The sequence below is a fragment of the Protomyctophum parallelum genome (genome assembly GCF_964188405.1).
Source record: "Protomyctophum parallelum genome assembly, chromosome: 8".
NCBI lineage: Eukaryota > Metazoa > Chordata > Actinopteri > Myctophiformes > Myctophidae > Protomyctophum > Protomyctophum parallelum.
Window position 1 is genome coordinate 35,446,998 of NC_139703.1, and position 66,365 is coordinate 35,513,362.

The following is a 66,365-nucleotide window of genomic DNA, read 5'->3' on the forward strand; positions in this document are numbered from 1 at the left end:
TAAGCAAAAATCAGGGAACGTTAAGCAGACCCCCCCACACACACCCCATAGGGATGCAGTAGCGGGGCCAAGGCAATACATTGACATATTAGCTTGAATCAGCAAACATAAGATCACAAAGTATTTGAACCTATGCCAGACTCTGGAGTCAGAGGAGGAGGAGGCAGCTGAGCTCCAGCGGATGTGCAGCAGGCAGAAAGACAAGCAGAGATATCTATATGCAAAGCCGTATATCTCTCCTCTCTCTGGGGGCACGGTGGCACCACACTGTCCATCGCTTCATAGCTAGAACTTCCTGCATTGGGTTCGATTCCCACTGGGGACGCTGTGGGTGCTGGGGGAGGGGTTCTCTCCTCCGCGTCATCAGTGCTCTATACCATGGGTTGGGTTAATGTTTGTGTTATAGGACAAAATTTGGGTTACACACACCAAAAGCTGGACATAAAATGTGAAAAAATTGCAATATTTGTTAAACATTTCAAATCTTGTATATGGGGTCCCCTGGCAAAAAAAAATAATCAGATGGAGGCCAGCGGGGCAAAAGTATACATGTATATTAACTTGGATGGTCCTTAATTGATATGAAAAGATAACACTGCCTTAAACAAAGCAGGAGGAGACGTCTAAAGATAACACTGCCTTAAAAAAAGCAGGAGGAGACGTCTAAAGGAAATGGAATGGAAAGCGAGCGGGCTGCAGGGTCATTAAAGGCCCATTACTGACGAGGGTCAGAGTAGATAACGTATAGCGCAGCTAGCGTGTCATGTGTGTGTGATGTTGCTAATGAAGCGACTCACAGGAACAGGACCTATGCTAATCGTGTTTAGATCCGTGACGTACACTTATACTGTGTGACTTATAGCTCCGTCACATACACTTATTGCGAACGCCAGTCAGCCATATAATATGGGCAGAACTCTGTCTGTCTCGCGCAGCTGTACTTACTTGAGTATTTCCAATTTCCAGTACTTTTACTTCTACTCCACTACATCTCAGAGCCAAATGTTTTACTTTTACTTCACTACAATTATTTGTAGTGAAGTATGCGACAAATTGTGAGCTTGTAGATCTGCTATTTTCAATAGATTTTGTACACATTGTGAAATGGCCAATTCTGCACAATGAGTACTTTTACTTTTAGTACTTTAAGTACATTTTGATGCTGATACTTTTGTACTTTTACTCAAGTACATTTTCAATTCCCTACTTGTACTGGTAACGAAGTAGTTCTAAATTGGTGGTACTGGTATTCGGGCCGATACCACCCTCAAGTACTCGGAACCGGCACCGATACTTTGACCCGAGTACTATAAAGCCCAATACACACCGTCTGTGAAGCGGGTGCGCAGCGACGACGTGGCACAGTATTGCCGCGCGGCTGGCCAGCCACGCCCACGGATTCCCGGATGGAGGCCGCGTGGCAACGCCTGGAAAATAGAACAGCGGCGTATCAGAGCGTCAGGCGAGGCGTGAAGGCGCACCAGCGCGCGTCTGACGCCGCCGGTGTGGGATAGGTTAATTGAAAATAACGGCGGCGGCTGTTTTGACACACAGCGTTCACAGACGATGGGTGTTGGGCTTAACATTCAACACTGAACCTGAGCAACAAGCGGAAGTAACTCTGACCTAAAACTGCAGCAAATCGCAAAAACAGCCGATCTACAAACAGCCGATCTACAAACAGCCGGTCTACAAACAGCCGGTCTACAAACAGCCGGTCTACAAACAGCCGGTCTACAAACAGCCGGTCTACAAACAGCCGGTCTACAAACAGCCGGTCTACAAACAGCCGGTCTACAAACAGCCGGTCTACAAACAGCCGGTCTACAAGAATAAATGACAATTTACAAGTGTAGATCGGAGATCGATTTGCATCTATGAGAAAAAGGGGGTAAAATAAGTGTTACTCAACAAAAATAAAAAGTACTCGTATCGGTACTCGGTATCGGTGAGTACTAAAAATGAAATACTTGTATTCGTATACTTCGCCTGAAAAAAAAGTACTAGTGGGAGCGAGAACAATGATCTACCACCCAATTTCAAAAGTAATATGGGTAAACTTCCCTTCTACAGCACTGCCACCCAAGCGTGGAATGCACTTGCATCTTTTAAAACAGGCCTGAAAAGCGACCTTTCAGCAGAAATGTCCACCCCCTTCCTTTTCCCCCCTCCCTGTACATACAATGTTTTATTTTTCCTGTGATGATATAAATTTCTTTTAATTATTCTGTTTCTGTTGACTGTACTGTTGCTGTTTTTACATTTAATATTCTATTCAATCAATGTCTCCCTGAGCAACAGTCATGATTACAACCAATGCATTTGAAAACATCTTAATGTTTGCAGTCGCGCTGGGTTGGGGGAACAAAGTTTGAACTATAGCCTATACTGTATATATATATATACTGTATGTCCCCATAATTAATTCCACTCAATTTGACTCATCAAAATAATGACTCTAGCTATATATATATATATATATATATATATACATACACACACGTACAGTATATAGCTTCAAGTATCAGGTATTTATTGTGTGATCAATATGCATGCTCGTATCTCCTAATCCTGTCTGTGTGTTTGTGTGCGTGCATGCGTGCATGCGTGCGTGTGTGCGTGTGTGCCTGCGTGTGTGATTCTTATTCTGATTCTACTCCAAAGCTCAGCCGTTGAAGAAAGCTGCATCTATACGAGTCGAGGAGGTATATATGCATGTGTGTGTGTGTGTGTGTGTGTGCGCGCGCGCGCGTGTGTGCGTGCGTGCGTGTGTGCGTGTGTGTGTGTGTGTGTGTGTGAGAGTGAGTGTGAGTTGAGGAGGTATATGCACACCACTTACAGTGTGTGTCAGATAAAGAGCTTATAGGAACAAACACAGAGGTATAGGAGCACATGCCAATAGTGGGGAGGTGATGATGACCACAGGAGAATATCTTGAACGTAAAGGAGGGGAGGGGAGGCCACTCAACTCGTAGTCAGTCACGATGCAAATGCTTATTATACCAACGTTTCGGCAGATTCATATTTCATACCCTGAAGAAAGCAATGTTCAGTCAGACAACTCAAGGAGGATGTAATATATATTTATTGAATATAAGATAATCAATGCAATATATTTATTATGGTTTGGCGATGTATTGGATCTGCTTTTGGGTACTCAGGTCAAGCGCATCAGTCCCAACCATAGGGACTCTGAATCCCCCGTACCTAAATAGTAGATCCAAAACGACAGGTGGTAGCTGGGGTGGAGGTGGGAGCGCACTTGTATACAGCAGCACGAGTATACAGTATAGCAGCAGCAGCAGCAGAATTGAGCGCAGGTTGTATGACAGCAGCACGCTGATACAGCAGCAGTGTAAGCAAGCAAGAAGGCAGAGGAATGCAAACCTCTGGTTCAAGTAGCCGGTATGAGATGTGGTGAGTGTGTGATTGGCTGAGTGAATCATGTGGATGAGAGCGTGATGCTGCGGTGGCCCAATTAACAGCCGGCGCGCTGACTGAGGTTCCCTGACTGAACTTGCTCTGCGCATGTCTACGACAGGCGCAAATGCTCATTTCAGTCAGACAACTCAAGGAGGATGTAATATATATTTATTGAATATAAGATAATCAATGCAATATATTTATTATGGTTTGGCGATGTATTGGATCTGCTTTTGGGTACTCAGGTCAAGCGCATCAGTCCCAACCATAGGGACTCTGAATCCCCCAACAGCGCAAAACATCCGAAACCCCCAAAAAGCAGATCATCACCAACCCTAAGCTATACATGTGTACAACAGAGCACCTGTTGTTTCCTGTAACAGGAAGACCATACCGATATCCATTCCGCGCAGCGACAAGGGTCATAGGACATGGATCAGACATAGGTCATGCTAGCATTATGTGATGACTAGTCAATGTGTTCGACAGTACAGCGGCTGTTCTAGCATTATGTGATGACTAGGTCAATGTGTTCAACAGTACAGCGCCTGTTGATCCCTGAAATTCAGGAGTCCTAAACGGTGTCCTGGTTCGCTGCGCGCTGCAAAACCAACATGACCCACTGCACAAACTCAAAAAAAAAACCCCAACTCAACCAGGATCACCGAAAGGGACATTCTATCATTATCATTAATATCTGAAATCAGTACCCAGTAGTCTACCACCTGGAGCTTCAAATTTTAGCTTGCAACATGATCGCATGCATGATCATGATGCGGCGGCAACGCTGCAATGCGGCAAGTTCTGCCGCAGTAATATGCAAAATACAGTTTTAGAATAATTGTACTTCTGTAGTAAGTAAGAAAAAAGAAAAATCTGTAGCAAATAACACACTATTCGCGACTAGTTAGTATTTGAGCCTGTAAAATATCTTTCAAGACTAGTCTAACATAGCTTTCGTAAGCAGCAGAGACCACCGGCCTAAGAAACAGAAATCATGCAGAAAAACAGTTTTAAGAGTATTAATAATATCCTGCAGCATAAGGAGCAAAATAATGAATATATGTAGCAGCAGCAATGTAACCAACATAATTCAGAGCTCATTAGTTCTGAGCCTGAAAAAGCATTCGAGTTTAGCAGAGCATAGCTTCCAACAGCTGCAGAAGACCACCAGCCCAAAGCTGTAGAGTGTAGCATTTGGAACTTCGGTGCTGCTGTGCCGATCCTAAAGAGTGACGTGTAGCGATTAGGAGGCAGCCCACGGCTTTGACACAGAAGAAGCAGCTTTTGCAGGACCGGCCATGGCTTCCCGGAATCCATCATGAATAGGGGCTCATGACATTGCGGATGGACAGCATGGCAGAAAACGAGGCATGGAAGAGAAAGGGCAAGACCAGTGTTAGTTGCTGTCACAGATATACCTTAATGAAATTAGTTGTTTTGAGTGATTTTATGGTGGGCATCCAAGCAAAGTCAGAAGTGGAAATATCATGCATAGGATTCACCACATAGAAAGTATAAAAAATAATATATATATATATATATTATAGGATGCCAGTAGATTACTCACTGAAGCTCTGGAGTAAAGCTGAACGCCAGTTATAATGCCTTGAGATTTAAAACAATTAACTAAAAGCACTACTAGGATAGGATACACGGAAAGCAACTTGGAAAGATGAATAGGACCCTGCAACATACTTTAACCTCATGAGCTTGCAGCTGCAATTAAGAGAAGGCAGGAATAATTTACCATGGTTTGATTTAAGGTTACCAGGCAGCTTCGAAACCATCAGCATGGCCTCTGAGCTAGAACATGAAATTAAACAGACAAGCATCTCTACGTTGACAAACCTGGAATTAGAACAGCTCTTAGAATGAAATAATCCATAACACGGGTCCAAGTTATACCACTGAGTAACGTGTCGATAGATGGAACAGAGGAGCGTCCTTATTGATGGGTGATGCAGATTCCTTCATTATGACTGATCTGTTTCCCATTCCAGGTTTTTATCCGACCAAAAGCATGCTACCGCTGCTTATAAGGTAGCTCAAATAACACGGAAGACTTGCATCTGCCGGCAAGAATTAAATTCAGCCATTTATCTGCAACCCATCTCCCTTCATACTCTTCCCCCAAGACCGTAGAAGGAGCTGCGTCCATGTCAACATATCAAGGATACAGATGTTTCAACCGAAACACTACTTAGGTGGCTGAGCGACTGCATGTGAATATAGAATTAATAGAACAAAAGCAGCCTAGGTGAAGATGCGGATTGATTAACTGATGACCTGCCTCATGGTTTCAGTAGCAGCAGATCCACGTATACCACCAATGTGAGCCTATCCGATAATGGCTGCAGCTGCGATGAAGACTGTATGCAGCAACCCACGGGGAGGACCTTCCCAGCATCCAAGGTTCATCTCATCAGTATAAAGGGCTGTCGCTCAGGAAATGGAGACAGAAGCAGCATGAGAACGGCTATGAATCGCTTTAAAATGACATGGATATAGCTAAAGTTGACTTTAAGGCAAATTAGCTTCAGTCACGGTGTAGTATCATCTAAGCCGTAACACTGATAGAATTCAAATCAATCATTTAGCAGCAGTGTCAGCAGCGTGGAACGCCATACCTCTTTTCCTGGCTGAGCATAGGAAAAACACCACGCCTCTGTTCCTGGGCTAAGCATAGCAGAAATGTTAGCAATGAGCCAATTCCTGTCTTTAAAAACAGACTGTGCGTTTAATTTAATGTTAAACACTTCCCTGGCGCACCATAAGTACTTACCTGTAAAACAGACCCATAGAGTAAGACGGAGTTACGAAACTCAGTTCACTTCATGGGGCCAGTTCAATGGCGTGGCTCTTCTTCTACAAATGGGTAGAAGGGCGGAAGTAGGCAGAAATGCCTGACCCAGGCAACAACCCAGCTTTAGTATTCTTAAATCCCTTATTTTAGATTGTTTGTAGTAATCGTATGACAAACACAATACAGAGACTTTAGTCGTCCTGAATAATACTTTTTAAAACATGTCATGTTGCACACATGCCTAAATGGCTTCTTATTTGCACTGCCGTCGTTGAAAACAATGTATTCGAAACTCCATTTGTCCGCCTTTCAGGCTGCATGAACAGTGCTCGGTTTCTGCCCGCTCATCGTAACTCTTCTATTAGATGGCTCTGCTGCAACCCATGCCGCCTATTTCTCCAAGCATAGGCATCGAGTCGTGGGTGCTTGAGGCCTGAAGCGCCCACTGACACAATGGGCGCGTTCGGAAATAGCGCACTGTGCAATGCAAACAAATGGACGAGTGCGCTCCCGCACTGGGGCCAGTGGGGCGGGGGGGCACCCACTATCAATTAGCATCCTAAATACCTCATAAAAGCCTACTAAAAATAATTGAGATCCCTGAATGTGCAAGCATCCACCTTATAGCCAGGTAAATCATTTATTTGAACAGCAGGATCAATTCGTTTATAGGTAGTTAGCATGAATCAATGGCATGATATTGATTCCTCCAGCCAAAATGAAAATAATAATATCCAGCATGGCTCTGCCCAACACTAGGTGCATGATACGGTACAATTCACACTGACATATTCCTTGGGACCCAGGTGCCATGTGGGCCTATGCAACCAAGAGCAACCTCACTGCTCTCTCAGTTGCTCTGGTCAACTCCATTTACTTCTAACTGATGCTGCATTGGACGTTTCATTCCGATCAGAGAACTTGTGTTGCCATATGTGAAGAAAAATACACTGCAGTACAAACAAACAATAATAGAAAAACATTAACTAAAATAAGCAGGCTAATTAACATAAGAAAATGTACAAGCAAACATTTACTCACATAATGTAAATAAAAGAAAGAGGCAAAACTATATCATAGTTCCATATATATGCATAACACAAACAAACTTACAAGTATTAGGTGAAGAACCTCCAAACACCACAACATGCATCTCTGAATGTGAAACATGAAACTGACAACAACAAGACGGCTCTCTTCTACACTCTACAGAACAGGAAAGCTAAAGATATACTGCCCCTAGTGGACGGCAGACCCTTCAATATGGAGGAGACAAGCAGCTGGGTCAACGAAAACAAGCCACAAACTATCTTGAATCATTATGAAAACAATCCAACAACGTCAAATAAGTTTATCATCATATAAAATTGAGGGTGCCTCAAATGAACCGCGGGTTTAAACAACGTTGACTGTTATAATGTGCAGACGTGGCAACATGCCTGACAGACGCGATGCGGACATACTCCCGAGTAATCTAGTAATAGTGGCGACATTAGTGTTGACTCACTTGGCAACAATGGAATGCGGAAGTGCTCGTTCTATCTCAAGGGATAGTTCCAACTTCCAGCCAAAGGAACAATGTTGGACTATACAAAGCGTGTCGCCACTCTCCTACTCTACACTGTGGACGAATGTATGCTTTTAATCCCGTTGCCTTGAATCTATATTACGTCCACATATTGACTAGAAGCAGCCGAGACAAGAATGCGCACCAAGCGTGACCACCGTCATAAAACTGATTATAAACTTTGCCTGGATTTACATGTGAAGAACGGTGGAAAGCAGAGCAGACGGCAGGTAAGATGCTTCCTTGACTAGTGTTGTGAGCAGGACAGGACCCGACGTGAAATTCATTGGCTAACGCGATCTCGGTGTGATCGAGGCACAACGATAAAAGCAACAGAAGAGAACATTTACGCAGCAGCTTCAACTTATTTCCGTCGGTGAACAAAAGCAGTGCACGTTCTTCCAACCAATTAAACTCACTGACTTACCAGAATTGTATGAAAGCAACGTTTAGTGCATAGCCTAATCGCCCAGACGCCACAGCAGTGGCGAGACTGTTGACATTAGCAGCAGTAGTAGAATTGAGCGCTTTGTATACAGCAGCGCACAGTATACAAAAAGCAGCAGCAAGCAAGCCTACTCGCCCGGACGCCACTGTAGCAGTGGCGAGACTGGTGACAGTAGAATTGAGCACTTGTATACAGCAGCACGAGTATACAGTATAGCAGCAGCAGCAGCAGAATTGAGCGCAGGTTGTATGACAGCAGCACGCTGATACAGCAGCAGTGTAAGCAAGCAAGAAGGCAGAGGAATGCAAACCTCTGGTTCAAGTAGCCGGTATGAGATGTGGTGAGTGTGTGATTGGCTGAGTGAATCATGTGGATGAGAGCGTGATGCTGCGGTGGCCCAATTAACAGCCGGCGCGCTGACTGAGGTTCCCTGACTGAACTTGCTCTGCGCATGTCTACGACAGGCGCAAATGCTCATTTGTTTTTGGGCAGTACATTTAGATTTTAGTTTTAGTCATACGGTAGTCTCTTCAATAGTTTTAATTTAGTTTCAGTCACATTTTAGTCAAATGAATTGCATTCTCCAGCTAAAGAATGTTCAGATGTATCTGTACGTGTTGTCAAAGTGTTCTTGATGCTGAAAATAACCGATCTACAAGCCCACAATGCATCGCGCTGCGACGCGTTGTGAGCTTCGGCTATTTTCAGCATGCAACTAATTGTAAAATGACTTATACTGGATCTCTTGTCCACTAGTCCCTTCCTAACATTTTAGTCTTTGATTTGCTGACGAAATTGTCAGTATAGTCTTAGTTTTAGTCATCATAGCTTAATTTTCATTTCATTTTCGTCAGTGAAAAAATGTAGTCGACAAACTAATTTCGTCTTGGTTTTAGTCGACGAAAACAACACTGGAAGAAAGCATCCTCTGCCGAAACGTTGGTAATTTTAAGCATTTTGCATTGCACTATACGAATTGTGCGACCTCTCTCCTTTATTCTAAAGAAAAAGCTTATATAACATGCATGATTGGACATTCTGAACAGCATAGATCTATGTTCAACTCACAAGGGAATTCACCCTTTGTCAAGTCCCGCCCGTGGTTGTGCCCCTCTTTGCACCCTCTTTGGTTGCCGTTTCGTGGTTGGACAAAAATCCACTCTGTCCATCCACTACCATTGAAATAACAGGTTTTTCAGTTGCTTCGTATTGATGTGCTGTGCATTCAATTCTTATTTTAAACTTGGTGTCAGTAAAAAGGAACATCACAGGTGCAGCATGGTGACTGGGCATATGTTTGTTTTTAGTTTTTGACAAAAATTATGTTTTAGCAAATTCAACATAAACTAGGCGGAACCAGGGCGGAACAAGGCAGAAGATGGACCAGTTAGGGACCAATCAGAAGGCTAACAAAGGGTGAATTGTCCTTGGCCACTCAGCGTCTCAACCGCCCTTCCCGTCTGCCCCATCAATTTGATGAGTTCCTGTCCACCTTCACCTCCCCAAATTGTTTTCTATACCTCCTTATTGATCCTTTCCAGAACCTCTGGAATCATCACATGCCACTCCTAGTGGGCCCCCTCTCCAACACTGTATCCACTATATCCTCTGTTCTCACAACCCAATTTATTCTGCCGTTTCTCTCCCACAGCTCTCCAATCGTTTCAATCATCCTCAGCAGGGCGGGTGATACGCCCTGGGTTCCCCACACAGAGTGGGGGACATTTAATTAACTACTAGAGCCATAGTTCACCGTTTTAGATCAAATATTTAGAACATTTTTAACACATTTTGCCAAACTTTGAAAAGGTGCCCAAAATAGGGCAGAGTTAAAGTTAATGTTGGTTAACATACTTTTTTCTTCATCAGACAGTCCACACAGCACATTTTCCAAAAAGGAAATCATGCATTTAATTCATTCTGACCAGAAGCAGATATAAACATTAATGACCATGCAGTGGGGGAATATCAAAAGCAGATGTATGGAACACAAGCAAATCGAACCTGGGACGATCAAGTGCAGCATGATGGGCTAACTATACAGCAACAATATGTATGATGTACATTTCACCTAAAACGGTTCTTAACCCATTTTGGGCGGGAACCCCTTTTGGTGTTTGTTTTTTAGTTCATTTTAATATTTTTTATCTCACGATTTTGTAACCCATTTTTCACCCCTGTGTCACCCTCCGCCAACCTGGGGAGAGCAACGGACTTGAACTCATGCTTCCTTCATGCATGAGTATCCAAGTTGCTCCTTTACACCTGACAGGGGGGAGTTTCCCTTTTTTTTTGGTGTTTTAAGCATTATGTTATACTTTAGCTTTTGAAAAATAGCAGATCTACAAGCTCGTAGCGCGGCACTCTGTGCCGTACTACAAGCTTGTAGATCTGCTATTTTAGAAAAATCGTGAAAATGTGGCGCAAATCTTTGAATATATATTATTTTGGAGCGAACGATTTGAACTGAAATATTAGCTCCTGGGGGAGGTCCCTGGAACAACATATTTTCAGATGGGGGCCGGCGGCTGATTACATATGATTTTTGGAGTCCTTGACATGAAATATTGATTACCACCGATATATAGAAACATGACGTTTTTCAGAAAATTTACATGATTTAGAAGACATTTTTTAAATTCCGACGTCAGGCCAGTAACAAGATAAAGATTCTTCACTGGAAAGATATTCTTTTCACCGGAAATAATCTTTTCTCTTTCTCACGTTTCTGGTGTCTCTGCACGACATTAAATCATTTCATTTTCAATTGCCTTTTTTTCTATTTCAGAGTGTCCCCCTCCCTGGAACCTTTTTCCGATTTTCTTTCCCATAATTCATTCCACTCAATTTGACTCTTCACAAAAGGCAAAATAATGACTCTATATTCAACTCCAAAGCTCAGTGGAGGAGAAAGACATCTTTACGAGGAGGTATGCACACCTACAGGTACAGTATGTGTCATGGAAAGAGGGTATTTAACACGCACGATTAGACATGCTCTACAGTGTAGCTCTTATACGTTCAACTTTAGAAGAGCCAGCTGACATCCCACAGTCTCAGTTTGATTGCTCCATTGATGGGATATTTCTCTCCTGCTCCCATAACAGATTCCTAGCGGTGTAACGATATAGTAACTGCATCGAAAAAGTGATTTTAATTTCAATAATCGAGGTATATCGAAATGAAAACAGCAACATTGACTGTGTATCGAATCGTATCCTTTTGCAATGCAAACAATCGATTGTATAAATACTACATTTTTGTGCATGGTATTTAACTATTCTTTTGAAGAAAAAATAAAAAGAGGGGTTTAATTACTTAGCTTAAAATAATGTCAATGCATTTTAAATAGTTACTGTATCGATTTCAAATCATTGAATCGTATCACCATAATGAACCAATATTGTCCATGTATCGTATTATGTATCGTGATACGTATCGTATCGCTGTTAAAATGTATCGTTACACCCCTACTGATTTCATATTGCCACCTGCAGTCTCCTGCTTTGTTTTCAAATAAATCACTTTGTCCCTTACTGTATCTCAGCCCGATACTGTACCACTGGATCCCATTTTTTATTTTTTTTATTTTTTATTAGATTTTTTTTATCCCATGTTTTTATAACCCCATTTTTATATGAATACTCTGTTATTTATTTATAACACTATCAACACAAATCACCAACCAAGTCCACTACCAGCATCTGCTTCCATCAGCCTTGTGACTATCCAACATAGTACAACATAAATGATACAATAGAAAAACAACATAACACCTTAAAGGCCCTTTCAAACGGGAAGCGAGGAACGCAGGCGTTGTTGCCTGGATCAACACAGGTCTGCTCAAGAGGGACGCAACAATGCAAGCGTAATTTATTTTTTAGCTAAACAGTATCCAGGTCTGGTGAGTCACAGGGGCGCGTGCACAACAAATTCACGGGACCACGCTCACGTAAATACGCTTGCGTTGTCGCACCGCGACTGCTCCCCAGTGCTCCGCGCAAAAACGAGCTGACCATGACAGCGCAGAAGTCTGCCATCCACCAGTGGAACAGAGGTCACCCGCATTATCTCATTTGACAATGCATGCACTGTGCTGTGTGTTTTTACATTATGTGCTGGGAATAGGTACAAAACACATTTATTCGCATATTTGGTCCGTCTTCCAAATGGTCTTTTCCAACTAGATTTAGTCACATTTACTGGCAATAATATGTCAAAAATGTTATGACTTTTCTTTTTTGGTATTCAGACAGCCAGCAATGGGTAGAATGCTCCCCAAAAAATGTAGTCTCTGTGACACATCTAGGGGTCGCAAACCTACCAATGACAAAGCTTCTAGGAAAAGCTTTGAATGCAGAGTGTGGCCCCTAGATGTGGCACAGAGACTACAACTTTTTTGGGAGCGTTCTACCCATTGCTGTCTGTCTGAATACCAAAAAATTAATAAAATAAAAGGTCATTAAAATGTTGACATATTATTGCTTATAGCAGCTTTAACATGCTGAATTGAAGGTTTCCCTCTGGCATTAATACATCTGTGGCCATGTTCTGTCATTCTGTGGGGTTATGTTTATTATATTGAACACATATTGAGCAGGTCATGCTCTGCATGTAGAAACGTGCATGTGTATCTCGGATAACAAAATCATGTGAGATTAGAGATTATGTTCAAAAGAACAAGTTGTCATGCCAATTACAATGTTATCTACAATGGGATCTCAAAAATCATCTCACTCCGCCATCAGGCTCATGTGCATCATGAACATCTTTGATCAAAGACCGAGCTGATGAATCACTGATAAGATTAAGTAAACTTCTCAGTCCAGTTTCAGTGTGTTAGTTATTTTGGCTACATTTAGCTACAACTTGAATTAACACCAATTTCCACAGTGGTATTGTTTTGTATACTAAGAGTGAAGTGAGGTTCGATCATGCATTGTTTATGTCGAGGAGTAACTTTTATATTTTGACATCTTTATAATAAATACATCATCTACAATACATAGGCCCCACCATAATGAAAAGGATAAGAAGTCATTAAAATGTGGACATATTTCTCATAGCAGCTTTAAAAAGATGTATGTGCGTGGTGTATACACAGATGAGGGAATGCATGAGTATCCATGAGTATGCACAAAAGGTGTGTGTGCCTATCACGCAAAGGGGAAGGAGGAGACATGGGAAGTAAAAAATACAGTGACAAAAGATAAGATATGAACATATCCCCACAGTTCTTAGAAAACTATTTGGAACTTGATGAAGCCCTTTTGCATGGGCAAAACTTTGTTCTTATTGGTTGGATACAATATGGGAGAGCAGTAGATCCTGTGCAGACATTCCCTTAAAAAATTTTTTTAATGTGTGAGACAATGAATGACCTAAACATGGTGTACGTATTGCAGTTACTGTATTTACATAGAACAGTACACAGTGCTTTCATGCTTTATGGTACTTTTTTTATATGAAGGCTTCACTTCTTGTTAAAGTGCTATAATTTCCTTAAGTGGGAATCCATTATGAAGCCACAGACTGGTGGAATGGCACCAATCAGCCACTGTACCAATCCATCGTCTCGTTACCATAGAGACGGCCTGGGTGAATAGGGGATAAGCAGGGGAGCATATAGCGACTGCCGACACCTGCTCTCCTCCACTCTCCATCCCTATACGTGCACACTAAACTGCACAGCCACATGCACGGTGTGTGCACTGCACACAGTATCCACAGATAAAAACACATATATTTCTGCTAACCACAAACACCGGTTCCAGGTTTGATTCTCTGGTTACTCCCGGCATTGCTGAATGGGGACGGATGGACGGACGGACGGACGGACGGACGGATATATTACACATCTGGAGAAGATTTTCTGTAGTTCTTTGGCATAGGAAATGACATAGAGCAATGTGATTTATTCCCATAGGTTAGTCGGCCCTTTCCTATTGGTGGACTATGCATACTGTGCATACTGATTGGATCGCTACACAGCCATCGTCATCATTCGAGTGCCCTCAAGATCTGCGACACAATCTGCCTACCCTGGTCTCTGTTGCTCATTGCCACACCAAGTTCATTCACAGTCAGTCCTGTGTCCCTATACCAATTAGGCTGCACTTAACCTCTCGCGTCACCATGACTTTCCACGTACCTCGGAGGAAAGCCTGACATGCTTTCCAAACTGGCCCGTGTGATCCGGTCAAGGCCACGGATATGAAAAAAGATAGACAAAAACATGGTGGTTTCAGTTGAAGGGTTTCGGTTTTTCTGCGCCCCTTTGTTTTGGTTCTCCTGATCCCCATTAATATGCTGAATCGAGTATAGTCTCGCCAGTCGCAACGAGTAGGAATAGAAGATGGAGATGCAAAAGGAACTATTACTATAAGCCAGAGGATGCCCACACTTTTTTGACTTGAGAGCCACTTTCAAAATGACCAGCTCAACGAGATCTACCCACCAAAAAAAAAAGATGATCCCATTGCTGACATTTGTTTAAAAATGTATCTGAGGGGGCTTTGGAATAGTTAAATTAAATACAGTAAGACATAAGACAAACACACTTGGAATGGGAAATAGAGGGAAAAATGGAATTGGTAGTTTTTCTTTCGTATATAACTTTGTAATGCTACTGATGTTTGTGCACAACACTCAATAAATCAAGTCACAGTTTTTTAGGACCATGTGATCTACCTGCACAGCCTTTGTGATCTACTGATAGATCACAATCTACCGTTTGGGCACCCCTGCGTATAATTAAGCTAAACTATGCCACATCAGGAGTTTTATTGAGTAGGGCCCTAAAATTATGATTGTGGGTTTTTTGGGGGGGTAATTATGCTTCCGGGTTTGGCGGTTCTGGCCTGATGAGTACAACATGACGTAAGTTCTTTCTGCTCCCGACCGGATCAGAAACCAGAAAATGGTATGAGTCACAGGCTAGGCTGCGCTAACAGACAGTCAAGTTGGAAACGTCAGGTTAGGCTAATGAGGCACAGATGGATATGAGCTAAGAGACACAGCGATTCACCAATACAGAAGAGATTATAGAACATTATTCAACACATAATTTTACCATTTTGGTGTTAATTTCCGTCTAGACGGCAAAGTGCCCAAAGTGCATGCATATCGGGATCCAATGGGATTTGGACTATTGCAAGTGGCATTATAGTAATGTGCTGCTTTCCACTTAAAGCAACTAAGCTATGAAAGAAAAACATTTTAGAAGTGAAATTTAAACACATGAAAATGCACAGAAGTGGAAATGTGGGCTGTGCTTTAAAGAGCTTGTCCTTGAAATATCAGATATAAATGGTAGTGGGAGAAGAGATGAGGATAAATAGATGATTACAAGTTAGAGAGGCACCTATAGAACTCAATCTTTGGCACAAAATGGTTTGGACATTTTGGGTTTTGTTCTTTCTTCAGTCCTCAGTGGGTGGACAACGTAATGGCCTGGCAATTATCTAAATGTGATGCAGTTGATGCTGTAACAAAGTGTATGGAGAGAGACTTAATTGTAAGAACAGACATCTTTTGAGACATTTTTGAGTGGTGCAACCACTCCAAGGAACAGCAATGTCCGTGTCCGCCTATGTGTTCAACTATGTACGTGTTAATGAGCACGAGTATGACTATTAATACCAGTAGGGGCGCTGTTGTGCCAGAAAGAGAGATAGTGCTATACTGTTGCCTGCTAATGAGAGAGAGAGAGAGAGAGAGAGAGAGAGAGAGAGAGAGAAAGAAAGAGAGAAAAGAGAGAGAGAGAGAGAGAGAGAGGGGGGAGTTGCACCACTCAGTTCACACGGGTGTGATTTTTATATTCAAGCCAGCAGGACCTCACATTCCAAAGTGTGAGCACATTTAAGGCTCTATCTTGATAATTACATTTGAAGTTTTATATTTGTATAGGGGACACGGGGAGAACATGCAAACTCCACACAGAACATTTTAAGTTTAAACAACTAAATAGCCTATTTTCCGAAAAAATCCGCATTCTGGGATATTTGACTGTAGACCTACTGATTTCACACGTCATGTCAACCTCAATAATTATGCATCCTTGATGAAGAGGGCAGTTCACATCACAGGCAGAGACGTGCACACAGACATCAAAGGGGGCATCAGCCCCTGCCCTTTTACCCGTCTGTAAAACAACTGCCCTCTCCAGACCACGAATGCAGCATTTGCTTTTTTTCTGAACTCTCCTGATCTTGAACTCAGCTCTCAACACGACGCAGCGTGACACGTAGATCGGCTATTTTCTTCCAAAAGTTCCCTCTTACGGAATTTCAGCCCCTGCCTCTCTGACACTCTCTGCACGTCCCAGCATACAGGTATTCGGACTGTGATTGGTTAGATGCAAACTTTATGTGCCGTTGAATGATGACTACGTTTCCAAGAACAGTCTTAGTCGACGGTCCATATGTCTTGTACACACTGGCCACGGAATAACTTGTATACTAACTCTCTTTTTTTCCCCTTTGGACATAATATTATGTACCATTTTTGTTTACTTTTTCTTTTGTTTTACTTTTTTGTTATAATCAAAGTCAATGTGTGTGTGTGTGTGTGTGTGTGTGTGTGTGTGTGTGTGTGTGTGTGTGTGTGTGTGTGTGTGTGTGTGTGTGTGTGTGTGTGTCAGACAGATAGACAGACAGACAAGCCACAGCTGGACATAGGAGCACTCCTCAACAACCTGCATAAAACAACATGCACACTCTCCCAGACAGTATAGTGTTCTGTTGCGTAAAACAACAACATGCACACTCTCCCAGACAGCTAGTATTGAAGTATATTTAAGCAATAGTGTTCTGTTGCGTAAAACAACAACATGCACACTCTCCCAGACAGCTAGTATTGAATTATATTTAAGTAGTGTTCTGTTGCGTAAAACAACAACATGCACACTCTCCCAGACAGCTAGTATTGAATTATATTTAAGTAGTGTTCTGTTGCATAAAACAACAACATGCACTCTCCTAGACAGCTAGTATTGAAGTATATTTAAGTAGTGTTCTGTTGCATAAAACAACAACATGCACTCTCCTAGACAGCTAGTATTGAAGTATATTTAAGCAATAGTGTTCTGTTGAGTAAAACAACAACATGCACACTCTCCCAGTCCCAGACAGCTAGTATTGATTTAAGTATATTTAAGTAATAGTGTCCTGTTGAGTAAAACAACAACATGCACACTCTCCCAGACAGCTAGTATACATATATTTAAGTAATAGTGTTCTGTTGAGTATTGAATACTGCAGAGTGTAACAACAGCTAGTTTCTTTCAACTCACTTCCAAATTACAAATTTAGCAAGATAGCACCCCATAGCATATAGCAGCAGACAACATGGGCACAATCAATGAACATCCATTCAGAAAAAAATATGACAATTATGACCTTTGATGTCTTCAATCACGTAGTAATCCATAATCAAGGGTGGACGCTGTTGTGGAGTTGCCCAGTAGCTGAAGTCCTCAGGATACAACTGTTGTACAGTGGGCTAGCTCCTCTAGGGACTGCTGACTTCCATTTCTTTCCCAAAAACTTTGCAATAGACATTTGACATTGTGAGGTTAACATTTAGGCTTCTCATTAATATTTACCGGTAATCATAAACAAAGACACAGGGTTCTGGTGTGAAGAAAAACAAAGCTGCCACATTCTAGAAACAAGCACATGATGACAGGCCTCAGGCAGGCATGACCAATCAATCTATGCAGGTACAGATGGACAAACTAGGCAGTGCCAGTGGCTATGGATCCAAAAAGAAAAAGATTAATAATAATAATAATAATAATACACCTACTGCCATATTTTGCTTAATTGAATACAGTGATATATATTTTTTTGTTTTCTTTTTGGCTGGGTCCAGTTCAGACGCGACATACCAAAGCCTACACGGGTTGTGCAGTCGACGCGCTGTGATTGGCCAGTCGCTGTGACAGCCTAAACCTAACCCTAACCCTAACCTTAACCTTTACCTAAATCAGTAAACAGTTCAGACATAGACATAGGCTAGGACCACCCATTGATATCCCATCAATATTGAAGCTCCTCCAGTGATTTGATTTCTGTATATTGACTGAAAAATATTATGCTATCTCTTGTTTGTAAATTATTTTCCTTAGGAAACCAAGTGTTTTAGAAGCCAGTACGTGTTCCGGGAAGCCAGGTGGGAGGGACTATAGGCTCTATACATCCTCCTGGTGGGGGCTCCTCACTGGCAGATATGAGAGCCTTCAGGCTTTAAGTAGCAACATAATATAAAGGATTTGACAGGGCAAACCAAATTCAAATTAACCCCAGAACCCCCATCTATGCCCCATAAATGGATATCCTATAAAACTTAATGAGGCCTATTTCAGCAGCTGCTGTAGCAGCAGCCCACGGGAGCTCGAGCAGCCCACCAGCTCTGAGACCTATCGCCTCCCTCAGCTATAGCTGCTGGGCTGGGAACAGTCCGACTGCTCTGAGACCTATCGCCTCCCTCAGCTAGCTGCTGGGCTGGGAACAGTCCGACTGCTCTGAGACCTATCGCCTTCCTCAGCTAGCTGCTGGGCTGGGAACAGTCCGACTGCTCTGAGACCTATCGCCTTCCTCAGCTAGATGCTGGGCTGGGAACAGTCCGACTGCAGTCCGAAGCTTCAGAACCTATGCCTTCTTTCTGAGACTCTAGTCAGCACTTATTTCTCTCCCCTATAGTCCTAGCTCCCCATGGTCAACCCGCCCCCCTTACCCCTGCATGGCACTTGCATGGTTCATTAAATGATAGCTCATATTTCAAAGGTGTTAGCAGGGCAGAAGCTCAGTCCATAATCTCCAAGTAAAGCCTACTGTACAGCCTCAATGCCCCTATAGCTTCTTCCACTCTACAGTACAGCGTTTATTATGACCTGAAAATAAATAAATAAAGTATAAACATCTACAAGCTCAGAACATATGTCCAAATGTGGCGTATTGTGAGCTTGTAGATCCACTACTTTCACAAAATGTAATGTTGATAGGCTTAATCGGTTAATTCATACTGTTTTGTTTGCATGTTTGGGTCCCGGACACCAAATGTGCAGACATGTAATTAATTCCGTCGCGAAGCGACACATTGTGAGCTTGTAGAACTAGGATCTGCTATTTTCAGAAGATTTTTATACATTTGAAAATGTGAAATGGGACATTCTGCCCAATGAGTTCAAGTACCAAAGTACTTTCAATACTGTTGTACTTTTACTCAAGTAATTTTGAATTCCAGACTTTGGCCTCACTCACACCTTTCGATCTAGCATACAACATTGATGCATGCTAGATGTAAGCAAGATGTAAGTGTCATGGCCGCCCCAATGCATTTCCAATGGAAGTCACATGTTTGATACAACATTTTGGACTATAAGCTGTTGTATGGCTTTCGGCTGTGTTCCGACTGCCCCCCACCCCCTCATACAACACAAATGTTGTGTCAAACCATGTGACTCCCATTGGAAATGCATTGGGGCAAGATGTATCACACCCTTTGTATATAGCATACATCAGTCTGTTGCGAAGGTGTGAGTTAGGCCTTTTACTTGTAACAGAGTATTTCTGCATTGCAGCATTGATACTTTTACTCAAGTAAACCATTTGAGTACTTTTTCCACCACTGTACGAGCGGGAAAAAGTGTGGGAACCACCGGTCCATGCAGAAGCATCGAGACCAAATAACTCCACCAGCCAGCTGCGATCGTTACATATAGCAACATAACGTGAACGTTACAACTACCGGTACAATTGCACATATTTGCATATAAATGGCCATGTTGCAATTGCACTGTTTCCGTTTCTCTCTCTATTCCCAAATTGTTTCGTTTTGTTGATTGTCTGTAGAACGGGCCAGTGCGCGAGGCAACAAAAAGCATTTAACGGGCAACGGCTGCCGTATAAACGGAACGACCTAATTTATTTTAATGGTCCATTGATGTACATTGCATTAAAGTGGATGTCTCTGAAGTCAATTATCACTTAATTGAAATCAGAAATCCAGAAAGAAACAGGAAAAAAATGCCACAGGAGAGAAAGACGAGGGAAATGGTTCAACAGAAATCATGTCCATGGGGAGAATGTCTTTCCCTTTTCCTCTCTCTCTCTCTCTCTCTCTCTCTCTCTCTCTCTCTCTCTCTCTCTCTCTCTCTCTCTCTCTCTCTCTCCTCTCTTCTCTCTCTCTCTTTCTCTCTCTCTCTCTCTCTCTCTCTCTCTCTCTCTCTCTCTCTCTCTCTTGCAGCAGCAGCAGCAGCAGGCTCATCCAGCCATGTGTTGAGGGTGCAGGTGGCTGGCGGATGCAGATTCTCAGAAAGCCATTAAGTCTGGATATTGGCCCTCGACCGCTGTCCCCCTCCATTACTATGACCGCTAGAATCCTAAGACCATTACTGTGACTGCTAGAATCCATACCTCACAAACGCCCGCCTCTGGACGTAGAGCTCAGGGACGTGCAGAGAGTGTCAGAGAGGCAGGGGCTGAAATCCCGTAAGAGGGCACTTTTGAACAGAAAATTGCTCTATTAGATCTCTAATAGATCTATTTTCGGGGCGCAACCCAGCTCAACCCAGCACTCTTTAGCTACTGGAGATGCGGTATACAACATGGATTTCTAAACAAATTAGTTCAACGCAAAATACTGTGTTCAAGTTCAGGAGACTTCGGGAAAAAAAGCAATTCTCCTGATTGTTGCCTTCCGGCATGGCATGGAAAGGAATGTGGCATTTGCATCTCTCACCATGTAGTAAACGCTGCATTCGTGGTCTGGAAAGGGCTGTTGTTTTACAGACGGGTAAAAGGGCAAGGGCTGAAGCCCCCTTTGATGTCTATGTGTGCACGTCCTGTGAGCAAGTGTACCACAATATAGAATAGAAATACTCTGTTACAAGTAAAAGTTCTATATTTTCTTTATTTTCTCTTGAGTAGGTTACGTATAACTGCAAACGTATTATTGGCATCAAAGAAGTACCATAGTAAAATCTTCAAAATAAAAGTTAATTTAAATAATATTAAATAAAACAAATATATCCAATTAGAAAATAGCTGATCTAAAATCTGAGCTTTTTTAATTTGGATATTTTTTAAATAACCAGAGTATAAAATAGCACTAATGTATGGTTTATATTTATAATCTAAATCTGCAAAGTAACTATAACTAAAATATCAAATATATGTGTTTTGGAATAAGTAAGTAGCCTTGCTGAGCCATGAGGCCCATAGCTGCAGGAGCTGTTTCTGTAGCGTGAAGCAGCTTGATGTACAAGTACACCCACTGTACATGACACTATAGTATGTCGCAGGGACTTACCCCAAATTCAACCCCTGATGCTGAGTGCCAAGCAGAGAGGCACTGGGTCCCACAGGGGGGTACTACCTATGAGTGGGGAGTGTTGGCTGATGAATGAATATCAACATCCTAATACATCCTGATACTGGGGGGTGAAATTATGACAGGCAATTCCTGCTGTCAAAATATGACCCCCCAGTCAAAAACACTTTGTTTGAAATAGACACTCATGCTTTCCAAGGTGTGATTTTGGTATGACCCGGCTAGGGATTGAACCCCAACCTCCCAGTCCCAGGGCGGACACTCAACCACAAGGCCACTGATCTGATTTTGGAGTAGAAAAACAATATACTAACTAACTCAAGAATTGTACTTAAGTACACGTTATTTGTACTTTCCAATTCCACCACTGCTTTCCTTGGGGATCTCAGACAGCGTGGATTGCGATAGTGGCCTCAAGATCAATCCATGTATATCTTTTCTGTGTGCAAGGAACGGATTTGGCGTAGAGGGGGAAATGATCGAGGGCCCTCTCAACTAGGTAGTTAACAGGTGGAATGAATGTTCAATATCTAGCTGAAAATTCCAAAATATGCATGCCGGTTGTTTGTGCGTCACATGCAGCCATGGTCCACTGACCCCAGTGAGCGTGTTCATTCTATGAATCGTATTTCTGTGGCTCCAGTATAACTACAGGCCAATCAAATTCATTCAACCGGTAACCAAAGCCCTGTGTTCTTCTGACATGGTATGAAAACAGCAGATTGATGGGAAACATTAATACAGGTGTACCAGTTAAGGCTTTTCGTCTGCTGTGAGTTACCGTTTAAGCAGGGGCCAAAACATGTTTTGTCGTGGCCATAGCACAGCCCAATACCCGTACATACTGTACATAAGGACTTTGTTTCCGATGTTTAATGGTGGTAGAGTGTCAAATCACTCACTCACCTGATGCTTTCAAGTGAAATTGGTTGTATTCTATTTAGGTATTTGTTGATTTGGAAAGCCCACACCAACATTGGGGAGGTGCTGACCACTAGACTTTTTTTATAATCCCTAAGGTGTCTAGTAAATGAATGTTGATGTTACCCGAGCTAATTATTGTCCGATATGTGTTTTTTTTAACCATATGTTGTGTCCGTCCTGGATTTTCAGCTGTGAAAAAGAAAAGCTTTAAATCAACATACTGTAGCTTCTGAACTATACATCCGACAGAAGCCATTCACCCCATTTATACGGTCTTTACATTATTCTGAGACAAATGTCCCATTTTCTATTTCATTTTGGCATGAGGCATTGAGGGAGATGGCTAGTGACATAACAGGAATTATTTTTGGGGGCTATACAAGATAGCCCCTCATTTCACACAGGTGTGATATTTATATTTTAAAGAGCGGCTGACAGTATGTTGACAGGAGTCAGCAGTAGGTTGCGTGCTCTGCTCACGCACAAGTAGGCCATTCATGGACCCAACGCTGCATCAGCAGTTCCAGAAGTCCTTTTTCAAGAATGCGATGCATGCATGAAGATGACACTCAAGACAGACAGCCATTGACATACAAATAGATACTGTACTGTATGTATACTTTACATTATTCTGAGACAAATGTCCCATTTTCTATTTCATTTTGGCATGAGGCATTGAGGGAGATGGCTAGTGACATAACAGGAATTATTTTTGAAACATTAAAGGACAACTTTAGTTTTTTTCAACCAAGGTTCATGTTTTAGGTTGTTATTAGAGAAACTAAAAGATGAGTGTTCTTTTTTTTTTCCATTTGCTGCTTTCTTTCGTTTTAGGGATTTTAGCTGTTTTTGACAGGGGGGCGGGGGCATTCGAGCATGGGGCTAAATATGTATTTTTTTACAACATTTTATAGCGATTTATTTTTTAATTATTTACTATAGTCCTAATAAACCCCTGGAAATTTCATCTGGCCACAAAACATCACGAGATCTACTGAATGTGTCAAACTGACATTGAGCCTATGACACACAGTGTGGCTTCCCCCCAGTAGGCTACCTTCACATTCAGTAGATCCTGTGATTTATTTGTGGCCAGATGTAATTTCCTGGGGTTTATTAGGGCTATAGTAAATAATAAAAAAATAAATCTCCATAATATTTTGTAAAAAAATACATATTTAGCCTGCCCCGCCCCTCTGTACAAAACAGCTAAAATCCCTAAAACGAAAGAAAGCAGAAAATGGAGAAAAAAATAACACTCATCTTTTAGTTTCTCTAATAACAACGTAAAACATGAACCTTGGTTGAAAAAAACTAAAGTTGTCCTTTAACACTCAAATAACTGCTAAATGTATAGGCAAATCAATAGGCAGAATTGGGCCAAAGGACCTTTACCAATACACATGAAGGAGTTGGCTAGGGGGCAATAGTTGAGACTAGGGGCAAGATATTTCACAGCGGCTCTGGAACAGCTTGCCCCCAGTGGGAGGCAGTCGCTGTGAAGGCTCGGCAGAGGCAGTACAGTGGTCTATGCACTACAGACAAGATAGCCCCTCATTTCACACAGGTGTGATATTTATATTTTAAAGAGGGGCTGACAGTATGTTGACAGGAGTCAGCAGTAGGTTGCGTGCTCTGCTCACGCACAAGTAGGCCATTCATGGACCCAACGCTGCATCAGCAGTTCCAGAAGTCCTTTTTCAAGAATGCGATGCATGCATGAAGATGACACTCAAGACAGACAGCCATTGACATACAAATAGATACTGTACTGTATGTATACTGTATGCAAAGACACAGAACATGAACACATGAACACACAGCACATGCAGAGCAAACTGTTATAACCACCAATAACCATTCAACCGTAATGAATGGACAAGCAACTGCAATGCAATCTGAAGTGAATGTTCAGCCCACAGTGTAACCATTTAAAAACGAACTGTGAAATAATGGAGAGATTGAACCAACTGTTTGTTTCCAGGCATGAGCACAAAATGCATATAATTGACTTTTCTCGTAACCAACGCGCTCTGACTTATCTGGTGCGCTATCCTCTTAGATCAACATAGTATATAATATTGGGGTTGGCTGACGAAGGCTGCATGGATAGCCGAAATGTTATGTAATGTTGTAAAGAAAATAAAAGGAGAAGACTCACTCTTGCCACTGTGTGTACCCCAATACCGGTTATAAACGATATAATATATTATTACCATTTGAATGCCTGAAAATTCCAAAATATGTATGCATTTCATGAGCTTTCTATTACCATATAAAAGAAAAGCGTTTGAGACCTGCTTATATTAAGCCTTCCATATGTGTATTGTGTATACCCGCCTGTCTGTGTGTCCTGCTTGTGTCCTTTTGTGCCCATATGGAGATTTCTGTATCTGTCTGTCTTCCCTGTTGATCCCTGTGGGGAAACACAGGTGGAAACAATCTGCAGTAAGCCAATATGGCATATCTGTCGTCAAACGTTATTATAGTGTAGTAGTGCCTTTCAGACAACAACACAAATAGACAGCTTGTTTACTGTGTGATCTGCAGTAGACGTATAGTGTCACGGTAGGAGTCAAGGCAGTGTCGGACCCAGAGGCAGCTCAGTTCAAATTAACGTACCTGTATTTATTTTCACCAACCGAGAGGAGTAGAGGCAGCAATCAATCAGTCCAGGTACAGGAAACAGTCAAAGCACTGGTATAGGCGGTCCGAACACAACACAAGGAAAACAAGAAGGACAAAAATAAAAATACTATACTGGGAAAACTAGGCACCGTATTTAGACACAGCAACTAGTTTACAACGAACCAACAAGAACTGAAAATACAAAGGCATATAGTATACATACTTAAATAGCTTGCAGAGTTAGTTCAGTCAGGTATACTCAAGGCCTTAACACCATAGAGCAGCAGTCCCCAAACCTTTTTGGCCGTGCACCCCCTGTTACCTCTTGACCTATAGCTGACGCACCCCCCAACACCCAGTCTCGTTGTATTTGACCAAAAACGATACGCTTTTAATATGATTATGTCAAATAATCACAGAATTTCACTGCACTGAGAGACATGCAGCTAGCTGCTGTATACTCCCGCAGGTGCTCTATACAATCTCCTTACAACAGTGTTTTACTGGATTTTACCATTAAATAACACCATAAAACCGCCATTACCCTTTTCATGCCACGCACCCCCTAGAGGGTGATCGCACACCACAGTTTGGGAACCCCTGCATAGAGTAATAAAAGGATAGAGACCCAGTATTTCTTCGATCTATTCGCGAGTTATCTGACAATCAGCACTATAGGCTGAGGGACTGAAAGGACACAGGTGGAAACATTGGCACAATCACAGGACTGGTTAGACAGGACGGGGTAACCGTAGCAACAGAGGAAATGAAACCAAGACACACTATATTACTACAAAATAAAAGGTACACAAACGTAAAGTAAAACCCATAAGAAACAGGGGAAAAAATTTAAAACACAACAGGGTGACAACAAACAAGCCTCAATAGGTCTTACTGTCAAACTGCTACAGTTTGTATAGCCTACCTATCAAATGAGGTTCAATGATCTCATGAGTCATATGTGATGGCTTTCTTTATTTATACATATACATATACATGGTTTATACACACTGCTTGCCTGTAAATGAATATTTTTATGGAAATAAACGCAGTACATGAATGCAACATCCAATCAACCCCAAATTGGAATCACATGTTGAGGGGCCTCTCTATAGACTGCATCTTCAGTAGGGCTTTCTCTTCTGCCCAAATAAGGGCCTGCTGCATGGAACAAATGCAGGAAGTTCAACCATAATTATGTCATAGAAACACACGCACACAAAAAATAATCATAATTGCCATTCGTGTTGGCACACAAAACAGTTTCAAGTCTTTTTTCAATACAGCATGATGTTCACTTTTGTAAATTATGGTCCCATTTAGAACAAAATTGACAATAAAGCAGATTGTGATTTAGTATGTGGCATATTGTTGTGATTGAGAAGTCACTGTTATGTGGTAACCATGACGACACCATGACGATCAGGATAGAGGCGTAGCCATGCATATTGCCAGCTCCACTCAGTGTTGTTTTGTCGACTAAAACTAAGATGGAAAATGTTCGTCGACTACCTTTTTTCACTGACGAAAACTAAATGGAAACTAAATGAAAAGTAAGCTAGGATGACTAAGACTAAATGTATTGACAATTTTGTCAACAGATAAAAACTAGACTAAAATGTTAGGAAGGGACTAGTGGACAAGAGATCCAGTATAAGTCATTTTACACTTGGTTGCATGTTGAAAATAGTCGATCTACAAGCTCACAACACATCCCAGTGCGACACGTTGTGAGCTTGTAGATCGGCTATTTTCAACAAGTTGTAAAATGAGCCATTACGACTGCATCAAGGCCCGCCAAAACACATGTTAGTTGACTAAATGAACTGCAGATTTAGTCGACTAAAATCTTATGACCTTTAGTCGACTAAAACTAACACTAAAACATTCCAGGTGACTAAAATGTGACTAAAACTAAATTAAGTTTCATTCCAAAGACTATGACTAAACTAAAAATTGAAATGTACTGCCAAAAACAACACTGGCTCCACCCAATCCAATTATGTTGCAGTTTTGGCTCAGGCTGTACAAAATTCATGATGGCAAAATGGTCAACTTTCTGAGCTGTCAAGGCTGCCTTCAAAGCAGGACTCCACAATGATGTCACGGTTACTATGTCTATATACATTGTATATATACATTATTTTGTACAATATAATGGGATATCCAACCCTGACAGGAAACTGATGCTGGCACCAAGGTAGCGGCAGTGGCTCAGGGGTAGAGTGGCTGGATGGTTACTGCAAGGTTGCCAGTTCAAACCCGTCTCCCCCAGAGTTAGTGTCAAAGTGTCCTTGAGCAAGACTCTGAACCCCTAATTGCTCCTGATGTGCTGGTGGGTGCCTTGCATGGTTTCCTGCTGCCATCGGCTATGCAGAGCACCTTGGATAAAGGCGCTATATAAATGCACCATTTACCATTCATGAAAAAGAGGATAAATACACAGACAAAATTTTCGCTATGACGCGATTCCAGACGGCAGATCCGTCGCACCATGGGAGCCAAGTGTGGTGGAATGCATTGGAGTCAGTAAAAGCTCAGTGACCAGCTCATGAACAAATACTATTTCTGAATGACAGATCTTTTGTAAAGTAATCGCTTCTGGAAAATAGCAGAAGACATATAACACATTATTGTCACTGTGTTGCTTTTCGATGTGTACACTGCATCATTTTATAGTGACAAAGTTATACTATAGCTATATACGAGCATACACTGCCAACAGCCATACAAGCTCAGAGTTGATTGAAGGCCTACGGGCATGCAGACAACACGTCATTACAAAGTACGTTTCTGAATGTACCAAGTATTGCGAGACTGTCCACCGTTTCCTGTCTGGCAGCCAAATCTCGCGATACCTCAGAGACAGAAACGATATACCTGCCGCTGTTTAGATGCCTCAATGTACTGTGCACATCGAAAAGCAAGGGATTTAGAAACCAACCTGTGATATGTCTTCTTTTATATTCCTGAACCGATTATATGACAAAGGTCGCAATTTTGTTCTCTTCCTTCTGTAGCCTAAATACATTCCATGGAAGGCACCATGCAGGAAGTATTAGTTGACTTCTGAAAGGGACATATACCTTGATGTCTCGGGGTGTGCTTTTAATTAAATATATTCCATTTACAAAACCAGCCACCATCTCCAAGAGGTTATATTTTTTTACAGACTTCCCTGTATCCAACCAAGTGATGTAAAAACTAATTTCACTGAAGAGAACGGTTCACTGTGGCTCAGGAGGTAGGGCAGGTCATCCATGCAATGATCCATGGGTTGGCGGTTCGAATCCCGGCTCCTCCCATGTGTACATGTCAAAGTGTCCTTGAGCAAGACACTGATACTACCTCGAGAATGATGCGGACGTCCCATATTCATCTGTTGCACCGGCAATCTTCTGCAACCTATGTTGCCATGTATCCTAATAAATCATGACAGGGGTCAAAATAATGTCACGGCATATTTACTCACCATAAATCACTAAGCAGTCAGCACTGTGCCATTTGTAGCATGACCGTTACATAATGATAATTGATTGAGGGGAGAGAAAAACTCAATGAATTTAGAGCAGTTAAGAAAGACAAAGAAAATATATCAACTGACAACGGCCTCTTGGTCTCTAGAGTGTCGGTCATTGTGGCACTTTGCCAATTCTATAAATGTTGAAATTTGAAAGGTAAAAAAAAAGATCAGCTTGTAAATTTGATATGGAGAGCTAATGTTGCTGTAAAATATTGATCGGTCAAACCAGAATGGCGAATCTCTGCGAATCTCCAAATAAATCAAACCCGAGAGTGGTGGTGTTTTAAGTCACGCTTTAGCGTATTTTGTCCCACATTCTTCTTCATCTTCCTCATACATTCCGTTCTGGCTGTGTGAGAATTGAGTGAGAGGGGCGTGGCAGGAGGCCAGTGTTTGTTTTGCCTTTGCTCCTGTGTTTTCCCCCCATGCAGCTCTCTTTCCATTTAGAAGTAGCACCCCGAGTTGTTCTTTATGCGGATCGCCCGGCAACAGATACGCCACTGTTGTCTCAGAGTCTTTCACAGCGAGCGGAAGCGCAGCGCCGAGCCTCTTCTGGAGGGGGCCTATACCAACGTCCTACCTGACTGTTATACCAATGAAGAGGCGGACACGTTCTATGGGCTCTGCGCTGTTACGCATAACTGGCTCTGACACCGATCCCTCCCTCGCTACGCCAACCAGAAAGGAGCTAGGGTCTTTTGGGGATTGAGAGATTTGGGAAAGCTTGGGTTTTCTTTTCTTTCTATCCAAATTTATTATACTTTTTCTCTCTCACAAACACACATTTTCATAATCTCTTTTTTTTTTCTTTGCATAAAGGGGTAACACCATGCACTAAAAGTAAAATGAATTTTGCAAAAAATAATGCAGTCCCTTTTGCGGTAATATAAATGTTCAGATTGTTTTGATTTGCATTGGCAGCCAGTGTTGATTCTGTCGACTAAGACTAAGACGAAAAATATTCATAGACTACCTTTTTCCACTGACGAAAACTAAATTAGAACTAAGCTATGATGACTAAAACTGAGACTAAATATACTGACAATTTCGTCAACAAATAAAAACTAGACTAAAATGTTAGGAAGGGACTAGTGGACAAGAGATCCAGTATAAGTCATTTTACACTTGGTTACATGCTGAAAATAGCAGATACAAGCTTGTAGATCTGCTATTCAGCAGCTATTCACTGCTATCATAGCAGTGATCACGACGGCATCAAGGCCCTCCAAAATACATTTTAGTCGACTAAATCAACTGTAGATTTAGTCGACTAAAATCTTATGACATTTAGTCGACTAAAACTAAACATCCCGGGTGACTAAAATGTGACTAAAACTAAGTGAAAACTATTCAAGAGACCATGACTAAAACTAAAATCAAAATGTTCTGCCAAAAACAACACTGATTTGCATGGCAGCTATAGGCATTGAAATCCGCTTGTGAAAATGATTGGGGAGAGTTAGATGTTAAAATGGAAATTTGCGTTGGCCAAAGGCCAGCAGGAAGTAGTCCTTGGATGCAACTAACACAAAACTGTGCTGGCTAGCTAGAATTTCAATGTGGGTTTTTATGGAGGTGGTTTATGGAAATTCCTTTGAAATCGCCCCATGGGACACTGCTTGGCTTTGTTTTGTCTTCCTACATCAGTGATTAATTCTAATTCAAGATCAAATCACCCTGTTGCTGACACATACCGTATGCTCCAATAACCTGTAGGTTATAGGGTCACAGGCGGATGATTGTACGATCTTTGTGAATTATCATCATTTGTATTAGCATTAGCAGCCATTCGATTCCAGTAAATGTATACTACTTGGAATAGGTCAAAATATGAGTATGAAATACTGTTTTTGCATATTATTATAATTTCCGGAACTTTCTGCTCGCTTGCTGTGTGGAATTCTCTATTAAATCATGTAGCCTACAAATCAGGTGCTGCATGTTATCATCACGGTTAAACGACCACTTCACCACTTTTTCAACCTATCTTCATATAATTGGTCCTCACTAATGTTCATGATAAAATACCACACTTGTTTTCTACTCGGTCTGTGAATCATAGGAGGGATATAGTTCAGAATCCCGTCCACCTGCAGTGACATCATCGTTAGGCAGATTTATTTTAAAACTATATATAGCCTATATATATATATATATATATATATATATATAGGCGGCTGGTACACAGTGGAGCCGTCTTCGTCTCTGGACCTCGTCGCGGGAGTTCTACGGTATATTTACTCAGGTAGGTGGTTTTAGCTGTAGGGATACAGGTATTGACAGGTGAGTAAAGGGTCTAGTATAGGGGTTCTCTTCCCCCTCTCGGGGGGTCGGTAAGTATAAGAGTCAGCTGGTGAATAAACAGTTTCTCTCGTTCTATAGGAAGGGGAGGCATTAACGTAAGTACAGTATTTCTACTCAGCCTGGAGGTTCCAATCCATTGCCCGTCGGCTGTGTACTAGGGCAGTATTATTACTCTTGTTCCATACGTGTGTAGGCTACTCCGGTAGGTTGCCCTCCATTTCCATGTCATTAATAATTTGTTCCTTTTGCGGGTTACACGTCTGTGCGAACGTGGCGTTCAGTTTATGCCCGGTGATTGGATTAGGAGGATGAGAGGAGACATGATGAGTATTTATATTTCACTTAGTGTTGCATAGAATGTGACGTGAAATACAGTGGTGTTCGACCTACCGCCCAGCAGCCCGGTATGCGCTCACTCCTCACCTCCCGGAGAATGGATTCCTACTGAGGCAGAGAGAGATGGCTTTATACTGTGGGTGGGTCCTTCCTAGCAGGTGAATGCAGGTGCTGTGCATTTCAGCTGATCAAGTAGGTAACGAGGTAGGTATCTTGCGCCTAGTGGCCGGTGTGTGCTGCTGCTGTCTCTCTGCCTCGGCCATGCTCCGGGGGAGCTCTTACCTGCTGGGCGCGGGTTGGGGCGCGATATTACCATCGAGACACCACTTTTTTATTTTATTGTGAGAACGATGATTTCCATTATCACATTGCAACTTATCAGGAATAGAAAACCTGCAGATTCTATGAGCTTGGATTCCTCATAGATGATGTCATGGTGGACGGGTTTCTGAACTGCCCACAGCCCTCCTATATGAGACACAGACCGAGTAGAAGACAAATAATGGTGGTATTCTATCATGATCATTAGTGAGGACCAATCATAATAGAGATAGGTTGAAAAGTGGTGAAGTGGTCATTTAAGTTATCTCTGACGATGATGCAAATGTAAATCAACACTTTGGATTCATATACAGTATAGCCTACAGACCGTCGATCTCATCATCATCATCATCACCACCTTACCGCGGCCATTTTGTCCATCTGACATCAGCAACAATCTGATCTGGTGTCGGGAGCATTTGGATTTGTCCCTTACTGTATGTCTGAGCGGTGAAACCGTGGGGGTCCAGCTGTCTTGCCTGCTATACTATACTCTCAATTAACCCCACCTTCCTCATGCAATTACAAGCTCCAATGCACACAGCTAGGCCCTGCCACCAGGTGGGGGGGGGGGAGGAGGGGGGGCCGGGGCCACAAGCATGCCTCCACCAGCCCTCGCAGCCAGTGTGTGCCACTCTTCAGCTCTCGCAGTATTTATGGAAACAGGCCGGAGAAGTGTTTTGCCTCGCTTATGCGCCGGTGTCCCACAACCCCCTCCCCAAAAAAAAAAAAATCCGATCTGCAAGCGCACAATGTGTCGCGTCGCAATTGCGCCGTGAGCTTGTGGGTTTGCTCTTTCCGGTGGCATGGCAGGACACGCCGCCTTTTACGACTAAGTATACGTGTCAGGGCTTTTTGGCACATCTGAGGTGCCGTATTATACATGCCTGCGGGCCAATCAGCCAGCTGGGCTTAGAATTTGCACCAAAAAAAAGGAAAAAAAGGGAATTGTTTAGTACCATTAGAAGGTTAGCTCACCCCTCATTGGCTCGCCATCTGGGCGTACTTCTAGATCCTCTATGTGGCGTCCGCTTTTCAGTAAACACTGTATCAGCAGCGAGCAGCCTCTACTGCGCGGAGGAGATGAGGGAAGGAGGGAGGGAGGGGGCAGAGAGATAGAGAGAGGAAGGGGAGAAGAAGAAACAGAAAGAAAGGGAGTGGGGGATGAAACCGAGGAGGAAGATGAGAAGAGAGCAGAGGGTAATAAAGCACTGGAAAAAATGAAAGCAATAAGCCAAAAAGACAGACGAATCAGCATGCACTATATTCTTCTCAAATGAACATTTAGCAGCGGCTACTATACTGCTAGTCTTGATCTTTCTGGGTTTCACATTATCGCCCCATTAACCTATTTGGCTTCCAATTAATTGACTGCCCTTCAGTTCAAATTACGCCATGACAGAAAACTGACAAAGTTATACTATAGCTATATACGAACATACACTGCCAATATAGCCATACAAGCTCAGAGTTGATTGAAGGCCTACAGGCATGCAGACAACACGTCGCATGGAAATGTGTTGTTTGCTTGTATTGGCTATTTTTGGCATAGCTATTATAGGACACTTTGCTGAATATGTGATACATGGTTAAACTACATAGGCTATACAAGCAGTGGTAAATTACCTTTATAAAACCCATCCTTATTTCGGTATTATGTCAGGATGGGGGTGTAGCCTATAGTTCCTCTGCGGTTCAAGGATTAACAGAATATGAGTGTGAATTCACAACAAGCTTCTCTGTTGACATCTTGACATCCATGCCTGGGAGAGGAGGACGAGGAGAAGGAGTAGGAGGAGGAGGGGCCATGGGTTCCTCATCATCGTTTTGGTTTCATTGTGTCATGTCTAAATCCTGTCCCGTATTTTTTTTTAAACCTGTGAATTTAAGATCTAAAGCTGATTTATTTTATACATCTCTTCTAAAGCAGTTTTCTGAAAAACGTGCGTGTGTGTGTGTGCGTGCGTGCGTGCGTGCGTGCGTGCGTGCGTCCGTGCGTGCGTCTGTGTACAGCTAGCCTGACCTAAGCAGAGACATTTCTGGCCTAGATGGGAGGGTCGCGTCTCAGAAAAGCGCGCACCCTGATTGGATCTCATCGATCTGTCCGTCACCCCCGGCCCCTCCTCTCCCCCCTAGTGCAGCGCTACGTCACATCATTTAGAGCGACGCCTACGTGGAAGGGTTGACTCCCACTTTTAGACTGGTTCAGCCCACGGCTTTTTCCAGGCTTTCATCTTTCGCGCAGACGAAATGAAAGCCTGGGTATCGAGGCTAGTGTACAGCTAATCTCCGTCACCGTCGGCCCGGTCGATGCCAAACTGCACACACACTCCCTGGATGCCAACGATGAACCTCTGCCCCAAACTTTCCACAATGGCCTGTTATAGTGCCACCATGAGGCCGATTTTAGCATTTCTTTATATTACTCATACAGATTTTATCCATAAACCACGCAAATCGCTATACCTCTACAGTCATGTGATCAACACGGACCTGTCCGCTTCCCCATATTCCATCCCCAATCGCTAAGACACACATTATATTAACACATTTCCGTGAAATTATGCACACACACATTCCCACCAGGCAGAGAAAGAAATGCCACATCTGCCGGTTATAGCGCCACCATGAGGCCGATTTTGATAAAACACATTTATGTACATTACTACATATTTTATCCATACATCACGCAAATCGGTATACACTATCTCCGTTGTAATGAGATCAACACGCATCTGTACACTTTCCCATATTCCATCCCGATTGGCTAAGATTGCCTTCCAAACTTTGTAGGATTCCGTCCATTTTGAACAAAATGCCTCAAATCATTAACACGACGTGTGATTTCCGTGCAATTATGCATTTACACATTTCCACCAGGCAGAGGACGAAATGCAACTTAAATGTTTACACCTACTGTATAACTGCATCGATCTGTGGACAACTTTGTATGTGCACTATACTACACATTATGAATACATTGTTACGTCTTATATATTTAATTTATATTTATTAACACATGCAGCATGTGATTTCCGTGCAATTATGCATTTATACATTTCCACCAGGCAGAGGACGAAATTCAACTTAAATATTTACACCTATAACTGCATCGATCTGTGTACAACTGATTATTGCACAAAAACAAACTAAAGAAATATGTTCATATTACTCCTATACATTTTGTCCAAACATCACAAATGTTATTATCCTGGTGGAGGCCTGTGCCCCGAGGGGCACTACTTCTAGTTTGTGTGTTTGTTTGTTTGTTTGTTTGTTTGTTTGTTTGTTTGTTTGTTTGTGTATGTATGTATGTACGTATGTATGTATGTATGTATGTATGTATGTATGTATGTATGTATGTATGTATGTATGTATGTATGTATGTATGTATGCATGTATGTATGTATGTATGTATTTATGTATGTATTTATTTGGTTAGAATGGGTAGGGTTTAAAAAAAGGCAAGAATTTGCTCTGGTGCACTGGCCTAAAAGTGGGTCCTTAAAAACTGCTAAAACGTCTGAAATGTATGCATGTAGGTGTGTATGTGTGTGTGTATTTTAAAAGGGGGGGGCCTTTATGGTAAAAATCCCTGCCCGCAATACCTTCATATATTTAAAATGAGTCCAAAATAGGGTTACCAGTGAATGGCCAACTGCCTATTCACTGGGGACTATGCAAGGCAGAGGCGTCCACCCCCCTGAGTCCAAGTTTAAGCTAGACCGCATACCTAAACCATACTCTAAAACCCAATGGTAAAATGGATATAAAAAGGGACATTAATAAAACAACCTAAAACCAAACAGGAGTAAAAGTTCACAGCAAGGCCTGGATACCATTTATTTATTTTACATAAAAATGAACAGGAAGGGGATAAAAATCAACTTCTTTCATTAAGACCAGTGGGTGTTACAGTTTGTAATTTTTTTATCCATCTGTGTTCCATGAGTTTCCGCTGTCCACTGGTCCAACGGACTCCACATTCCAGACCTGAAATGATGAGGTTAGCGATAGGATGGGATTGAAAGTGTGTGTACAGAGTTGTGTGTATGTATGTATGTATGTATACATACATACATACATACATACATACATACATGTATGTATGTATGTATGTATGTATGTATGTATGTATGTATGTATGTATGTATGTATGTATGTATGTATGTATGTATGTATGTATGTATTTATGTATGTATGTATAAAAAATAGCAGCCCTGCTTGTTTCCTTGACTTTAACTGTATATATATGCCTATTTATGCACAACGTTAGCCTGTAGTTCAGCTATTCCCTGCACCTGCAGCATGCTATACCTGTGTACAACAAAGTATATAGTCGATATATACTTAAAAATGGGCGTTAAACCCCAAAAGGCCATAATCTCCAGATGAGACCTTAATAAATTAATCTCCATGTGGGAGCTAAATTCTGCATTAACTCGGCTCATTTGGGCCGCTCATACAAGGATATTTCATTTCAGGAGACAGCAGGCTAAAACGATTATATGAGCACAGTTTTCAATTTGTCTTACAGACCCCAACTCCCTGTTTTTGTTTTTACTGAGACCCCTTATCATGTTTTGGCAGGAGTCACAGCAGCCTTTGACGTCCTCGTCACGTGATTTGTCATTTGGAATTACCAAAATGCAATGCTATAGTCGTTTACATTATTCCCCTGCGCTGTGTATCTATTTTGGGCAATCTGTGTTTAATTCTCCAAACATGACAAGCATTGGTGCAGAATGTTAAATAATGACCATTGCCCCCTAGCCTCAATGACCTTGCAGGTTTATAATGCAACGGCTTGCATAGTGTTATAAACACTATATAGAATGCTATAGAATGCTTGGATATGGATATTCTTGTTAGTCAGATGTTACGTTCTTAGTTTACGTATGATTCTACAGATGACTATTTCTATGTGCATGTTCTTGCTTATTGTAAATTTGCATGGATATGAATGGGAATGAATGGGAAGATATATGTATTAGGCCTATGAAAAGAGAATGGTCAGTTAATTAAGATATATGTATTAGGCCTATGAAAAGAGAATGGTCAGTTCATTAGATATATGCATTAGGCCTATGAAAAGAGAATGGTCAGTTCATTAGATATATGCATTAGGCCTATGAAAAGAGAATGGTCAGTTCATTAGATATATGCATTAGGCCTATGAAAAGAGAATGGTCAGTTCATTAGATATATGCATTAGGCCTATGAAAAGAGAATGGTCAGTTCATTAGATATATGCATTAGGCCTATGAAAAGAGAATGGTCAGTTCATTAGATATATGCATTAGGCCTATGAAAAGAGAATGGTCAGTTATAATTAGATATGCCTATATGGAAAGAGAGTGGTCAGTTAATTAGATATATGCATTAGGCCTATGAAAAGAGAATGGTCAGTTCATTAAGGGCATGAGGTGACCGAGCATGTGAAGGTCCAAACAAACCCCAATGTGGCCATGATGAGGCTGATGACTATATTAGTTGCAAAATGTTAAGTCCGAGCTGCACCTTACACAATACACACATTATGCATCGGCATGTGTGTGTGTGTGTGTGTGTGTGTGTGTGTGTGTGTGTGTGTGTGTGTGTGTGTGTGTGTGTGTGTGTGTGTGTGTGTGTGTGTGTGTGTGTGTGTGAGAGTGCGTGTGAGTGCGTGCGCGTGCGTGAGTGCGTGCGTGCGACAAAGAGTGAGTGAGAGAGAGAGAGAGAGAGAGAGAGAGAGAGAGAGAGAGAGAGAGAGAGAGAGAGAGAGAGAGAGTTGAAGTTGCTGATGTGAAAAGCAACCTCGCTATAAGGATATAAAACCTTGATACAAGAGGATGCTCCTCTCTCAAACCCGCTGCGATCTCAGTGGTGGAAATGTCTGAGTTGGGGAGGGTCGACTTTGAGGTGACATTGACGCTACTATGTAGATGAGAGCGAGGAGAAAACACTCTCCTCTCCTCTCCTCATCGCCGCAGCTCTCCTTTCCCCGTCTTCTCTCTCTCCCCATGCACCTCTCTCTCTTTCAGCACCACTCTTTTTTTGGACAGCACCACTTGATCAGCTACAGACGCGTTTTGTCCGTGCATGCGGTCCCATGGCTGTTGGATAATATATAGTTTTGTTCTCAAATCTCGGATGGAAAGCTGTTAATTCAGTCCGAACCAGTAAAATCGAAAGGAAATAACTTTTTTTCCCCTCTTTTTTTAAAATTCAAAACGGATATTGCCATCGGGGAAAAAAGGAAATCTAAACAGGGAAACTAAACGTATTTCTTGTAAGTATATATATTTTTTGTGCTTTTATATATATAGTGGCCACACTGTTCTATCCCCCCCCCATGATTAACAATATCTTGCACCACAAAACACTTTTGGGTAAGTGAATGCGCGTAGTTACGCATTGGGAATGCACACATGATGCGCGCGCCCAGCTTAATTTATGAGAATGACGCACCGAAAAGTATATCAACAGTTTTCCCATTTAAATCATAATTATATTTGATCTTTTGCACTTCCATTTGTTCTCGGGGTTTTACGTAAAATTGCATTAGAACATAAAAAGCGAGCAGCCTTTTGGAAAAGCTTTCTTGTGCGCGAGTGTCTTTAGAATTCGTAATAAAAACCTGTCCCAGAAGACAAGCACCCATGTGTAAAATACAGCCTACATAGCATAAATTATATATGGGTGTCTGTCCGTGTAGATATACAGGCTATAATGATTACGCACGGCACGGAAGGTGTGCGGCCGGAGCGCGCGATGTTTCATTGACTGAATTGCAGGTATAGCCTTCATTTTTTCATTTTTTTCTCATCAAACATAAAGAAGATGGTAAATGATATTTTTGAAAATACTTAGTCTGAAACGATAAAGAAGGTCAAATGACCATTTTCTTGGTTACTGCATTTTTATTTATTTAATAACCTTCCGAGTCTTTGAATTAAACGTGTTATTAAACAGACATTTTGTATTAAATGATTAACCTCTCCTGGTGATTCATTGCATGCACATCTTTAATTGCTCATGTCGTACACACGGACAGTGGGGAATGGGCTATTAATTTCAGGGGACAATGGATCGACCGCAGGCCCGAATTCCTGGTAACGTGCCTCTCGTGGCAATTAAGGATTATTCTGATTGCGTGAGAAGTCTTGATCCCGTGGGGTTCAAGGCGCCTGTGCATGGTCTTAAGCTATTGTGGTGTATATATTGTTCTATCTATCTATCTATCTATCTATCTATCTATCTATCTATCTATCTATCTATCTATCTATCTATCTATCTATCTATCTATCTATCTATCTATCTATCTTTTTTATTTTAAAATAGATACGTAAATAATAGCTATAATAGCTTTGGCATAATTAACACTTTTTTTCTCCCCTTTTTTTTTCAGTGACCTTTCGCCCCCTGGCAAGGTGCTACACAATTATCCAGGAGCTGTGGGCAACGGACGGGAGCCTCTGCTGTCTGTCTGTCTGTCTGTCTGTCTGTCTGTATCTGTCTGTCTGCGTGGATTGGTGCTGAACTCCCCCCACGTCCATTTGGTCAGGACTAACGAACACCTGGAGGAACAATAATGGCGACGAACGGGACCAAAGCCACGGACGGACATGTCTTAACGGAGGCGGTGGTGAACGAGGCGCCCACCACGAACGACAAACCTAAAACCTTGGTGGTAAAAGTCCAGAAGACGAAAACGGACCTACCCGAGCGAGAAACGTGGGGCGGAAGATTTGACTTTCTCCTCTCTTGTGTTGGATACGCAATTGGACTCGGAAATGTCTGGAGATTTCCTTATTTATGTGGGAAAAACGGAGGAGGTAAATCAAGAAATCTTGGCATTTTTATCGTGTAACAAACCAGACCAAAAGGAGGTTAAAAAAAATCCACACCTAATCCCAACCAGCCAGTTTGCTCTGGGGGTGTTCATTTAATTAATCTCAAATGCCTCCCTGTATAGCTGTGCGTAATTGCGCGCAAACGAGGTCTGTGGCATGTGTAGCCTCGGAATCCGCAGGCAGTGTGAAACAGCATATTTATTTTACTAATAAAAAATCAGCCTGGATTATTTTTTATGTAATTTATTAATGCTTCAACCTAACTCATTACGCTTTACCTCTCACCTCTCATCCAGGAGCCTTCTTGATTCCCTACTTTTTGACCCTTATATTTGCGGGTATGCCCCTGTTCCTTCTCGAGACGGCTCTCGGTCAATACACTTCAATCGGCGGGCTCGGTGTGTGGAAACTGGCCCCCGTCTTCAAAGGTAAAAACACGCCGATGTGATGTACACAACACCCTGGTGAGATGATAAACCCAAAGACCTTGGGTATTTAGTTGTTAACACACACACGCACACACACAGACAATCATATATAGCGTTAAACACCTTGCTGCTATGTTCCCACTCAGGGGTAGGGCTGGCTGCTGCTGTGCTGTCCTTCTGGCTGAACATCTATTACATCGTAATCATATCCTGGGCTATTTACTATCTGTACAACTCCTTCACCAGTGTGAGTATATCGATATTATCACTACACCTATAGCCTATACATCTAAATGGGACAGATGCATGCATGATGGAATTATAGAAGAAATTATAAACAGAGTGCTGCAAATATATAAATGTTTATACAATATACACACTCAAATATTTGAAGAATGTCTTTGACTAATTTGGTATACATCCCACACATTGAGTCACATGATGGCATAAATATGTATACTTGGCATGTTACATAAGAGTATACAACCCTTGTAGAAGTATGACATGCATTAGTTCCTTTCCCACATAATTAGAGGCTCACACATAAGGTTCTGATAAATGCATTTGGTGACGGAGGGTATTCAGTCCTTTGAGATTAGCATGAAATCCCAATGTCCCCGAATGAGTATCTTGGACTTGGCTGTGTGACAGCCTGAGAGAATAGGATCTGGCAGCAAGAGAATGGCTTTAAGTCTAGAGAGCTGTCTGTGATTTTTTTCTTTTTTTTTTTACTTCCCCCCCCCCACCACCACCACCACCACCACCACCACCACCCCCCATCCCCCCTCCCTCCTTTTTTTTGTCCATGTTCTTTCCAGGAGCTACCATGGCAGACTTGTGGTAATGTCTGGAACACAGAGCGCTGCTACACCAACTACAGCATCCCAGACACCAGTAATCTCACCAGCGCTGTGCAAGAGTTCTGGGAGTAAGGACAACTAAAATACTAATTCAGTCTAGTCTGTGATTAAAGCTGCTATAAGCAATACTATGTCACATTTTTAATGACTTTTTTTTTTTTTTGGTATTCAGACTCCCACAACAAATGTCGTCTCTGTGACACATCTGCATTTTGTCATTGGTAAAAAAATAAAAATAAAACCCGGTCCCAATGACCAATCAGGAAGCATACAGGCAAATCGACCAATGACAAAGCTTCATGGAAAAGCTTTGAATGCAGATATGGCCCCTAGATGTATCACAGAGACTAATACTTTTTTTGGGAGCGTTCTATCCATTGCTGGCTGTCTGAATACCAAAAAAAGAAGAAAATATTGCATTCATTTTTTTGACAAATGATTGCTTATAGTAGCTTATTGATCTGTGATTATTTGGCCAACCAAAAGTTTTGTTGATCAGGATTATAGGCCTATCATCTGACTGCAAAATGCTGGATACCATACCATGATATCCGTCCTTTTCATCTATACCACCAGACATCAAGAGCATGTATGTATGTATGTATGTATGTATGTATGTATGTATGTATGTATGTATGTATGTATGTATGTATGCATTTAAAAGGGGGGCTTTTTTGTAAAATCCCAGCCCACAATACCTTCATATATTTAAAAAGAATACCAAAATAGGGTTACCAGTGAAGGGCAACATGCCTAGTATTCACTGGGGACTATACAAGGCAGAGGCGTCCACCCCCCTGAGTCCAAGTTAGACTAAACAGTGATTCTCTGGCAAATAGATGGACATGGTATTGAACATTATGGAGAAGAAAAAACACCTTGACATGAACACAGAGAACACACACATTTCTTCGATAGACCAATTGTAGCTATATGGAATGGAAAAGTAATTAAACCCATCTTTTTCTTTTTTATTCTTAACAATACAATGCATAAGTACTTAGTATTGATTCAATTGATTATTTACATTGCAAAACGATTTGATACCGATTATTTCCATTGACAATACGATGCGATACAAAGTCAAACGATACGATACGATATTTTCTGTTTACATTTCATACTTCAATTAAAATCGATATTTCGATACAGTTACTATATCGTTACACCCCTAGTATGTATGTGTGTGTGTGTGTGTGTGTGTGTGTGTGTGTGTGTGTGTGTGTGTGTGTGTGTGTGTGTGTGTGTGTGTGTGTGTGCATGTGTGCATGCACGTGCGTCACGGTACGTGTACATATACATTTCCATGCAGTCGTGCACAAATGGTACATGCAGTATATATGCACATTGTATGTGCGTGTGCTCTGCAGGCAAGTATTACATCAGATCCAGTATATATGCACGTGGTCTGGTCGTGTACTAGTAACACATTTCCATTCCCACCCTGCAGACGGAACATGCACCAGATGACGGATGGCTTGGAGAAGCCAGGGGAGATCAGGCTGCCTCTGGCCATAACACTGGCCATCGCATGGGTGCTCGTCTACTTCTGCATCTGGAAGGGGGTCAGCTGGACTGGCAAAGTAAGAATATAAAGTGTATAATGAAGAAAGGCAAAAGGCTTGCAACTCACTTTTGTAATGCTCCAAGTATTTATTCACAATCACAGCAGGCAGGACATACAACGTTCCGACCGGTATCGTGTCTTTTTCAAGTATATTAAATACTTGGAGCATTACAAAAGTGAGTTGCGAGCCTTTGCCTTTCTTCATGATATCTGTTAGTTTAACAAGATCGGACAATGTGCACTGGTCTATTTTTCTGAAAGTATAAAGTGTATAATACCATGAAGATCGGCATGGGAGTTAACATTATTATAGGTACTAATGTGGAATGCCACAATGTATAGGTTATTACTTATAAGAAAAATAAAACTTTACTGTCCATTCAATTTGACATAAAATGGAAATTTGTCTTTGGCACATATAAAAATAAAAACATTAGCTACATAAAATACACAGATGCATTACAATACTATACTGTATACCCTATTTGCCTGAATATAAAACCAATGTCTTTTTTCAATGGAAATATTTAAAAAAAAACAGGGTCGTATTATAATCGGGGACTAGACTGTTTCCACTGTAGACTTTTTCCACAAATGAGCCTTGGGAAATGGGGGGTCGTCTTATAATCAGAGTCGTCTTATATTCGGCACAATACGGTAAAATGCATTCACGTAACGCAGTGATTATGGGCTGTGCAGGGGATTATAGGTGGTGGAACTATTTAAACATTTTCTTATTTAAAATGTCCACAGCAGTTGGCACAAACGTCTTGTAACAATTCCTTTCTGCTAATGGCACTCTAAGCCACTCTAAGCCTGATGGTAACAACAGTGACCAGATTTGACTGAGAGCCTGCCATCACGCAAATTCCATTTGGAGAGGAGAAAAACCTTAAAAAAAAATAGCAGAGGCAGACTCTTCACATACTAGACTAGAGCATGTCTGAAATAAGTGTCAGAGCTGAAATCGTAATGTAAATATGAAATAAATGCTTAAACATGTAGCTAGGTGTAATGTTAGAGACCACAGCAGTGAACCTTTCAAGCCTGTTTTCTCAACTCGCTGTTGGAGCAGTTGTATACAGTATATGTCCTAAAGTTGCAATTGTTTGTCTCCAATGATCTTATAGCCTGGTTAACTACCTGGGTAAGCTTGTTTTTTATCTCTATCTTTATTGTCTTGTGGTTTTAAAGATGAACGGTCAAGGTTTCCTATTTTAGATGACATTAATCACGTAGCACAGTAACAAAAACAGAGTCACAATAAGCCCTTATTGTCACATCACACGTTTACAGGCGTAAAACAGCAGGTGGAATGAGCTTTTGTGCTAACTCCACTGTTAAAAAAATAGAGGTATGTACACATTTATACACATAAAAGAGTAATATGAGGTTAGCCATAAGGTGCATGTCATGAGCATATAGCAGTAGGTTTTAACTGTGTGAAAAGAGGAGTTAACGGGCAATTATGGCGACTGTACAGTATGTTGCCCGTAAACCTCAAGTTTAGCGGGCATATACAGTTATTATACGGTAATATACAGGTGTGATGGTACAATTCGGGAGTTTACCGGAGTTTGCTGGAAAGTTTAACGGCAGTTTCCTGTAATATACACATCCGTATTCCATGCTTCTTGCGCAGTTCTGTACATGATATAGACAAGTGCAAGAACAATATCAGTGCGTTGTACATGAGATTAAAGGACAAATTTGCCACTTTTAAAACCTATCTTCATATAATTGGTCCTTACTAATGTTCATGATAATGTAGCACAATGACTTTCTACTCAGTCTTTCTACTCGTTTCTGAACTGACCACAGCCCTCCTATGAGACACAGCAAAAAAAGGTTCAAATTTTATCCCACGATTTTTGTAGCCCAGTTTCTTTTCTTTTTCACCCAGTGCCAATTATCTAATGTAATCCTGGGCGCTACACTTCCTCTGCCAACCTGGGGGGGGGGCAGCGGACTGACCTCATGCCTCCTTCTATGCATGAGGAGTCCAAGCTGCTTCTTTTCACCTGACAGAGGGGAATTTCCCCGGCCGGACGTAGCGCGTGGAAGGGACACGTTATTCCGACCAGTTCCTTTCCCCTCCATCAGGCGCCCCGGCTGGCCAGGGGGAGGTAGTTTTTACCATTTACCATTTTAAACCATGCCCAAACCACACCTGCTGCAACTACTTGCAACAAAACAAACCACGCCAATGCAACTCCCTGCAACTGCTATTGGGGAATAATGGTTGCCAAGGAGCAGTATTGTTTTTGTCGACTAAAGCTAAGACGAAAAATTTCCGTCGACTACCTTTTTTCACTGATAAAAACTAAATGGAAACTAAATGAAAACTAAGAATCATGACTAAAACTAAGACTACATGTATTGACAATTTCATCAACAGATACAAACTAGACTGAAATGTTAGGACGGGACTAGATCCATGAGTATAAGTCATTTTACACTTGGTTGCATGCTGAAAATAGCAGATCTACAAGCACACAACGCATCGCGCTCCAACGCGTTGTGAGCTTGTAGTGTAAAAACAGTCATTACATCAAGGCCCGCCAAAATACATTTTAGTCGACTAAAATCAACTGTACTACACTAAAACATTCCAGGTGACTAAAATGTGACTAAAACTAAATGAAAACTATTCAAGAGACTATGACTAAAACTAAAATCTAAATTTGCTTCCAAAAACAACACTAGTTGCATGGCGACCCTCTGGTGTGGTTAGTGAGGAAATGAAGATAGGTTTGAAAAGTGGTGAAGTCGTCCTTTAACCCATTCTGGGCGGGAACCCCTTTTGGTGTTTTAAGCATTATGTTACATTATGCTTTTGCTATTGAAAAATAGCAGATATACAAGCTCATAGCGCGGCACTCGGTGCCGCGCTATGAGCTATGATCGGCATAAATCTTTGAATATGTATATTCTTTCAGAGCGAACGTTTTTTAAACTCAGATGCGTTGTCGGACCACCACCACTGATACAGAAACATAGGTATTTCAGAAAACTGTCAGGATTTAGAAGAGATTTTTTTTAAATGTCGACGACGTCAGGCCGAAAATGGGTTAATAATGGCCAGACGTCCACACCAACTCACAACTCCTTGTAACTGCCATTGGGGATAAATGGCTGCTGCTGAAAAAGGAGTTGCATTGGTGTGGAGAGACTGGCCTTTGGGTGCAGAGTATCAGTGAAAGGTGTCTTTCACTGGTATCAGCAGAAATAATTCCTTATAGGGGTTACAGTAGGTACGGTCAGCTGGCCTCATAAACATGACTAACTAGCTTCACAAAGACCTTATGTAATGATGCGAAATGTCAAAAATGCACGCACGCACACACACACGCACGCACGCACGCACGCACGTCGCACGCACGCATGCACGCACGCACGCACACACACACACACACACACACACACACACACACACACACACAGCACACACACACACACACACACACACACACACACACACACACGTGCACATGTGTGTGTTTGTTTATGGCAGACAGCACGATTTCCCCTTTTACACCAAAGTTCAATAGTTCATTCATGCTTCCTTCCTTGCAGTATTTATTTACATAATTATGGCCAAAGTGCCAATATGTGTGGTATGTGTGACCCTTTGCAGGTTTTGCATCATTTCAGAATGTTCATACTATAGAAACATATTCAAAATGAATCTGCAGAATTATAGTTACAGTGTGAAATCAGCATAGAATATGGTGTCAAATGGTTGTATTGTGTTGAACCCTGGAAATCTGGGCAATGGAGGCTCTAGAGACTGGTATACTAGGTCACTGCAATGTGCTCCGGGCATAGTGACACAATGCAACGCAATACAATATACAAACCTACTGTATTCATAAAGGGTTGAATAGCCTCTCCGTTTTTATTTGGCTTTTACACTCCCACCCTTGTAGGAAGTATCTGAATCACATATAGCCTACAGACCGAATCATTTCAATAACGTTATTACGCATGTGGCTATGAATTAGCATAATAGCATTGTGGGTTTTAGTTAAATGAGACTGTCACTAGAGGGACATTACACATAATCATGGTAATCACAAAAGCATCTGTGGTGACATACGGTAGCCATGGTGTATTTTATTTAAAAGCCTAATGTTTTTTTTTTCTTCCGGCAATTGCATTTAAGCCCAGAATTTGTAGCATGAACTTTGATTTGTCACAGAGATAAGTTATAACTTATTTTGCCTACAACAATATGTCATCCATAGACAGCTAAAATTCTATTTTATGTCATGATGTTAATTTGTCCCTGACTTTGTTTACCACAGGTGGTGTATTTCTCTGCCACATATCCTTACTTCATGCTGTTCATCCTGTTCTGTCGTGGCATCACGCTACCTGGGGCCATCGATGGAATCCTCTTCTATGTTACTCCAGACTTCAACAAACTCAAGGAGTCTGAGGTACAGAAAAGCAGTAATTCTCAACCTTTTTTTGTTTTTACATTTATTTCAAGGACCCCCAGTTTGATATGCATTAGTCCCACAGACACCCGTTTGATAGCAAGTTGTATCTCTGGGACCCAAATCTGTCCATTGTTAATTCGTGTACAAATGGAACCAAGTCAGGGTCCGCTCCCTTTGGTCCATTTGTACACTCTCAGAGTTACAGACCTGACTTTGATGTAGCCTATTTTGCCAAACTCACAGTTGATGAAACATTATTGTCCTGGCGTTATCTTGATGCAGTTAATAGTGTATCTTTGTATAGTTTGGGCTATCAAAATTATCTCCTCCTGTATAGGGGTTGTCTTTTGTCTAGTTCACAGTGCATTTCACAATATGTCTGTGTGGGCCAAATTCACCCTTTGTCAGCCTTCTGCAGATTGGTCCCTGACTGACCAACCAGCAGGCTCTTTCTGCCTAGTTCCGCACTGGTTCCGTCTTGTTTATGATGAATTTGTTAAAATAAAAAAAAATGGAAAAAAACAAAAAATGCCCAGTCACCAGGCTGCACCTGTGACACCAAGTTTAAAATAAGAATTTAATTCACATAATATCAATACGAAGCAAATGAAAAAAAAGTTATTTCAATGGTAGTGGATGGATTGACAAAGGGTGAATTGTCAGCTACATTGATGGTAAAAGTAGGCCTATTGACTTTATTCAGGCCAGCAAGGTGCTACCTAGGTGCTACTTCCCATAGACAGCCCATTCATCCAAACAGAAAATTCCTATCTAATTATATTAAACAACGTCAAACTCACCAACATTGCAGCTGTACGAAAAGCTTGAATTATCCTCTTTCTATCATTTTATGAGCTACTTCCTTTAATCCTTTATTTTTGTGTTTCGTGTTCAACGGCCCATGCGTACCACCTGTTTTGAATGTGCACATAGTGCAGCAGGCAGCAGGAGGTTGCGTTACTGATAATCATCTGCAAGGAATTTATTGACAGGAAGTAGCTCATAACATGTCTACGGTGGACTTTTATGAAACAAACACTTTGCAGATAGTAAGATGATAATTCAAGCTTTTCGTACAGCTGCAATGTTGGTGAGTTTGAGGTTATTTAATACAATTAAATAGGACTTTTCAGTTTGGATGCCCCTAGGTAGCACCTTGCTGGAAAGATGGCCACGGTCTGAATAAAGACAATTGTCTCTTCAGGTGGAACTGCAGGACAACATCTAAATCTGTATCTTATTGGGTACTATATTAAAGCAAACTCATACATTTCTCGTGAACCAATACTGTATGATGTCTCACACACGTTGGTTGGGGTTGGGTTATGGACATACTTTTCCCATTTGGTTGGTTATTGTATTTCCTCAGTGGCTAGGCTAGTAGGCTACACCATCTTACCGCACAATTGTAATACTTAAATGCTTAATGCTTCTCAGCTTCTAAAATGAGATTTGTCAGCCTGTAAAACATGCACAATGACTTAACCATGTAATTGAAAAACAACAAAACATAAAGGCGAAAAAATGCTTTTTGTGTCATTTAATCAACCATAATTATTATGGTGTAGTGTTTACTTTATACTGTAAACAGAATCAGTATTAAGCTATGTTATTCATACTATGGTATGTTTTGTCTCGAGAAAACTATGTACTAGCTAAGTGTCTATTGAGGAAGCAGTCAACTCAACAGACCATCAGAAAAATAAAATCCACTCTTGACCTCATAATCAACTCAAGTATGTACTTGATTGCTTCAGTTTGATCCATCTGTCCTCCTGATTTATACCTCTGATTTGGGGTTGTTTATCAGGTGTGGCTCGATGCTGCCACTCAAATCTTCTTTTCGTATGGCCTGGGACTGGGCTCTCTGATTGCTTTGGGCAGTTACAACCCCTTCAATAACAATGTCTACAGGTAAGCTATACATTTCAAGAACATTTCCTATTATGCATCGGCCTAGTAACTAGTTTATAATTAATATTGATCATCAAAGGTGACTGAGGTCTAATATCAAGACTCATAGAATGACTTACCGCTACCCTGCACACTCATTTTGTAGATTGGCTAATATTTTGCTGAATATTCACCACCAAACATCAATTTTTACCAAATATTCATAAACGTTCCTAATGTTCGGCAATGAGGACATGCGCATAATAGAAATACTAGGGTTCATGTGGTTGAATACCAATTTTCAAGCAGAAATGCACATTATGTTTATATCAAAGTATCCCTAGTGTTTCTGTGCTGGCATCGCCTCAATCATTATATGGGGTGTGTGGACTATAATGAAATTAATTGTTAATTAAATGTGAAGCTTTCAGATATTTATTTCACATCAAAGGTGTTATTTCCACTCCAGGAAGTGCAGCTATTGGTTCTCCAGGTCAATTAAGACTTTCCGTTATGGAATTACGTGAGCAGACAGACAACAACAGAGACATTTAGTTGTCTTTGTTTGTGTCACAACGGTGCTCGGCACTTATCACTTGCCTCGTTACTACAAACGATAGCATGTGCTCGTGCCACCGACCATTTTCAATCTGCCACGGTTCAGTCCGGAATTTAAATGAATCTGTCAATGTAGAGGTATTAGGCTGCCGCGCTGATGCAAGGATGCAGAATAGCTTCTTTCCTCCCTTTTCCTCCCCATTTGCTCTTGCCCAGCTCCACAAATGTGGGACGGGTTGATAAGGAATTGACACACTGGCATAACAATGGTTCGCCTTGCACATTGTCTCCCCCCCTGCAGAGACTCCGTCATTGTCTGCTGCATCAACTCCTTCACAAGCATGTTTGCCGGCTTGGTCATCTTCTCAATCGTGGGCTTCATGGCCCAGGTGACAAAGAGACCCATCGCTGACGTGGCTGCCTCAGGTAATTGCAATCAATGTTTAATCTCAACGATGACAATAAGCACTCGCCAGGGGGATGCTCGTGATACAAAAAATAACCTCTTGATGTGCTGTTGTCAATCCAGGCAGAGAAAGAGATGTGTTAGATTGTCAGCCTCCTATTATGTCTATAATGGAAGAAGAGTAAAAGATAGAAGCCATTTTCTGTAGTTACTGGCCTTTTGAAAATAACCTCATGAAGGTCGGCATCTTTTTAGTATTACAAAGATAACAGTAGACAGAGATGGTATGTTTCTGTTTTTTGTTCAGGTATGTTAGATATTTGTTTTAATATCTAATATCTTTGTTTGAAATTCTTTATTTAGGAATACCCCATTGAGATACAGTATCTCGTTTTCGAGAGGGTCCTAAAAACCCTATCTTTGATAACTAAAATCCAAAAATAAAAACGTGAATGTTGCATTTATTTTATGAGTAGATAATCTTTCACTCCATAGGGACTGCTTCCGTTGTCGCAGGTTGATTATGTCATCTGCCCATGTGTGGTCTAGCCCAATGGAGCCCTATGGAATGCATATGCTAATACAAAAAAACTAGAACTGCACTCTGTCGAGTGCATACTTGCTTGTTGCACACTAGTAGACCATAAATGGCCTACTAGTGCGCAAGCAGAGCGTGCAAGTACTTTCGACCGCTACAATCTGTCAAATCTCAGTTTCTCTGTGAAGGAACGTTTGAAATGTTGAATTATTAGGTTTAACTATTTGCTACCTAGCTACTTTATGCATGTAAAAAAGTAGTATTATTAAGTATGGTACAAGTTTCTATCTAAAAAAGAAATACAGTTTTATCGATTTAGAACTATTCTGGATCCCTTTTTAGTTTCTCAAAGAAAAATAAATCATCGATATCCGATTAAAAAAAAGGTATATAAACTGAAATTAAATATGTTATCACGTATACAGTATAATTATTTAATTATTTATTGTAAATTGTCAATTGTTTTACATTTATTTAATCTTGGACTATAGTGATATTAATACTAAATCATGATCAGAGTAATAGGTGTCTCTAACTTCAATTTCTGTAATAATACTTTCCGTAATCTGTAGTTGGATTTATGATTAATTGTTTAAAGCCCAATCTTGACATGAAAGTCTTTATACTTCTATCTTTCTTTCTTACGCATTGTCGATGTGTATGCACCGTCCCAGCAAATGACGTAATGACTAATTGTGCCTGATAAAACCAATGGTTTTCGATGGTGGTGACGTAATGGCGTAATGACGGATTAAAGGTAATGCTCCTATGTATACATGTATGTAATCTGGCACCACTGCCGTATCAGGCACAAGTAGTCATTACTGGGACGGTGCATACGCATCAAAATTGCCGGGACGGTGCATACGCATCGAAAATGCTGGGACGGTGGTGCCAGATTACATACATGTATACTGTACATACGTAGGAGCATTACCTTTAATCCTCCCAACACTAAAACATATCATCATTACGTCACCATCGAAAACCAATTACACTCTGGCATTGGGTCCTTTAATCCACATCTTTATTACGTAATCATTGAGAGCTAGTTATACATTATACTATGTATATATGTATATGTAATTTGTAAGTTGATTAGTGGTATACTGTGGTTACTTTGCGCCGTATGCACAGTCCCAGCATTTTCGATGCGTATGCACCGTCCCGGCAATTTTAATGCGTATGCACCATCCCAGCAATTTTTATACGTTTGCACCGTCCCAGCAAATGACGTAATGACTAGTTGTGCCTGATAAAACCAATGGTTTTCGATGGTGGTGACGTAATGGCGTAATGACGGATTAAAGGTAATGCTCCTATGTATACATGTATGTAATCTGGCACCACTGCCGTATCAGGCACAAGTAGTCATTACTGGGACGGTGCATACGCATCAAAATTGCCGGGACGGTGCATACGCATCGAAAATGCTGGGACGGTGCATACGAGTCCCGGGCGAAACTAGGACTTGCGCGCTCTGTTTGCGCAAGTAATAAGCAATATTTAAATACTTTTTATTAGCACATGTACTAATATTCCATAGGGCTGGACCACACATGGACAAATATGACATCATCAACTTGCGACAGGAGTTGTTCCTATTGAGTGAAAGATAACCTATTTCTAAAATAAATCAAATTGTTTTAAATTATAATGTATTAAGGCATATTTGTCTTTTTAGCCAGGGATCAGTTTAATGCCTCATCTTACTTTCAATCAGTTCTTATTTGTATTCTGTGGTCATTTGTTTCCAATCATTTTGGCAAGGATTGATCAGGAAATGTCAAATAACTGATCACATCGTCTGCATAGTGCTGCTCTTACTAAAGACTTCTCCTAAATATGCAAATTGCACACTGTAATGTCTGGGAGCTGGCCTCACATAACATGATAATCTTTTAGATAACGTGCCATTTACCTTTATAACACTCGGATTCTCTGCCTCTAATGTTAAGCGTTAAAGAGTTGTGTAATATGTCACAAGGTTCAAGAAAGCTTTGTAACTCACTCATGCAGGTATAGGCTACAATGCAAGCAGCAACATGTTGATATGGCAGGACGTTCTGGGAGAAAAATTGCATAATACCCTATTTCCCTATTTCTTTCAGGTGTTACCGATTATACTAATTAAGGCTCTGTTCCATTTAGTGTGCAGTGGTTCTCAAACCTTTTTTTGAAGGGGCCCTACTATAAACAGCTTTTGTCCCCACATGTCTCATGTCTCAAGTGTAGAAACACTCTCAGAGTTACACACCCATGGGCCATTTGGAACCCACTCGAGGACACTTTGAGATCCACTGGGTGTAGCAGAGTGTTTCCAGTGAGCCAAACCTGAACAATAGCAGCACCCTGGCTCTGTTTGACCCGAATGGAACAGTAGCCTTCATTAGTATCATCGCCGGTAACACCTGTGAAGGAAGTAGGGAAGGGGACCAAGTTATTTCCAAAATGGCGTGTGCGCATAGAGCCCATTCTACCTACAGTACAATAGAGGACAAAACATGATGTTTGTACTGGTCTTCCCTTCTCTATAGGACCTGGCCTGGCGTTTCTGGCCTATCCAGAGGCTGTGACTCAGCTCCCCATCTCTCCTCTGTGGGCCATCCTCTTCTTCTCCATGCTGCTGATGTTGGGGATTGACAGCCAGGTATACTGCAGTGCACACACAGTATAGCGTCGCTCAAAGTCCCGAGGCCCGCCTGCGCCTGGTTTTGGCCAAACAAGCCATAAGCATGTGGAGACACATATGTGTATCAACGTTTCATTGCCAACGGTCAACGGTCATGAGCTATGCGCGTTCAAAGTTTACATTTTCAATTGAGTGCTATAGTGCCACCATAGTGCCACCCTTTGGCCAATGGCTATGGGCTTCGCATAGTCACTGTTTGGCATGGCCCTCTACCAGATTCCTGCGTTTATATATAGCTGCAAGCAGCGATAAGGTGGGACCAAGAAAGAAGGCAATTAGCAATAAGAACAATATGCACAATTTGCCTTATAAACATGAAAGACTGAACTTGAGAAAAAGAAGACCTTGTTATTGTTCCATGGGGGGGTAAGACCCATACACTGAGTTGTTGGTACACCGATTTTAACCCATGACCTTGTGTTCTAAAGTCTGAAGCTCTACCTACTGAGCTATCAGGACACAATCAGTTGTTCCATTGATGTCAGTAAAACCATTCAGTGTTTTTGATGACAAAGCATGGCATTCATTACTACAGTGTGTGCGCTGTTCATGTTTCCACGTACAAGATTCTTTTCAACTGGGATTTCAGATAATGGTCCATAGATTGTGTGTAGAACGTTTCACACAAATCTCTCAAAGATCCAGGCAGAAAAGCATTTTTCAAACTGCTCAAATTATTTGGAATAATGACAATTATGAAATTATGTAGTTACAAAGTTTCTGCCTGGCAGGTTTCTGCCTGACAGCATCAATATTATGACATCATTATGACATCAGCTCTCACTACACAGTGTGTACTGTTGCTCTAGTCTAGTGTGTAGTGAGAGAGGTTGTCATCAGCTCTAGTGTGTATAGTGAGAGAGGTTGTCGCTTGTTGTGTGTAGTAACATAATTCCACTGTGGTTGCATAGTTCTGTACTGTGGAAGGCTTCATCACCGCGCTGGTCGACGAGTTCCCTCGCCATCTGAGGAAAAGGCGGGAGCTCTTCATCGCGGCTGTCTGCGTCGTGTCTTACATCATTGGCCTGTCCAACATTACACAGGTAAATTTAATGTATCATGTTTTATTATTATTAGTATTAGTATTAGTATTAGTATTAGTATTAGTATTAGTATTAGTATTAGTATTATGTTATTATTATTATTATTATTATTATTATTATTATTATTATTATTAGGCAGCCAGCAAGTGTTCACGCACCATAGTCACTATGGGAAATTAACATTAACACAAAAAACGATTATTATCATTATTATTATTATTATTATTATTATTATACATGCATTTTAAGCATTTATTTATTTTGTTTGTTTGTTTATATATATATATTTTTTTTTAAATCAAACATTCTGACTGAGTCCAACAGCCCGACCGGATCCATACATATATGGATCCGGATATGAAAGGTTTCAGAGCAAAGTCCTTTGTGGTTCTTACATTCTCAGAGGCATTGTCAGAGTATCCTGATCTTATTGCTGTCCCACTTTAATGAGTTCATCCACAACATTGACCTGTCATCTTCTATAGGAACTAATTCATCCATATTTCAATGAGAACATTCCTCCTCACTAATTGAACCTATTCAAACAGACAGACATTTTCTCACGTAAGCCATACGCGCGAGCGCGCGCGCGCGCGCGTGTGTGTGTGTGTGTGCGTGCGTGCGTGCGTGCGTGCGTGCGTGCGTGCGTGCGTGCGTGCGTGCGTGCCGTGCATGCCGTGCATGCCGTGCATGCCGTGTTTCGCCTACAATGCCCAAGATAAGCACGTCAGGTCGAAAGTGGTTGGCTCTAAATAAGACACGAAGCAAGTCAATAAGAAATAGGTCAAGGCCATTCTTTGTCTGTCCAGTGGGGAGTCCGTCTGAAGAACAAGGACCACCGCGAGGCCGTCATGGTTGCCTGTGCTTCTCAAAAGAGCCCTGTACTATCCCCCTCTTTGTCTGACACTCTGGATTGAGATCATAACGCCGTAGGAACGAAGGCAATTGCGCTAATCACCGCTCCGGGCAGTCATCAAGCTTCACAGAATAGGAGCGCTGCATGGTCTGGCATCACTTAGCAGGTCCATTTGAGCTGGTGCCCATGATGACCTGCTAAAAGGCCAGAGAGATCCAGGACAAGTAGTCCTCTTTTTTTGTCAGATGCTTGATGTGTGTGTGTGTGTGTGCGTGGCGTGCTGCTGACCATCTATCCTATAACACGATGTCTGCACAAGGACTCTTCAAGCCACCACTACCACCACCCAGTGCTATATCCTCGCCAACGGGAGCTAGGTCAACAACCCTCACCAGTCAGTCACTGGTGGTACAGTATATATACGCTCAATCCAGGATTCCACACCACCGCTTCTCAATGAACTGTACCGTCCTCGTGCGCTTATAGTTCTTTCCTCTGAACTGTCTTCTTCCCAGGGTTTGATGAGGGGGGGGGGCATGCTTCTGCTTTTGATACCCAACCCTGTTATCAGTCAGTTTTATTTTATTTTTCTTGTTGGTTGGGGATATGATATATCCCTCCCATGTTTGATAATAATAATAATAGTAATATCACAATTCATCAATTTTATCAACAACAACAAAAGCCAGATTCCAAGCTCCCAATGAATTCCTCTCCTCACCTCTGCTATTGCCTCTTCTCTTCCTCAGGGTGGACTGTATGTGTTCAAGCTGTTCGACTACTACTCAGCCAGTGGAATGTGTCTGCTGTTCCTGGTCTTCTTTGAGTGCATCTCCATCTCCTGGTTCTATGGTAAGTCTCACAATCGAGCAGTGGTGGAAAGTAACTAAGTAATTTTACTTAAGTACTTTACTTAAGCCAATATTCATACTTTTACTCCACTACAATTATTTGAAAATTTGAGTTACTAATAGTTACTTTGGCGATTTAAAATGTTCTAATTCTAATGTATGATTAGAAAACATACATTAACCACTTCAACGCTATTCTTTTTGGCAATTTGAAAATAGCCGATCTACAAGCTCACAATGCGTCGTGTTGGGACGCATTGTGAGCTTGTAGATCGTCTTGTAAATCGGGCTATTTTCAATAGAATTTGTACACATTTTGAACTTGTGAAATGGGACATTCTACAATATGAGTACTTTTACTTTTAGTACATTTTGAAGCTGATACTTTTGTACTTTTACTCAAGTACATTTTCAATTCCGTACTTTTACTTGTAACAAAGTACTTCTAAATTGCAGTATTGGTACTTTTACTTAAGTAAAACAATTGAGTACTTTTTCCACCACTGCACCCGAGTAACGTGTTTTTGTCTGATTTATATTCCGGTTATGCACACTGAAAATAGCTACAAGCATCTTTCCCCATAGAGATTTACACAATTATTTTAAGCCCTAGAATCAAGCCATCTAGGATCCTGGTGAATCATGCCCATAAAACCTTTGATTCTGTGAGAAAAAAATATATATTTAAGTATATGATACATTTAATAAATACTGTTGTTTAGTGGTTTTCATAATATTATCTTTTTCACATCAAATGTATAATATCCGCACACTGACTGTGTCTTTGTACTTGGCTCCAGGTGTGAATAAGTTCTACGACAACATTGAAGAGATGATTGGTTATAGGCCCTGCTTCTGGTGGAAGGCCTGTTGGGTGGTCTTCACTCCGCTCATCGTGGGTGTAAGTACACCAGTACCTTTTAAAAATAGATATTATTCTGTCTACAAGTAAACACACCTTCATTCAAATACCATTTGGTTGGTATAGGACAACTGGTTGCAACATGTCCACGTGGTAGCTGCCACGGTCCTGGCATAGTCTACACTCTTAAGCCTGACTCACACCTTTGCAACAGATTGTTGTATAGCTGAGACTTGTTTACTGATGCAAGCTCGCAATGCATTTCCAATGGGACTCACATGGTTTTACACAACATTTGTGTTGTATGAGGGGGAGGGGGGCAGTCGAAACACAGCCGAAAGCCGTACAACAAAACAATTGTGTCAAACCATGTGACTTCCATTGGAAATGCATTGACACTTACCCTTTGTTTACATCTAGCATGCATCTAGCATGCATCAATGTTGTATGCTAGATCGAAAGGTGTGAGTGAGGCCATAGACTGCAGACTGCTTGCATGATTGTGCTAGCGTTTGGTGCAAACAATATGTCCCAAAATTCAACTGTATAACACAGAACCCTTAGGCCTTTTGACAACAGCATGTGCATCAACAAATCTCTTCCAGCATGTGGTCTAGTACTCTGCAGATACGCGAGCTAGTGGCTGTAGAATATATTACGACTGTGTGAATATGTGTGGAGACGTGTTGTCGTTGTTTTTGTCTCGTCTCCTGCAGGGAGTGTTCCTGTTCAGTGCGATTCAGATGGTTCCCCTCACCATGGGGGACTACGTGTTCCCGGCCTGGGGCCAGGGGGTGGGCTGGTGCATGGCCCTCTCCTCCATGCTCCTCATCCCTGGCTACATGGGCTACATGTTCCTCACACTCAAAGGCACATACAAAGAGGTACGAACGATGTCTCCCTCGATCTAGTTCATGTTATGCAGCGTTGGTGATGTATATTTGAAATTGCACTTGATTTGCCACATTCATTTTGTTGGAAAACAACCAAGACAACCATTTTGGGCGGGAACCCCTTTTGGTGTTTTAAGCCATGGGTTCTAAACCCGTGGGTCGCGACCCCCAAAATCTTTTGGGGCATCCCCAAATATATATATATATTTTGCAACTTAAATGGAAATTAAGAGTTTACATATAGTACAAATATACACCTTCCCTAATGATTATCTGGTTTCAGTATTTATGGTGTATTGTCTCTATTATTAAGGTTATTGTAGCAGTCAATTTATATTGGGGGTCGGGAGGGGGCGGGGGTCCCGAGACACTGCCAAAGCATCTCCGGGGGTCCCCGGCCAAAAACGTTAAGCATTAAGTTAAAAATAGCAGATCTACACGCTCATAGTGCGGCTACGAGCTTGTAGGTGAGCTATTTTTGAAAAATTTGAAAATGTGGCACAAATCTTTATATATATTCTTTCAGAGCGAACGTTTTTAACTCATATATTTGCTTCTGGGGGTGTCCCTGAAACAACATATTTTCAGATGGGGGTCGGCGGCCAAATACACATAATTATGGGGGTCCTTGACATGAAATATTGAGCACCACTGGTATAGAAACATAAGTATTTCAGAAAACGTCAAGATTTTGAAGACATTTTTTAAATGTTGACTTCAGGTCAAAATGGGTTAATCAAATCTCGTTCTCTCAGGCATGGCTACCTGTGCAAAGGTAAGTTTGTATTGTTTCTCGGGTGTCAAGGAGTTAAGATGAACAAAAACAAAAACACTGCTAAAAGCATCTACTGTATAAGTGGAAGTACACGACGTACCGCCCAAGTAACTTTGATGCTGTGCACATCTGTTTACATGGAAAACATTGCGATTATTCAAACAAGAAAATCTTACGGAAGTACCACATTTTGGTTGCAGTTGTGTTTCAATTAAGCTTTTACATCTCGTAAGACAAGAAGAGGATGGGAACGAGATTCATTCTCATTCATTCTGAAACAACATATAAAGGTGAATTATTCACGACAGCAATTTAGCAGCGGCAACAATTTCACGGTGAAAACACAATTGACCCAACTGCCTTTCTTCCCATGTCCAGAAACATTGCTGTGATATGTGTATAAGGCCTAATTCACACGTATCAAACAACAATCAAGCAAATGTTTGGTAGTTTTTTTTGTTTTTTTTAGGCCACCACAATGCTTTTCCAATCGGAGTCACATGGTTTGACCAAACATTTTTGTTTGATGGGGGCAGAACACCACCAGCAATCAGCAATCAAACACAAATGTTTGGTCAAACCTCCCATTGGACTCCCATTGGAAAAGCATTGTGGTGGCCTAAAAACACCCACCAAACATTTGCTTGAAGCAGTGATTAGTTTGCATGATAAAGAAACAGCAATTGGGTCTGCATGCTGACTAGACATGATTAGTGGTTTTCTTAAATCATGTATAATTTATGGTATAGCCTACATGGTTTTAGTTGCCTTGTGGGTATATCCAGACACTGAGCGCTCAATAAATGCTTTTATGCTTTGGCATAATAGCGCGTTAGATTATTATTGATTTGACGCTCTCAATCAATAACAGATAATGGCTTTTCCGGGATGGCTTTCATATTGAGGGCTTTTCAATCTGTACTCATTTACAATGGAATTGAATAATAGCCGCGCATATATTTGAGCCCTTTGTGACCCATATAGCCGCATAGCTAACACGTCTAAAAAGCTGTTCAGTGGAGAATAAATGGTCCATAATTACTGGCAGCTCCACAGAAGGGCTGTCAGAGGCGACGTGCAGGTGTCAACCACTTCAGTAAACAGCTGATGGCTGATTGTCTAATAGCAGCAATCAGCCAGCTGATTGGTTTTCCCAGTACGGGCGGATGCTCGCTCTCACAAACACTTAGCATGGATGCATATAAACTCCATCATGCCAGACTCTCATCTCTGGGTCCAACCAAGATCTGTGTTTCAGATGACGTGGATGATTCAATGTCCTCCACATGGTTCCTCCACAATGTGTTCTTGATTTAGTTTGGCAAAGTGGTTGACATCCTGCTGAATGACGTCTGGATTACTTTTTTTTTCTTAATCCTTTATAGATTAAGCTATGTCGTCTGATCATTGTATAGACGTTTCTAAACTTTCAAATGAATGGGATATCAGTTTGTCATGTTTTTAATGCCACCTGTGGGTTGGCAGTTCAAATCCTAGCTCTTCCTGTCTACATGTCGAAGTGTCCTTGGGCAAGAACCCTACATTGCCTCCAATGAGTCGGTGGGTGGGTGCTCGCACCCATTGGTGTGTGAATGTGGGTAAGTGAGGACGCTGGCGTCGACTGTTCGCCACTTCACCTCCCAATGTATGAATGAATGAACCGTTGTAAAGCGCTTTGAGCACTTGGAAAAAGCGCTATATAATAATGCCATTCATAAATGTTTTGTTGGGCTTGTCCCACTTCTTCCTCTACAGCGTCTGAGGATGATGGTCAAGCCTGTGGTGCTGGTGAAGGGCCAGGTATTAGAAACGGAAGCACAGAGCGAGAGCCAGAACCCGGCCACCGAGGAGGCCTACATCTAGATGGACATCTTTGTCCCGTCTCTTCGTCCTTGGGGATGGATGGTTAGTGCACCGCACGCAGGAAGAAACAACAACAACAACAACAACAAACATAATCAAGGTTGGGAACGACCATCAGACTATAGCACGTCTGCTTTTATTCACCTACCTCCAGAGAGACACGCGAGACCAACCTGAACACAACCGTTCTTTTTTGTTTGTTTGTTTGTTTGTTTGTTTATTTGTAAAATAAAGAGTTAAAAAAGCATTATGTGGATGAAGAAAGACAAACTACTCAACATAATGTTGCAGTGATAGTTTGTGTTTCATTATGCAAAAAAAAGAGAGAGAGAGAGAGAGAGAGAGAGAGAGAGAGAGGGTAAAAAGATACGTGGTTATAGGAAATGTGACCTAGGAAATTTACTGTATTTTGAGTTTATAATTTAAAATTCGGCCCAATATGATTCAACAACATTCTTCTAATTTAAAGTTATTTACAATAAATTAATCTATTAAGATACTATTATTGTACAAAGATAAATATAGATTAAAATGAGTTTGCTTGTATATGAAAGAAATACATTAAATTGAATGCAATGTCGTGGGTGAATAAATGCAATATGATCATTGCAAAGTAGGAAATGAATATTGACCAATCTGAGGTAAAGACCATATGGGAATGTGCAACAGGCAAGGCCAAATCTCCTTGTATGTGTAAATTATTCTATTATAACCAGAACATCACTCCCTCCCTGCAGTTAGCTGTTTACCACCCAATTCTGGGACTATACCTTTGAAAAGCACAAGGCCAGTACAGACTACAAACTATTCAACTCTTTTTTGGCATGATTGAATACCTATGTGGCGAAAGCAAAAATAACCTATATAGTATATATAGCAAGAGACTGTTAAAAAATTGTTTCTTTGTTTTCTAAAGAACAATAACTTTGTATGTTGTCTGACTTTTTTTTAGAATCATTTTTAGGACCTTTTCTATATATACGTATAAGTCTGACAAGGACCAAAATCCGAAAGAGTTTGGTGAAGACACATGGCCCAATGACTAGAACAAATCAAACATCTCCATGTATCTCTAAAACAACAAAGGAATATTATTAAGTGTGAAATAGCAGCAGCAGCAGCACCATTTTCGAACCACTTATGTACACTGTATACAGTATGCACAGATACACAATATTGTAGTCCCACTACTGGTCCAAGAGAAATTGTTTGGAAAAGGTAATGTGTCACTCATGTGCCCTATATATCTCCTGAACTGGTGCCAGTTGACTAACAACGTTCTGTGTTAAAACATACGTGTTAAGTTCTCTTTTTTTTAACGTTTGGGAAATAATGCACTGTACTGCAAAGGCTGGCGCAGTGTTAATGGAGGAAGCAGCATGGATGCATTTTGGAGGACGGATATCACTATACTCTATGATACAGTTTACTCACACACACACAGACACGCACACGCACACACACACACACACACACACGCACACGCACACGCACACGCACACGCATACGCACGCACACACACACACACACACACACACACACACACACACACACACACACACACACACACACACACACACACACACACACACACACACACACACACACACACATATATATATATATACAGTATTTAATGACCCACTCCTCAGGAACAAAGGTGGAAATGACCAAATCTTCTCTGAGACTACCACAATATGCTGAAGACAAATTAAGGCTAGCAAAAAAATATAGCACATTTGAATAAACTTTTATTTTTTTCTTCGCTACAGGTCTTAACACAAGGAGGTGGAAAAATAATTAAATTGCATACATAATAATAATATATAAAAGCAGTTTTTTAGGGTATTTTGCTAGCGTAATTTCTTCCGGTGTACAAGAACTATGAAGGCCTATATACAGTCCGTTTAATAGAAGCCATAGTGTGTTTCTGTCCCATTTGGAGGTGCAGGTTTCCAATATCAGACTATATGAGAGAGAAACCTTGACTAGACCAGAATACATCATCATCCATGTACTGTACAGCAACATTGTCAGTGTACTGCTGGTACAATAGGTGTTTTACCAGGAAATACCATTGTCAGTGCTGCTGGTACAATAGGTGTTTTACCAGGAAATACCATTGTCAGTGTACTGCTGGTACAATAGGTGTTTTACCAGGAAATACCATTGTCAGTGTACTGCTGGTACAATAGGTGTTTTACCAGGAAATACCATTGTCAGTGTACTGCTGGTACAATACTGTAGGTGTTTTACCAGGAAATACCATTGTCAGTGTACTGCTGGTACAATAGGTGTTTTACCAAGAAATACCATTGTCAGTGTACTGCTGGTACAATAGGTGTTTTACCAGGAAATACCATTGTCAGTGTACTGCTGGTACAATAGGTGTTTTACCAGGAAATACCATTGTCAGTGTACTGCTGGTACAATAGGTGTTTTACCAGGAAATACCATTGTCAGTGTACTGCTGGTACAATAGGTGTTTTACCAGGAAATACCATTGTCAGTGTACTGCTGGTACAATAGGTGTTTTACCAGGAAATACCATTGTCAGTGTACTGCAAGGTGTTGTACCACAAATACAACACTTTCAGTGTACTTGTTGTAAACAGAAGACACCACTATCAGTTTGCTGCTAGTTGTTTTTACCAGTCGACAACGGCTGTCAATGTACTGCGAGGTGTTTAGAATAGACAAGAGAACATACTGTAGTCAGAGATAATGCTATACTTATAGGCCAATACCACTAAAAACTACTCCTTATCGTTTGGTAAAGGAAAAAACCTATGATTACATATCATGTTGTTTGGCAATATGAACGAAATAGATATATAAGTAGATGCTGAATTTGTGATGTAGGCCTAGTTTGCTTCTGTGGCAGCTATGCGACAGGGATCATTTTTGAATTAGTCCCTTTTATTATTTTTTTGCAAAGATCTATAAATGAAAACGTGCAATGACAAAAAGGGGGGTCCATGGATTTTTGTATAAAGTTACTATTCTGCAGATTTCTCTCTTGAATGATGTTGTAAAACTGGACTGTGTAATACATGTAATCTGTGAATGTCCGTACAGAGGAGTTCTTTTTGTCTAAATGTTGAAGAAAAAAATAAACCGATATTATTTGCTGTTTTCTGCAATAAACGTTTATCTCAGACACTAAAGCACATATCTTTCAGAAATGTAAAAATCATAATTACAATAACAGTAATCGAGTAATGATAACAATAATGATGATGATGAGGATGATGATAATGTCATAGAATGCTGTCTAGTCAAAGAATATTGTTTTGTATATTTCTAACTGTTTCCTGGGCCTAATGTAAAATATTATATGTAAAAGAAATATATAATAAATGTCTTTAGATGGTGTTATATGAAAAAAGCATGATTGCCATTATATGTTATCTGCAAAAATAAATAAAGTCCTATAGATTATAATGTCTGCTATGGTGTCTTATGTCCAGTGGATTTCCAGAAATTGGTGTCCATTTCATTTTAAATAATGTTTTTGGAATTTCTTACCGTCCCTATTATTGAACCAACACACTATTGGCTACCATATAAAGTACCATTATTGTTTTAATGTATCTATTTTTTTTGTTATAATTTATTTAGCTGGCTTTACTGAGTGCACATCATCTACCACAGGGGTTCCTACCTTTTTGGCTGGGGATCCCCATGCAGAAATGCTTTGGCCATGTCTCGCGACCCCCACTCCCCACCCCCAATACAAACTGACTGCAAAAATAACCTTATTAGAGAAAATATATCATAAATGAATACTGAAACCGGATATAATCATAAGGAAAGTTTATGCATGTACTTATGTGTTCTATGTAAACGCTTCATTTCCATTTTCTAGCCATTCAGTTGCAAAAAAAATGTTTTTTTTATATATAATTTGAGGACCCCCCAAAATGTGTTGGCGACCCCCTTAGGGGTTGCGACCCACGGGTTGAGAACCCCTGATCTACCAGGCCAGTATAAATCCTGGCCAAATCCAAGTATTGTGAGCTTACTGGGTTGTGCTCTGCTGAATTATATGCTAATACTCCAGTTATTATACGTGAAGTGAATAGTACAGTACATGACGCATATGCAATCGAGCATCATCCCCATAGAAGACCTGCATAGATCGGCTCTCTGATGTGAATCTGCGGCAGATGTTTATTATTAATTTATTTACTTTACTTATATTACTTTTGGACAAAATGGCTCTTCTTTCCGCCACAAGATGACCACCCACATGCATACACAGCGGCGGGCGGCTGCAGTGGCAAAGCTCATACACGTATTATAATCATTTTGTACAGTATGCTGGCCATTTGTACAGTCACATTTGTGCTCTCTCAGACAGGGACGTGCAGAGAGTGTTAGAGGGGCAGGGGCTGAAATCCCGTTAAGGGGCACTTTTGGACAAAACTAGCGAAAATAGCAGATCTACAAGCTCACAACGAGAGCTTGTAGATCAGCTCTACAGCTAGTGGAGATGCGGTGACGTACGACATGGATTTCTTAACAAATTAGTTCAACGCAAAATACTGTGTTCACGTTCAGGAGACTTCGGAGGGAAAAAAGCTATATTCTCCTCAATGCTGCCTTCCAGCATGGCATGGAAAGGAGAGGAGGGGAATTTTGCATTTCTTTCACCATAGTAAATGCTGCATTCGTGGTCTGGAGAGGGCAGTTATTTTAACCTGTTTTATAAGGAGCTGAAGCCCCCTTTGATGTCTATGTGTGCATGTCCCTGCTCTCAGAGTTCAATTAGTCGACCTACTTTCGGCGTCGTTTCAGAGAACTGCAGATTCTAGGAAATCTACGTTCGCATAATGAATCTTTTTTTTTTTATTAATTTATAAAAATAAAAAAAAGGCCACAGGGAAAGATAAGCAAAAGAAAATGTCTGAAATGCAACATAAAAAGAAAAGGGTAAATGGAATAGAAATGTGCTGATTTCTGGACGCCTCGTGCAGCTGGCAGAGAGAAGTCATTTCCAAATGCCAATTATGCTGTCGATGGTTATTAATGCGCTGTGTGGCCCTTGACAATCAGTGTGACGGCTAGGATGGAGGGAGGAACCACGCAGAGAAATCCTGGGCGCCTGTATTTGACTCTACGAGTGACACTTCAAGTCCATTCAAGGTATTCACACTCTCGACTTGAATTAACACCCACAAATTTGCTGACAGTAGCTAAAGGCCCTCTCACACGCACCCAACACACACTCACGCACGCACGCACACACACACACACACACACACGTACACCGTTGCAAGCAAACACACACACACACACACACACACACACACACACACACACACACACACACACACACACACACACACACACACACAAGTCACAATCTCTGGTTGCTACAGAGACTCTGTCACTGTGATTGTATGAAGCCTGATTCAGTCATTGGTAATTCAGTCAAAATACAAAATAATAAACACTGGATATCCACACGTTTGTCCGTCTGTGATGTGTTTGGTGGTGGTGATGACAGTCACAACGAGGTCTGTGATGTGGTTGGTGGTGGTGATGACAGTCACAACGAGGTTTGTGATGTGGTTGGTGGTGATGACAGTCACAACGAGGTCTGTGATGTGGTTGGTGGTGGTGATGACAGTCACAACGAGGTCTGTGATGTGGTTGGTGGTGGTGATGACATTCACAACGAGATCTGTGATGTGGTTGGTGGTGATGATTACAGTCACAACGAGGTTTGTGATGTGGTTGGTGGTGGTGATGACAGTCACAACGAGGTCTGTGATGTGGTTGATGGTGGTGATGACAGTCACAACGAGATCTGTGATGTGGTTGGTGGTGGTGATGACAGTCACAACAAGGTTTGTGATGTGGTTGGTGGTGATGACAGTCACAACGAGGTCTGTGATGTGGTTGGTGGTGGTGATGATGACAGTCACAACGAGGTCTGTGATGTGGTTGGTGATGATGATGACAGTCACAACGAGGTCTGTGATGTGGTTGGTGATGATGCAACGAGGTCTGTGATGTGGTTGGTGGTGGTGATGATGACAGTCACAACGAGGTCTGTGATGTGGTTGGTGATGATGATGACAGTCACAACGAGGTCTGTGATGTGGTTGGTGGTGGTGATGATGACAGTCACAACGAGGTCTGTGATGTGGTTGGTGGTGATGATGATGACAGTCACAGCGAATAATTATAGAACTCTGACAGCTCCGGTCAGAGGTAGAAGCAGATCAGTCATTATAGACTGCTCCAGGGCCCCAAAAGACACAAGATAGAATGAATATCCTTTCTCCCCTTTACAACTCACAGTAATGTTCCATAACATTTAGTGTACAAATATGTATACAATACAAATGTAACCCAATTGACCCTTAGGGTTGAT

General features: G+C 41.3%; 1 protein-coding gene across 1 annotated transcript; it reads left to right on the top strand.

The window, feature by feature from the left end:
- Positions 1-39,188: 39,188 nt before the first annotated feature.
- On the top strand, positions 39,189-59,980 carry slc6a1b (solute carrier family 6 member 1b; the record flags this gene model as incomplete). Its single annotated transcript, XM_083772312.1, has 14 exons — positions 39,189-39,432; positions 39,747-39,878; positions 40,025-40,125; positions 40,697-40,806; positions 42,189-42,321; positions 46,613-46,747; positions 48,561-48,664; positions 49,503-49,627; positions 52,683-52,795; positions 53,749-53,880; positions 55,486-55,588; positions 56,388-56,488; positions 57,166-57,333; positions 59,873-59,980. 14 exons carry the CDS (start codon positions 39,189-39,191, stop codon positions 59,978-59,980), a joined length of 1,809 nt encoding a protein of 602 aa, XP_083628438.1.
- Positions 59,981-66,365: the final 6,385 nt, after the last annotated feature.